The 72,089-nt window shown below is 37.0% G+C and overlaps 1 long non-coding RNA gene across 1 annotated transcript; it reads right to left on the bottom strand.

Moving 5' to 3' along the window:
- Positions 1-46,386: 46,386 nt before the first annotated feature.
- Positions 46,387-67,134, bottom strand: LOC146441701 (uncharacterized). Its single transcript, XR_014850476.1, has 3 exons — positions 66,988-67,134; positions 47,728-47,788; positions 46,387-46,520 (listed from the first exon to the last, which is right to left on the bottom strand). It is a non-coding gene; the product is annotated as an uncharacterized LOC146441701 (long non-coding RNA).
- Positions 67,135-72,089: the final 4,955 nt, after the last annotated feature.

Here is a 72,089-nt window from a genome sequence, read left to right as displayed (position 1 = left end):
CTAAAAGTTTCTGTAAATGAACAGTTTGCATTGTGCTGTTGTCTTCCTTTGTTAATGATAATTTGTACATTAAAGTGAAGATCTTTTGGTATACCAACTCTAACTAAAGTTGTAAATATACAAAAAGATTCAGCCCCAGCTGCTTTGTTAGGTTCTCCCATTATGCACAGCATCTCATGTGCATTCAATGAAAAGAACCCCAATGCAGGCTCTTTTCATTCTGCCTATTGCTCCTGAAATGGCCTCTCACAAGAATTAACCCTGGCAGGCTACAATAACATTAAGAGATTTCACTGAAGTAATGGGTTTTGGTGTTTTTGAAGTCATGAAACAGAATTGTTCTCAGCTAGGTTTTGCTGGTGTTTCTCTTTGGAAGGTCCATAAAGCAGATACAGTAGCATATCTGACTTTCATCAAATAACTTAAGCACTGAAGTACATGGTGAACGCCTTTCTCCCAGGACAGCAGAAATGGCAATTTTCCTTTGTACTGCAGAGACAAAACAGGTGAATTGCTCTGGATGGATAGTCCCTGTTCCCTGTACCAGAAACATAGACACCTGGAGGCTCACCTGAAGGGTACCCTCTTCGCCAGCTAGCTATCTTAGTAGTCTTCACACAGGATTACAGTGTAGAGAGGGAATGCATTTCAAGGAAAGATGACAAAAGGAATGGAAAGAAGAATGATGGAATAATTCAACCAAAGATAAAAGGTAGATGAACATGTTAAATAACATATTCCAAAAAAACAAGAGACTTGGTAAGATTCTCTGTAAGATGTGATGCCTGAAACAGGGTGCCTGAAAACAGAGGCCAAAACAATTAGGTGTATAAAAAGCAGACAAATTTATTCAAGGCCTTCAAGGCACATTTGGGCAAGAAAAGTGCACCTTGGGGACTACACCCAAAATGGACGCCAGGTCACGAGCTCTTTACCTTTATAAGTTTTTTCTTTTTACATATTGGTCCCTAATTCTCCAATCACACCTTCAGGTGATGATATTGACTGCCCCAGGCATGCTCCCCCCTTTGCACAGTAGTTTACATATTTTCTGGCCATAGGGTAACGATATGTCCTTGAATATCTGTCCAGAGAGTTTGTTTTGGTTAAATGTGTTGGTAGCAGAGGTTTTCAGCATTTTGTAAGAGCACTGAACTACACCAAGTTACAGACGCATGAACACAAAAAGACAAAACCCAAAATTATTAAGGCATCAGATGTAATAAACAACCTCACACATACCTCAGATTAAATGTTCAGAATCAACAATTAGTTGTTAACACACACACTGTATACCTTTTTATTTCTTACTCCCAGAATAATTTGAATAAGTTTTATAAAACACTGGCATATTATCTTTCCCTGTAGTGCTAGAAAAGCAACCCAAAGTTAAAAGTAGCAGAGCAGATGGAGAAATAAAGGAGGCAGACGGCTTATATTAATGAGGATCAGGTTTACCCTAGATGTGAAGATTATGAGAGAAGAACTACAAAATATATATAATGCTAACATATAATATTGTACTATTGTTATTGTATTGCATGGTTTTATTGTTACAGTATTGTAAATATGTATCATAAATATACAAACAATATGTAATGCTAATACACAAATATGTTTTCATTAGCAGGAAATATACAGTAGCATAATTCAGGAGCAAGTTTTGTACAGTGATACTGCTCTAGTAGCAGTCATTAGCTGTCAGTAATGGGCAGCTCAATAAAAGTGGATATGGTGAGTAGATACACAACCACAGCCATATCTCAGAGACAGTAGAATGCAAATAGATTACAGATACTTGAGGCGTTGTCCCCTAATACAGCCGGAGCCCCCAACGCCGCAAAGGCAAACGGCTGCGTCAGACATGCTGAGCGGGCTGGCTGGCGTCGGTCCGGGGCTCTGGGGAGCGCACAGCATGGCACGAAGCTCAGGTGACAAAAACCTTGCAGGAACCACGGTGAGACGAAAGAACGTACTGGAGACAGTTTCTGTTCTCCCAGGGAGTTTTTTTGGGACCTTGGGTGAGGTTCCAGGGGAGGCGAAGGAGGGAGGAGCACGGGGAAAGGGCGAGGGGTCTGAGAGCCCAGACACAGTAACACTTGGGCTCACGCAGGCATGGGTTTATAAAGGAAGGGAAGGGGGGAGGGAGTTAGCTCTGGAGAGCCAATCCCGGAAGGTCTGAGGGGAAGAAAGATGGGGGTACGCACCAATAGACTTCTGATAAGGCAGAGTGCATAATTCAAAACAGCCAGTAACACACAGAGAAGGAGAACAAAGGAAAAGCCTCGTGGAAATCTGCAGAAACACACTGCTGCAGATACTGTTTTATTTTGCCATGTTCTCTCCAAGGTGCTTATGTAAATTGTTATTTTTCTGCCGAAGATTATTTTTGACACCTAAATTAAGCCTTTATAACTTTCTGCCCTTTAATTTCTAGTGCTTTGTAGCAATGTGGGGTTTTAGAATTCCATGTGCTCCTTTGTCCCTCTGCTTTGTATACCATTGGTTCATTTTGAAATATGCTCTGCTGTACCCCGAAATCTATTGGTGGGTTCCCTATGCCTGTCTTCCCTTCAGACTCGCCGGGACTGGCTCTAGGGGAGACAGTCCCTCCCCTTCCTTTCCCTTTATAAGGCGATGTTCAGATCAGCTCGAGGTCTTCCATCTCTGAGATGCTAGCATTTGCTCCCTGCCCTGTCTCCCTTCCCGCTTCTCCTTCCCTGCACCCCTTTTCCCGTTACCCCAAATAAACCTCCCTAGCAGAACAGAGATGGAGTCCAGTTCTTTCCTAGTCTCACTAATTTCCTGCTTGAATTGATGTAGTTTGAAGACTCACGCCATGCCGCGGAACCTCGGGGGCCGCCCGCCCCAGATCTGGTGGGATTTACATGGACCAGAGACCCGGTCCGGGGGGGAGCCGGCCTGTGCCACCCTCCCGGACCAAGATGCATCAGTGCTTGATGCAGCATCAGGAGGAAAATAGTTATTAGATTTCACTGTTTAAAAAATATATAAAAATATTGCAGTTTTCTTTGAATTTAAAAACTAATATATAAACAAACAGAGAAGGTAAAGAGAAGTGTTTGAAGTTTCTTTCAATTTTTTTCAGCATTGATTCTAAGTCTAGACTAGAAAATTGTGTCTTCTGTCACCTTAGAAAACAATGAAATACCATTTTCATGTGCTATCAGTTTCTGAATTTGCATGTGACACACTTGAGGGAAAGGGTAATGTGCAATTGTCTAGTAAATAAATTTTATTAAAAAAAATACATTCATCTGTCATAGTAAGTGGCTGAAGGTGACATAATTGTGCATTCATACTCAAACCCCACCTTCACCACTAATTAATGAATACTTTGTAGACAAATGTAGCAAGAAAAAATTAGGAATGTTTATAATAATTGATATTTAATTCAGTTTTGAAGCCCTAACTAGTAGGGCGAATTCTTAAAGAATAAACCTGTTGAGACATTGTAGAATTCTGTGTGAAGGTGGAGTAGTCAGTAAGCCTTGTTTTGAACTCTCTCTGAGGCTACAGCATCCCAGCTGGCCGCAGCTTGCTTGGAGGTGCTCCCTGTCTGGGCTGCCTGGAGCTGAGACAATCGAGAATTGGCTCCCAGGGAATATAATTGTCCTGAAGTGTGGGTACGTGCTGTGCAGATTAATCTTTCATGGTGGTTGCTGAAGCACAGGACAAAGTGCTTGCTTCATTGATTTGACACAGGACATACTATTCTCATCACCGTATGACATGTTCTATAAAATAAAGGATGGATGATTGGTCCTGGCAGGAGAGATATTCATGAAGTGCTTTTCTTCCCGTCCCCTGCCTCTTCCCTGCTTTTGAACTGAGACTTCTCAATGGCAACTGCATTACAGCAGCTCCTACCAATGCAAGATTAAAGAAAGAAGGTTTCTTTTATGTAGCATACATGTGTCCTGTATTCTATTTGTACACCATCACTCAGTATATCCAGAATGGTGCCTCAAGTTCAAGTTGAAACTGGGAAAGTATATTCACCAAAGAGCTTAAAATTCTACTTTTGTCAATTCTATTTTTTAAAATTTGTTCTTTCCAAGAAGTCCATTGTAACAACATGCAGGTTTTATTTGCACCCTATACAGTAATTTTCACCAGCGTAAAACTTCTGATTTTGACAGAATTGCGAAATAATAGGGGACAAAAATATTCTTCTCAGGGAAAATTTAGTCATCTTTTTAAGTCAACTGGCAAAAGTCAGGAAGAGTTTGTGCCTTTTGAAAATCCACATCTGTGCTATTTTTGTGCTATTTTGGAAATTCTTTCTGAAATTCTTACTGAAAATTTTACATGGTTTTGTATACATGGAACTGCAAAATACAAGATTTAAGAAATACAAAAAACTGCAAAGTAGTCACAGAAGCTAATTTTAATTTAATGAACTTATCTTGTGTGTATTCAATAGGAAAGGAGTTAGAAAGGGAAGATCTGTGTTGACAGTGGCAGGAAAAGGTTTATTTTTATGTTTGGCTTTGTTTTTTGGGTTTTTTAGATGCATCTAGACTCAAACAAAGAGAAACAAAGCCAACCTTTCCCCGCCGGGAAAAAAAAACAACAACAAACCACAAAAAATAAAAACAAACAAACAAACCAAAATAAAACCCAACACCAAAAACACAATTAAATAGATCCCAACCAACCTTTTCTATGGACTGTGGGGGAGCCAAAATATCTCCAAGACTCTTTGTCATATTGCTTTATTGCAAGGCCAAATGAGTATGAAAGTATTTGTGATACTGCTACTTAATTTACTTTCATAGGCATGATTGACATTAGGAGCTTGATATCAATGATCCTTGTGTGTCCCTTCCAACCCAGGACTTTCCATGATTGTGTATATGTTAGTGTGAAGAGTGTTTCTAGGGAAGTTTGGCATCTGCAACATTGCCCACTTGTTAACCTTGAGCCCTTCATAAAAAAATTGATTTTTTGAATACTCCTCTATGGAGAGATGTTTAAAATGAGTTTTGTAATTGCCTTACTCAGATCTTTTACTCTATGTGATTGATTTGAGATTTAATATTTCCAATAGCATAGCAAACAAGGAAGTAAAAAATGGCTTTGTACATAAGCTGAAGAATTGTTTTTTACTTCAAAGTGCTAAGTGTCTCTGTAATTGTATCAAAATGAAATACTGTTGCAGCTACAGTAAAACTGTGTAATGAAGCACAGCTGATTATGCTATAGTTTTCCTAATATTAATGTTATTATTCAAATGCAAATACTTATGTATCTTGTGGGATATGTAGTAATGAAACTAGTTTATTTTTTCTTCTGAGTGCCGTGTCCTTTAATTCAACATTTGGTATTAGATCATACTTTCAGAGAAAGAAGTGCCTGCTTTAGAGTAAAAGATTTCTTTTCTTTTTTTCCAGTTTTCTTTCTCCAGCGTGTGTTTGTGTATCTGCATTCACCTAGACAGAATTGTAAACCTGAATGATTCTCAGCTGTGAGGCTGGTCTCTCATCTTTCTTCTTTTTCTATCTATCAGCTGCCCTAATGCTTGTATGTGGAAGGCAAGGAAGACTTCAATGGAATACATTTGTCAGTATTTGAAAACCAAAGACATGATAGAAACCTAGTCATCAAAACAGCCAAGTGTATAAAAATGCTTCACTTAATACTAAGACCTGAAAAATGTGTCCATCCTGAGCTATTTTTATGTGGTGGCTGAAAGGCTTGGATAACCAGTAAGTGTCACACAAGCAGTGAGATGGCTGCATTCCAGAGCAGAACTGTGAAAACTGTCAGGCCACTGGTGTCTCTTTTGTGGAGGCAGGGATGGTGATGGGGAAGAGTTCAGTGTTTTGGGGCAGATGGATGAATTGTATGCTGACAGTGAATCAGAATCTGTGTTTGGGTGTGAAGTGCCTCAAAGAAGCCATCTGGGAAACAGCATGGGTAAGCCTGAGGCAGCTTGGGGGCAGGGTTTAATGCAACATCTCAAAATGGAACCAAATCAAGTCTGCTTTTTGCTTGGCAACTTTTTAAAATGAAAAGTCTTGTGAGGTTTCAGATATTTTTCCCTTTTTTATGTATTTTTTTTATGCTAGAGTTGGTGGGAAAGAAGAAAAATAAATAATTATTGTTGTAATATAAATATTTACTTTTCTTCTTAGTCACTGTTGTACATCTTTTCTTGCACTTCTGCTTTTACATTCTGGCTCACTGGTCTGAAATCTCATCAACAGGATGACAATGATTTTATTGCTTAACCATTGGACTTTGGGACTGAAAAATTCCACATTGACCATCTTTTCCTTGCTGATGGGAAGAAAGGCTGGGGCAATATGAGCAAAACTTAAAGGAAGAATCAATAATGAACAACAACTTCTTAATTGAAAAGGTAGTTGTCTGAGGAACCTTCACAGAAGAAGACATATGGTGAGTTTCATAGAATCATAAAATAATTTGGGTTGGAGGAGACCTAAAAAGGTCCTTTAATTTAGCCCCTCTGCAATGAGTGTGACCTTGAATGTTTCCAGGCATTTGGCATCTATCACCTCACTGGGAAACCTGTTCTAGTATTTTACCACCCTCATTGGAATAAAAGTTCATCTTTGTAAGTCTGGAAATACAATTTCACAGCCAGTATTGTGGACCCTCTGTCAGGTTTCTGGATTTGCAGCTAAGACTTTAATTATCATGACCATGAGTAAATATGAAAGGAGAATCGTGGAGCAGAATAGCTCAATATGGGCACTCACTGAAATGCAACTGGGCCATGTTTCTCTCTGGTAGTGTTTGGTATTGCCACAGAATGAGAATGAGGAAATATGCTTGTAGTACAAGCAGTGGAAGGGCAGTCAAAATTTCTGAAGTAACTACTCCCTCCTGATTATATCCATTACAGGAAATAAAATCAGCTGGAGAGAGGAGAGGACAAAAGAAAAGAACAGGATGCTTCACTATTTTTTTGCTAGTTACGGTCCTTTGCAGATCTCAAAAAATAATGATGCAATGATTTGGAAAGGTGTCCAAAGTATTTACTAAATGCAACAGCATTTTAAAGTCTAGATGTCGCTGTTGAGCAGCTAGCAGAGTAAAGAACTCCGTTCTCAGTGGCAAGAAGGAAAGACCTTTATTGTTTTGATTTCATCATATATATAGAGTTTTCAAAAGTCACCCAGATTGGTCAGTCAGAAGGCTCCCCCTAGGCCTGACTGGCCAGGCCTGCACCGTCCAGATCTTGGGACACTGTTTTTAATAACATCCAAACTTTATCTTTATTTATAAAACACAAAAAGAATTCTCATGGGAAAAGCCTGTGCTAGCCACATCCAAGTATTTGCTAAAAGAACAAAAGAGAGATTTCAAATTGGTAATATAAAGTCAGTGCTAATGCAGAGTTTTAAGATGAATACTTCTCAGTATAGCAGACAGGAAACAGGTAAGAACAGATAGGAAGGAACACTTAACAATGGTGAAAGATTGAGAAACAGCCAAAGAACAAATAATTTACACTGGGGCTGAAAGCAAGTACTGGAGGTACTGGGGACATAGATCCTCAAGTATATATTGAATTTCAGCAAGTGAACTATTGACACTTAATATCGTCTACAGTAGTCAACTGGGAATCAGTGGATATAAAAAGAAGAGAGTATTCAAGAGAATTTCTGGGATAAAGTAACATCAATTATTTTGGTTAATCCAATGATTGGATTACCCCAACTGGATGAGTAAACTAAAAATAATTAATAAATTCCAGCAAAAATTGCAGCAAGATGCAAACACACTTTTCTGTTTTGTAGACTTTAAAAAGGTAAAGATGACAGACTAGGTGGGAAACCTTTGCTTGTATTATAATGTCTCTAAATTAATTAGAAATAGAATATGGTAAATTTGGTTATGTTACCAAAAATATTATATTTTATGATTTTTTTAAAGGTATATTTTAACAATAATATAATTTTAGCTATAATATAGCACTGCTCTGTCATAGCTGTGATGTAAACAAAGTTCTTACTGACAGGTTTCATATCCAGGAAGTTTGATTTATGAAGCACTAGTACATGAAATGTCTGTGATGGTAAAGTATTGCTTGTTGGAGAGATTATATACTCTGAATGATTGGTTGATTGGCTTAATTCTTAAAATAGCTAATGAGCTATTAAAAATCACTTGGAGTAAAAATCAGTTTGTGTTGAACAAAAGGAAGGAGTCCATAGGAAAGAGCAAGTAGCAGTTCCTTGATGCAGTGAGAAAAAGCACTAAAAGCTGCCCCACTCCAACTTCATCTCCTTCTGAGCTCTGCACATAATGCTCAGTCATCAAAAAAAGGACATTCTTCAAAGGTAAGGCACAATAAAAGAAAAATCTATGCTGTTTTCAGATGTTTATGGTCCCAAAATGTCCAAAGATACTTGGGTTTTCCTTTTATCATGGCTGATCTCAAAGGTTCCACAGAAGCAAATTTTAACACAAAATTGAGGCACTCAATTGGCAACTTACCCAGCTAACAAATACCTACCTTTAACTATTTCTAGCTGGACTTGCATTTTTCTGATGAGAAGTGGCCTATTTCAGTTGGCTACTTCAGTAGGAAACATGATGCAGTCTTGCGTATTTGGAGTTGTGTTTTTTTTTTTTTTTTTAACTTTCAATAAAGTCTGTGCCCATGGCATATACATGAAATGAAGAGACCAAGGACACATTTCTACTGTGGAAAATGCAACATTGTATTTCAATGAAAGAAACAATGTGAGTAAGCTGTATGCACATCTCACTTCCACTGGAATTACAGCAAAGGAGGGGGAAGGAAATCCATAGCAGGGAACAACTTGGTGGTTTTTTTTTTTTGTTTCATTTTTTTCTCCCAGAAGTGTTTATTGGCACCCTTTTAAAGTTTATTTTGGAGAATTTTCTCTAAAGGCTGTCAGCCTTTAAAATTGTTCACTTTTATCCTCTTTCAGTTTAAATGGAAGTAGGTCTGGTAAGGAATATCTATGACTATTATGATGGAGAGTGGATGAGCAGATTTAATTTATATAGGAAAGGCAAAATCTTTTGAAGGTTTGTAGACTGTGATAGTCCCATTAATGCAGGAATGCCTTCTGGGGATCTGACTCCACAGAAGCATGTGCAGGACAAGCTGGTTTAGTGAACAAAGCAATAAAAGTGTCGATAATTGAACAGAAGATGTAATAATCTCTTACAATGGCTGCAGAACAATATTGAACTTGAGTTTATTGGATACTAGAAACCTAAGAATAGTAAAGACTTATTTTGCTGACAGCTTGTGGGAATATACAATGCTCATGTAGCTTATTTGTATTTATCTTTAAGAAGTGCAACTGTAATTAATTTAATCATAAACACTAAGCAACATTTATTAGTGATTCTCCATTTGATTAGCCAGCAGCACCCTTGTCCAATATATTATATTATAATATATGTAGATCCTGTGTTCCAGGATCACCACCAGCAGTTGAGTCTCCACTACTAATAACTTCTCAAAGAGATAATACACATTAAAATGAGGCAATGTGTTTCTGGCTTTTCCCTGAATGTGCATGTGTTAACACTCTTTTGAACTTGTCTAGGGCATCTACTTAAAGTAAGATAAAATCTTATTTTGCGAATTATCACTTATATGTACACGGATATATAATTCTGTTATTTTGGCTTATGCAGTGGGGAAGATATTAGATGTAAATGTCTTGAGTAATTGGAAATTGTGTTCTAGAAACAGTGCCATCCGGAAATGAGTTCATTATTTTCTTTTTTTCACTTTCAGTTCACAGGATCACAGAATGATTTGGGTTGGAAAGTGTCTCAGGGATTACCTAGTCTCAAGCCCCCAGCCATGAGCAGAGGCACCTTCCACTAGAGCAGGTTGCTCAAACATCAATTTAACCTGTCGTTGAATGCTACCAGGCATGGCACATCCACAGCTTCTCTGAGCAACCTGTTACAGTGTCACACTCCCCCTCACAGTAAAGAATTTCTTCCTAATATCTAACCCAAACCTATCCCCTTTACTGTCTAAACCCATTTCCACGTGTCCTATCGCTAGATGTCCTTGTGAAAAGCCCTTTCCAAGCTTTCTTGTAGGCTCCCTTTAGGTACTGGAATGTGGCTATAAGGCTTCCCTTGAGCCTTCTCCAGCCTGAAAAACCCCAAAGCTAAGATGAAATTTCATTGGAAAAAATGGTTGTATTTTATAGAACCATATATTTGATTGTTTTAAAAATCAAACCTGACATAACTCATCTCTGAATCTGACTCTTAGTAAACTTGAGAAATCTTTTGAAGACCTCAGACATCTTCATTTATGGATCCAAATTATTAATCTTGTTTTTCTTATTTTTAGTTGTGGCTTTTTTTTTTTTTGACAAATGAAGATAAATTTTTTAGTGTAGATTTTTGTTTGTTTTGAATTTAGCTGAAAACATAGAATAGTCCTTTCTCTCTTGGAACAGTAAAATTTGCTCCTAGTCTGGGCCTGATATTTTGGATTATTTAAAACCAAATATACGGAACATAAAATGAAAGGCATATGGAAGAAGGGGGAAAATATGAAGTTCAAAACCCAGCATGCAAGACAGCTTAAGGCTGTAAAGTGTATAGTCCCCCATTCTTCTTCTTTAAAAATGTTGGTTGTTGTTCTGTTGTGGTTTTCTTTTAAATAACTCTTAAAAATTCTTCCCCAAAGAGACAAGTTTTGATATAATTTCAAACACCTTGGAAAGCATGCATATTTATTGAAGAATTTTTTCAAACAATTTGATTTCTGAAAATGAAAAGATGTACGTAGATACTTTTTTACAGTTGATTCAGTCTTATGCAGTGCACAATACTTTCATCCCTTTTGGAGAACTGACATGTATTGCATAAAAGTGTGGTTTTTTGAATGCTATAGACTTTTCTGCTATAACTAGTGAAATGGAGAGAAGTCTGTTCTCGAAACCAGTTCAGGAAGCTTTTTTAGCACATACACTTCTTTTTGAACAATGAAAGACAGTGTTTTCATTAACTACTACCGCATTGGCAATAAATCAGCTGCTCCAGGTACTTCATCCCATGTCCCTATTTGCATAATCCTGCGAGCTTTCTTCATTGATTGAAGTCAGTCAGTCAGTCATGCATTCAAATGCAATACCAACCTTGGACCTTGTTTGAGGTTCATTTCTGTAACTTCTGCACCAAGATGCATCCCTCTTAGCTTCTGTTGACATCCATTATGGTGGAGAATGTCTTAGGTTTTCCAGGACGGGCCTTTAGTAAGCAAGGGAGCACCAGCACTGTCAATACAGTCATACAATAGTCCTTGCTAGAATTGGAGAAGGACTCTTCAGCCAACCATTTTCAACAAGGATTGAGACATACTTATCAAGCAAAATGAGGGGAAGATATTTGACACAGGATCTCTGAGCTCTCACCTGAAATTGATATAAGCAGTAAGTCACAGCTTCTAACTGAAAAGTAATTTATCATCTTTCCTTAGAGTAGAAAGATGTTAACTACATTCACAGGTAAGCTTGCAAAAGACACTGCTTAATACTAAGCAATTGATTTTGCACAAATGCAAAATCTCTTTTGCAATGACTCTAAAAGACTTATTGACACAACAGGAAGAAGTCAGCTTGATATGCAGAGGACAAGCACAATGCCATGGTCAGTTACTTGTTAATAAAACACTTGTTTGGAACAAGAATCAAGTTCTTAAAGGCTTTGTTCTGGCTGAACAAGGTGGATTTCACTTCTAGTTTTTGATATTTATACCTCATTCACAGTCTGGTGCCTCAGTATATAAATATAGCATCAGATCTGGGCTAGTGACTGGGAGTCACTTCACCCAAAACAAAACAACTACACGTGTTGTCTTGGCTCTCCATATTGGAAGTGAAAATCAGCTAGGCAAGGGCACCCTAGCTGGATTATTTTTCCAATAATGAGAGAATTAATCTTGGAAGATTAATTTTGACTAAGTATTGACTTAGTATTTTGACTAAATTAGGCACCTCACATAAAATATTAGATGATGTGAATAATCTTATTAATAGTTGATCATTAGGATAATAAACATATGCCTTTCCTGGCACTGTTGGAATTTTTGCAGTATGATAAAATAGAGCTAGTTGCTGGGTTTGAGCCCAGTGGTAATTGATACCTGTGATTCATATCTAAATTTTATAGCTAATTTCTTTGGTCAGGACAGTGCTCATTCAGCATAACATCTAGACTGTAAGGAGATGAGAAAAAAAGTATTCTGAAAAATGAGTATGACAAAGAACTAGATACAACTTCATTAAACTGTCTCAAAAATTCAACATTTAATTTGCCCTAATATAGAAATAGCATTTAAATTCATTACTGCTAAATATTTCATATGCTTCTAATAGCCTAATCTACAAATACATACTGTGTTGTGCCACCTCTTTCACAAAAATACATTCACAGAAACGTGTGCCTTTTCTTTTTATTTTCTGCCTTCCTATTTTTTGTTCCTTATTTTTACAGCATATGCTGGTACTGTCTTTTCCTGAAGTAAAACTGCTTAGAGTTGTTCTAGGAAGATTGCTGTGAACTTTTATTTAATTTTTTTTTAAGTGCAATAGATTCGTCATTTGCACTTACATAATATCCTCCATCTCCAGTTAGCCTTGTGTTGTAGTGATGTCTATAGATTATGTTAAAAAAAGAAGGACTTAGCCTCATTTAGATCTGTTCCAAAGATCACCAAAATCATAGGGGAATGCTGCCAGTGACATGAATTGGCTTTGGATCAGTCCCTATGACAGAAGATTTTTTTTTAAATTATGTTAGAGTTTTTTTTCAGATCAATGAAATACTCTGATCTCTACTTCCTTTACTGTTTGGAATTTCAGAACCTGAAAATTATTTAAACATTTGAAGACTTTCTTCTTCTGTATTGGTAATTTTATTTGCATAATTCTTTTTGGTCTCATTAACTGAGACCTCTGGTAATGTTAATTTCAAAGTTCTTGGGCTTTTAAGTGGTCCTTAATGGTTAAATTTGAAAGCAAATATTTATTGATTCACATCAAATGTGTGCCTCTTGACATTCTGTTAAACTTCACCTGCCAAAACCCATGTGAAGCTTCTAGTTTTGGAATTTGGCAGACACCTTCATACTGCACAAATGAGGACATATATAGTCATTAGAATGGCTATTGTTTTTAATATTTAAACTTTATCTTGGAAAGATTATTTTTGCAATATTGTTCTTCATGACAGAACCCACTGCTTAGCTGGTTAATTGTTTTCTCACTTTCATTTTTATTGATACAAATTGCTTTAAAAATTCAAACTAGAGATTCATGGCAAATCTTCCATTAATACTGTTTAAGTCTGCATGTAATGCAGACACTGTATTATTTAAAAATTTATATTTGAGTTTCTATTTGCAGACTTGTGTCCTAAGTGGTTTGCCAAAACAAAGGAAACTAATGGGCATTTTTAGAAAATACAGGCAATTTGCAGAAAAAAACCCTCTACATTGGAAGAACTGACTATTTGTGATTTAGTTCCTTTCAGAATTCATGCACATATATTATCTAAAACTGGATGTAGCTGAAACTTTCTGATTTGCTGAATAGCTCCCCAGGTGAAGACTGTTTCTTATAGTTATTCATCAATATACATGCCATATGTCCAATGAAAAATATATTTGATTTATTTAAAATATACCGTAACTTAAAGTACCATAAATATAACGTAACATTGTCTTTGTAATACTATTTTGCTGGAGTATCACTAGTACTTCAAATCTAACTTTTCTTTTAAAGATACTCTTCTAATATAAGCATCTGATATTTGTTTTAATTCTCATTCAAAAGAAAGACAAAGATACAATCATCTTCTGGAAAGAGAATTTATGAGTAAAGTGTATGTAGGAAACATTGCATCCCCTGGGTTTTTTTCTTTTTGAGAAAAGAGGAACTGGACTGTCTTCACAGAAGTCTACAGCAGTGAAGGAAAGCCCTGCATAGCCCCTCAGCAGGCCTGACCAGATTCATTGTGATTAAGATTAAAGTCTCTCTTCTTGAGAAATTCCATGGACCTAGATTTGTTCTACAAATGTGTTTGTCTCCTCTGGAAATGAACTGGCACTACTCTGCTGATGCAATTACAGTCGAACAGTTGTTGTGTGGCCAATTCCATCTGGAAACATTTCTATCACCTTATCAAATTACCTCAATTTAAGAACTGCTGAAATAAGAGTAAGAATGTTGATATAGATATGGAAATTTGCACTGATACATTGAAGCTGGAGAGTTGGGCAGAGAAAAACCTAAGAGAGCTCAACAAAGGCAAGTGCAGGGTCCTGCACCTGGGGAGGAATAACCCCAAATACCAGCACAGGCTGGGGATTGAGAGCAGTTCTGCAGAGAAGGACCATTGATATGATATGATAATATCTTAGCTACAAGAACACTCCTTTAGACATGGGTCTGATTTCTTTATAAAGTCACAATTCGATCCCAAGGAGTCCTGTGATCTCCCTGGGAACAAAGAAAACAAGATGGTGTAAGGCTCCCTCCTCCCAAGATGGTGGAGAAGTTTCCTCCTCCCAAGGTGACAGCCACCATAGCAGACTGCATGGACTGGAAGACAAACACAATATGGCAGAGAAGCCCCTTCTCTGGACTATGAGGTAGAGAGAGAGAAAGGAAAAACAGCACAGCAACTGAGCCTCTGGGGTTACACGACTCCCTGCTGCAAACAACAACCAACAGGGGACAGGGAAAAAACAAAACCCAGAAAAAAACCCCTATTTTTGTCCAAAAGGCTCTAATGCTGCTGAAATTGTAGGAAGAAGCTTCCCAGCAAGTTGCAGATCCAACCTTTTTTTGGCAAGAATGGCAGGCAGCTGGAACTGGGGCAGACTGGAACTCATGGACAGAGGGTCTGACTTTTCTGGTGTGGCACTGCATATGGCAGCTGCAAGAACTTGTGGAATGGCTTCCCCCAGCAGGCGGTGAAGGTATTGTGAAATTTGCCCAAAAGTAATTCTGGATTGTGAAATGCAGCTTCCTGGGTTGTGACTCAGAAAGAGGACCCAACTTCATGTCCAAACCTGTTTTAAAGGGACACAGTGCACCTCTCCTCCAGGAAGCCCAGGTAAAGCTCAGAAGTTTGTTTCCTGGGTTGTTGGGTTTTGAAGAGACAGGACAGTGATAATCTTGGGCAAGTTGGCATAGAGAAGATATGGAATACATTATTATTATTTTTGGGTCACATAAGACATCATGTTTGTGGGCAAATAGCAAAACAAGTCCAGGGTTTTTATTTTCAACTGACAAATGTTGTGTGGTGACTTGTGGATTTTTTTCTTTCTGTGTTGTATATCCTGCAATAGATGTAAGGTTTTGTACGAGCCTTCACAGTTTCTCCCTCCTCTTTATTTGTAGTGAAAGTGTACATGGCTGTCTCTATGCAGTACTGATCTCCAGCAGTGTAAAATTTGTATTCAGCCTTTGTCTCTTCAAGCTAAACTGAATTCTAGTCACTAGAATGCAGTGGCTTTGGCTTCCAGACAGCAATTGTTTCCAGGCAGGCATTTATAGCATTGCAATGTAGTTGGTTTACCTTCAGGGTAGAATCAATGTAGGGCAGTTTTAACTCTGTTGTGCTTGTTACTCATTGAATATGGGAATGCATTTATTACAGCAGGACTCCTTTAATCCTGAACATTAGTGATCTGTAGTGTCTCCCACTTTCACTGATTTTATATTTTTCCATTTTACTGGCACACTTAATAATATTGCAGGGGACACAATTATTTATGACTATCAGACATCTAAAACAGGATCATGCCTTGAGGTCTATCCTTTGTTTTTAGTAATATATTCTTATTTTTTGGAAGGAGCAAAATTATTTTATTAAGATTATTAGAGTTTTAAATCTAGGCTTAGCAATAAAGTGTGTATGCCCCTGCTCTCAGTAGCCACAAGTATTTGGCATTTCTTAATTAATTTGTAGCAAGGGTTTTCAATTTATCCAAGAATTTTATTATGTAAAGCCTATTTTCATTCAGCCAGGGAATAGTCTCATTTAACTTTGCGTTGAGCAGAAGTAGTTTCAGATTTCAGTAGCACTGACAGACCTATCCTCACACTGAAGGATTCAAAAGGAGATAGGGAACAAAAGGAGTGAGGTCAGTGGGGCTTGCCTACTGAGGAAAAGATATACTTTCTTCAGTTATCCTCATAGCTGTGTGGCTTCAGAATTTGTGCTTACAGAATATAGAAGTATTCCAGAATGGTTTTAAGGATTTTATCAAGGAAGATTTAGACCTTGTATGTAAAGGAGCTCACAAAAAGGCTTATCTTGGTGTTCCTTATCTGCCCACGGGTATCTCTTGCAGAGCAAAATCAAAGTCAGATGTAGGTGGGAGTTGGTAATGATAATTCTGATTATGGTTTTAGGGTTTGTTTCCCCTCCTCTTTCAAATTCTTGTTCATTTTAAAAGGGTTGAGAAAAGATTTGCTATGTCAGGTTATCTCAGTGGATTATCTAAGGAGAAAAATCATTACTATTAGTTAACATGACAGTACATAAGAAAGATACAGATGTGCCTCAGTCCTGTAAAAGGACAGAGACAATACCAAAGAACATCATACTGGGACATCATCCAGGTTTTACACTTAACTTCATGGTTTGAATCCATCAATATAGTGAGATCATCAGAAGATATGTTTGATGAATACCAACACAAAACTAAAGGCAACTGTTATGCCAGAGCAGGACCAGTTACCTGTTTATTTAGGTAGTAAAATTCTCCATTCTCTGCAGCTCTCCTCATTTTCAATGAGGACCTCCCATTTAACAGATTACTGGGATGGCTACCTGAGTTATTAATACTTTACAAAAACTTAGATAAACTTGTATTTCAGGAAAGGGTCAAAACCAGTATGTGAATAAAAGGAAAGATAAGGAGTTCAAAAGTGAATTAAGAATAAGAAGCAAAACCAAAAAAAGAGATCTCTTCTAGGAGGAACCATCCATCTATTAGAAGGAAACAAAATAAAATAAGTGCCATAGGTGATAAACTGACATTCATGCACTATGGTGCCTAAGGAATTTAAGTAAATGCTTCTTAAATAAGCCATTGCATGAAGTACTTGTTTCTTACTGAAGTGTTGAGAGCAATTAGATTTCAGTCTGTCTGGATGTAAATTACCATGTAGTGATGACTGAGGCTTTTCTTTTAATGGAAAAAACACTACCTTTCAAGATTTAGCAAAAGAGCTAAAGTTTCACTGGTTCATGGGCTGCAAGTTCTATTTTATCTAAGACCTGTGGTGTAACATGAGCTACTCATGAGCTAATTCCAGGGAGTAAAAATAAAACTTTCTTTTTTTAAAATCTTTTCCATTGAACTTGCACTTATACTTGCAGCAGTGGCATTCTGAACAAGTAGGTTTATGGCATTGCCTTTAACTTATCAAAGTTTCAAGTTAGAAAATCACATGATTTTAGCAGTTCTCATAAATGTCTATTTCTGTTATAAACTGACTGTTTAGTAAGTGTTTATTTCTCCTACTTTTCACCAAGTGAGTCAATTGAAAGTCAAAAAGGTGAAAATAGCATCCATAAGTTGCAGTGGCACTGATGATATACATGACATTTCTGCTCTGTTTTTCAGTGGTCTCACATCTTGGGAGGAAAGATAGCAAGGCTGTGAGGTTGCAGAATAGAAAATGATGTGGCTGCTGTCTGGATTTTTAGTGTTAAACTTGGCCTTTGCTTCTGTGGAAGAGCAACTCTCTCAATTTGTAGAGATTTATCACTCGGTTGCTTTGTCTCTTGAGATATCAGGTAACTCCTGATGCTATTTGCTGAAGCATACAGCTGGCTCCCAGAGACATCTGCAGGAAATAATGTCTGACTCTAGAGGAAATTTGACTTAACTCAGAAAGAGAGTTCACTGACTATATATATTAACGTTTCAAAAATTGGATTAATTTTTACTTTAGGAACGAACAACTAAAAGACTTTTAAAGCCTTGGTAAGACAAATGATGAAATGAGCATCTGAAATCTGTATTGCTGCCTATGTCTATTTTGAAATATTTTATGCAAAAAGGATGTTTTGTTGTGGTGGACAGGCTCATATACTTGGTATTCAACACAGACTATTGTTTTAAACTTGAATTTTCCTGAAGTGAGAGGGATGCAAGAGTGCTGCTTTGAGTCCATAGTCTTTTCTTCCTACACAGAGCATTGCACTGAAATTCTTACATTACCATACACAGTGCTCTCTCAGTATCTTACCAGTCACTTCTTCCATAAAATATTACAACTAATGCATTATGCTTCTGACTGTTGATTTTGTGTTATTATGTCCCTTTGGGTTATGCATAGCACGTTAATTTTTACATGAGTTGACTTTGTACAGAACATCTACATTTCTAGGAAATCTGTCAGTCTGTGAGGATAAGTGCCATGTTGTGAAGACAGTGAGTTCATGTTTCAGTTTTTATTCTGAAATACTCTTAGCTATCTTGGAGAATATTCAACAGAGTAAGAGAGAAGGGCAATTGTAGATCCTCTGTGTGAAGAGAATCTGGACTATGATTTGAACTGGCATGAGCAACTCCAGAAAAAATCTGATATTGGCTTTTCTGCTTATTCCACTCTACAACCAGTGTCTCTTAGTTCTTTTTGTTCTTTTTTTTCCTTTTTTTATTGCTTTTTGCTCATACTCCTCAGTAAAAAAACAATGTTTCTTGAAGCCATTTTATTTTGCCTGCTTGGTACCTGGGGAGTAGATGATGAACACCAAAAGCTGTGACTTGGGGGTGTCAGCTGGAGTGATGTCTAGCTGGGCAAAGGGCGTCTTCCAGCTATTCAGTGGAAGCCAAATTTGAGTTCATCTTGGCAGTGACACCAGCATGCTTGTCAGAGAAATGCTCTCTCCTCCTTGGAGGAGGCTAGGTGTACCAGCCAGGCAAGGCAGCACAAGTGACTGGGTTTGGAAGCTTGTCCAAGGTAACCCCAGTCTCTAAAGTCTCCTTCTACATGGAGGATGTGAAAATGAAGATCAGTGTCCTTGTTTGCAAGGGGAGTGTCACATGTCTGCCTTGATGCAAGAAGCTTGCAATGAGGAATAAAAATCTTGGATTGCTTTAGGATGGATGGATGGATGGATAGATGGATGGATGGAGGCAAGCAAGAACTGTGGAACATCTGGGAGGCTTGTAATGGCAAGTATGGATGTTTATATATGAAAGGCCCAGGGAAGGACCTGAAGGTTGACATAAAAATACTTCAATGGCAATTCAGAAATTGGGTGTATATATAGAAAATGAGAGGGCAAGTTAGGCAATAAGGAAGGATATGTCATCAGAAAAATGGTGTTGGGAAGGGACAGAGGACTGTGCTTCCAAATGGTTTAGTGTACCTGATATGTCACATGCCATACATGTAAATGTGTAATGACTAGTTTGGAGTCTGTGTAGAGGAAGGGATGTCAAGGCATCTCTTCATTCCTCCACATCTTAATATCTACGTTTGTATCCTTAACAACTACATTAGTCTTCCACACCCTTTTAGAGTTGTGTAAGTAATATGTTTTCATGTTTGACAACTCTATGAAAACAACGTATAAATCGTCTTTGCTACCTAAGGCATTCAGAGTAGCTGTGATTATTGGAAATATGAGTTGATGGGTGCTCCAGTTGCTTTTTGAAGACTATTTCTTTGTCAAACCAGAGGAAAATATGTCATCTTCTAATTTGTGGCAGGCAATTTTGACCTTTATTGTGGGATATTTTGACAGTTAGCTCTGTGCTACTTCAGATGGGGTTTTATAAGCTGAAATCTATGCAGATTGTTAGCTTAGTTTCTGTAGAAGTTGAAGAATTGAGAATAACAGTGTAGCACTTAAAATACTGTAAATAGTTCTTCTTTGTAATAGACTGCTGTGAAACAGTCTTTATTTAGACCATGTTGTTAAAGCTAATTTGAAATAAATATTACAATATTTTATTTTGCCTCAGCAGACCAAAAACAAATTGCAAAATAATAAAACTTTATTGCTTTATCTTGAGAAACACTTAAAGCTCTGAAATAAAAGATGGGAGGAATACAGACCTCATAATTTTTTGTGTACTTAATGATACTTTATCTGAAAGGCAAAAGAATGACCTGTTGATATCTTTTAAGATTTACATTTGGAGCAAGAGGGTTTTGTGTCTTTAAAGAGAGAGAGTATTTTAGAACAAAAGGAGGTCAAAATGCTCTGTGTATCTTTTCAGACTTTTATGTCTATGAGCTGATTTTTTGCTAGCATGAAAGTCATTGACAGTGAGAGACAGAGGTAACAGAAAACAGAGTTAAACAGAACATAAAACCATTTAAACATCCAAAGGACAGGGAGGGGAGAAGAAGGAGGAGGAGCAGGAATGAAAGCACTAACTGAAAAGCTAAAGTTGTTTCCTTTGTTCTTCCATTATCTTGCAGTTTTACTTTTAGATGAGAGGAGTACTAGGGATAAGGGGAAATAGAGAAAAAGCAGGTAATAGAGGAGTAAAATTGGTGTGGTGTTCTGCATCAGGAGTGAATGGTGGTTCCCTCTTCCTTGTCTTAGGAAATGAAAGGGTGTCAGAGGAGCTATCACCCCAAAAGTGAGTGAGACTAACCTCTGTGGATGATAAGAGCTTTTAAGAGCAGAGGCTCAAGTACTGGCGAGGGGGATGGAGCTAAGCACTCAAATTGTATGTAATATGGCACAGGTTTCTGTCTGGAGCAATCCTAGTGAAACAGATGTAGCAGGAGGTCTACAAATCTGTAGTTTCCACCGATCTTCTGTTTACTAACATGAATTTATGTTGAATGAGTGGCAAGCATTACAGTTCTCAGCACCTGCCAAATTTCTAAAGAAGAAATATTGATGATAGTTGGAAAAGTTTTTGTTTGGTGGATTGTGTTTCTGGAATATAAAAAGACATATTGGGTAAGGTGGCCAAGTGTCTGGGGGCTGTTTTGGCACGTTTACTTTTTTCCACTCCTATGATATGTCTGAAAGGTGCAACAACTTGTGGATGTGAAAAGACCCATTTGAATTAGTGACTTTTCTTTTGATTCTGTCAGAATATAGCCTCTTGCCTTTCCATGAATTCTCATGTACATTGTAATTGAAAAATTGAATGTGTTTCCAGCAGTTTAAAAGAGAATATAAACTTTCAAGTGAAGCTACCAGTGTACATAGCAAGGCTGCTAGTTCTTGTGGTATTAAAAGTGAATTTTTAATGTCATTGTCCAAACCATGAAGTGCTAGTGACCCTGGCATATTTAAACCAGCTCACATTAGGCAGCTTCACAGATAGGTGGGTACAAATAACAACTGCAACTCATTTACTGTTACCCTTCCTATCTGCATTTTTTAAAAAGCAGTTTTGCCCTGTTGAAGAATAGAAAGTGGAAAGTTTCAGCTGATACAACAGGTAACCAATTAAGTATTATATAATAGGAACTTATGAGATACTGGTTAATTTTTTAAATGCTAGCCACCCTCCACTAAGTCCCTGATGATAAAGCCTGGCAGTCATGAGTCAGAGGGGAAGGTTGGTCCCATTGATCCCATCCTATGATTGGTCCCATAGGCTGAAAAACACTGCTGCCAAGGAGCAATTTTCTAATTAATAACTGCTTTTTTCCTTAGCATTTTGTACATTGGTATTAGTTTTAACTCTGGAATACTTGAGCTGCTGACGACCACTGTCAGCATTCTTGCTTCTTGTGTTTAATTTTACTTTTCTTACCTGATGTGGATCTACTGTATTTGTTTTCTCACCACACTTGTGTGCAGCTTAGAAGCTTTTCACGCAAGTTGTAACCCAGGTTACGCAGCTGTGCAACAGTGAAAACCGGGAAATACATTCTGCAACCAATTTGTTATGTTAGAAAGCCGATGTCTTATTTTATCTAATTTTTATCTGCAGTTGGATAGTATGTTAGATGTTTGTCATTCCAGAGGTGACACTCTTTTGATCTGAAGGGTGTCTGTGCATAGTAGAATGAAATTATATGAACAGAAATTTTGCCTGGCAAAGATCCTCACTGGTACCTAGCCTTGCTCACCTCACCCCGAGTAATTGCAGAGTACTGTGTAGGCCTGTTGATGGCAATGACAAACCATGCAATTGTTCCCCTAATCTTATTTCTTCAGGAGTATTTGCATTTCATTTTCTAATCACAGTTACTAGCTTGAGCTTTGAACAGGAAAAAAAGACACACATACTTTGATGCTAGAAATAATTTTGCTCTCAAATCCAAACAAACCCTCTTGAGAAAGTGCATGATAACCCATCTGTGTGATAATCAGCATCAGGTTGACCGGACTGGCCTCGTCCTACTTTCTTGATGAGTTCCTTGATTAAAAGTTACTAATTTAATGATTAATAATGTATAAGTTTTTAAGACCTCACTTGACATGCACTCCAAGACCTGCAATATTTGAGACCTGAAAATAGTTGGTGGGCTAAGGCTTTAGTGGGATGTATTGCACAGTGAGTGGAGTGTAAAATACAGAATTACTTGTATTTTAGGGATTCATAGCTCTGTTTGTGATTCACTGTGGGGTAGAATTGAGGTGACACTATGAGTCCTCTTCAAAAGAAGAATTCTTTGTTTCATAATTTTCCTAGATAATGGATAACATCAGTAAAACATTTACATCAGTAAAACATTTAATATCAATGAATTTGGGAGACTACTTAAGACTGCTTTAGCAGTGTTCTGATAGAACATCTACAGAGCTTCGGCATTTTTGCTTTTCTCATTTGTTTCTCCCAGTCTTTCCTTAACATAAATATGACTGTTATACACTATAAATGAACAAGAAGTCTAAAACTTGTGCAGCTGTTTTATGGAGAACAATTCATCAAAGAGAAGATTTTATTAATTACACTACAAAAGGGAAAGAACCCTGTACAGGTTCACATAGGACTAGCATTGATTTCTCATTTACTGCTTCTTTTCACTTCAGAACAAGATAAAGATGGTTTCTAGAGTACATTATAGGATTTGAAAAATTTAACATTGTCCTTTTATTCTCTCTCTTTTGCCTTTCCCACTTTGAAATGCATCTCTTTTCAGCAGCAACGTGAAAAGGGGAAAGAAAGAAGAGTTAGGGAAGTAAAATGTTATAAAACAGAAGAGGCCTTTCAGAAAACTCCTAATGCAAAAATATTTCAATCTCTTCTCACTTGTTTTTTATCAACTCTGATGAATACCATAATCCATGGTTTGACTATGAACTTTCAATTTGTGGGCCTTGATGGTAGGTTTGTTTGGTTTATGCATCAAAGGACATACTTAGCAAAAATATATACTCAGCTAAAAGAAGTCTCTAAGTAGTGAAAAGTAAATTAAGACTGCAAGACCTAGTTCCAGATTTATTAAGAATAATCTGTTGATTTAATGTTATGAAAGTAATATTAAAGGTAAAGTAAAAATTATATTTAGTGGATTTTTCCCCTTATAGAACTGTAATATAAAGCTAATTACAGTGTCTCAGAGGGAATACGAAAAGTTCATCTTTCAGAAGCAGTAAAGGGTTGCTGTTGCTGTTCTTTTTCTTCAGATGTCACCTTCAGTGCATATTTTGCATTACTTGTGCACATACAACAAAATTGTTATTCTTTGTTAATGAAGGATTTCTACCATGAAAGTATACAGCCCAAATTCTTCATCATCTAGACTTGATGTAGAACTAACTGATGGAGATTTTTGACCTTGTTGAAAAAGAAATGCTGCCAGTGTAAGTTTTCTGTCATGCAAATGACTATTGCTGGGATTTCAGATGTCAGTTGCATAATTTATTAATGAATTCTAATAAAAGAATATCACTTCTGTGAAAGTCTTTGCTAGATCAGATAAATAGGAAAGGAACAGAACAACATCCAAGGGCATGTTCTTTTTAATGCTTGAGACAGATTATTCTTATTGTGCATTCATAGAGCAGGATTGGTTTGAGTTCAGATATGAAAATAAAGTGTACGCAGACATATTGTGTGCTCATAGAGAATATCAATTGCAGTGTCACACAAGTGGTTGCTGCTTTCAGAGACACAAACCCAAGAAATGTTTAGTACTGATGTTCTGTGATGTGAACATATTAGCTCACTATCTACCACCACCTTGTCAGGATCTTTATGCTCTACTTGCTGTTAGAAATTACGTTAGTGGATGTACCTGGGTAAGAGTCTAAAGGAATCAGATGGGAACCCCTTCAAAAATTCTGTGACAGGGAGAGAATTTCTGTCAGCAGGGAACAAAGGTTGATGATAGCTTAGTTTACATGAGCTTATGGCATCTCTCGTTTGTAAGTCCTAACTTGGAAGGATTTAAACTTTTTCAGTCCTGGGTTTCCAGGTCCCACCCACCACAAAATTCAGTGCTTCTGTAACTTTTCTTGACAGACACTAATAAGGATGGGAATTAAGGAGAGTAGCTCCTTCTCTGTGTGTTTTTCATGATTGATTTCTAGTTTAGGGGTTCGGTGCTTGTTGGTTTTGGGAGTTTTTTTGTTCAGTTGGTTTGCTTTTTTTTAAGAAGGGAGAGTTCTAAAGATTTGTTCTGCAACACTGTCTAAAATGCCTTCTGTTTGTTTGAATTATTTTTCATCTGAAATGCAAACAACAGAAAGAGACTTCAGTGAGTTGTGTGTTCAGTGCTGACAAGTGATTAGCAGAACACTTCGGAAGCACAGAGTTTGACAAAGATGGATATTTCTGCTCAGTTGCTGTCCTGAATTCAGTTATTAGTAAGAATGCTTTCAAATGGTTATTATTTGATACTGTGGGTTATTTTATGTCAAAGCATACAGCTACTTTTCATCATCAGCCAAGTGTAAATTTGAATTAAAGTTTTTTGACCTTGTCAAAAACAGACAGATGAAAATACTCCAAAAAACAAAAACTTGCCATCTTTCCAGTCACAGTTTGTATAAAGCACTCCTGGTCTATCTGAAAGTCATATTACCAGTGTCACTAAGAAAACACATTCTATGTAGAGGAAGATTTTAAAAAAAAGTGCTTTAAAAATTCTATTGCACACTTGCCATTCTGAATATTGCTGTGGAAGTATGTTTTGTGAGCATTTTATTTTTGTCTCTAATCTTATGGCTTTGATGACAAATTATCTGTGCCATCAGTTATCCCATAAATACTTTGAGGAAAGAATAGTTTTTAATAATGATGGAGGGCTATTGAGATTTTGACTAAGGCATTTGAAAAACTAATTAAACACAAACAACAAGCTAGTAACACTGCCCTCAGTGGTTGTAAAAACTGTTTTCTTGTTTTTTTAAATCTTTGTCGTGAGCACGTTTTTCTTTCATGGGGCTCTGAAGTCTAAGAGGTCCATACGGGAGTATAATTGTCTACAGAATTCATCATCTCCAGTCAATTCCATCAATATGTCTCATAGGACTCATAGGTCTCATTCTTTTTGATGAAGGTAAGGAAATCTGTCTAGTAGAAGCTAAAAAGTGTAGCAATTATGGAGGTGGGGGAAGCGTGTTCTTCTTCTAATTTTTTAACCAATTAAGAAGTATTAAATCACAAAACATCTAATTTACAACTCACTTTAGTCTCTAGAAGACTCCTGGAATTATTGTGAAATGTTTTTTTATAGACACATGGTATCACATTTAAGATCGCAGACTACAGAAATAAAGATTGTCAGATTTTTTTAAAATTGTATTAAAAATTCCAAGTACTTATTAACCTTCAGACTTTGTTATTTTATGAGGTACACTCTCAGTTTTCTCTCCTTGGCTGAATTCATGTTCAACTTTAAATGAGTGCATGGTTTTTAGCAGTCTAGTTTAAAATCATGGGTGCCTTTTTTCTTTTTGTGGGAAATGAAACATTTTCATGGCATATAGCTTACTTTTAAATTTCACTCTACAGGAGTTATTTTTTGACTATTCTTGTATTTTGGAAAAGAGGAATCAAATTTATTGTTCAGTTGGTTTTAGGCCATCTCACTGTACAGTTTTCTAACCTATGTTTCAGCAGACAGTCCATGAGTATGTTATGGGACACAATGTCAAAAGCCTTGCTAAAGTCTTCCTTTTCCTTCAAAAATATCAAAAGGGATGTTGTGGAGGATTCACAATTCAAACTGTGTTATGACAACATCAGCTTATTAGTTAGGACCTTTTCTGGAGCTAATCACCTTGATTTTGTCTATCCTGATCCACGTAATGGGTGTTTCACTTATTTTGAGTGCTCTGCTGTTCAAATAGTTTCTTTGAGATTAAAATACAGTTTTTTTTTCCCACTTGGGAACAGGATATGGCAATTTCTTCTGAGAACAAAAAACCTTTCTTACTGTTTGTTTTTGTTATATGTTTTTATGCTGATGGAGCCAACCATACCAAATTCATCAATTGTTTCAGAAATCCAGTGGTTTATTTAACCTGTTTGTCCACTCATCTCTGCAGCACCTCTATAGAACTGAAGGTGTCTTTTGATGTTTGCCCACCTGTGGGTTTCAAATTATCCTTGACTGCAGCAGCCTCATGCTCTTTTGATACCCCATGATTATAGCACGCATAGTTCTCTGCAAAAGAAAATGTAATCTGATTTGGTTTTGCACAGAATGAAATCCTTTTTGTAGCAAGATTTTTCATTGTACATTTCAGAATGTTCTCATCTCTTAGGGTTGAAGGAAAAAGAGAAGTTAAATTAATCAAGTTGCCAACACTTTAAGTTCCTAAAGAAACACACATACTGCGTGGATTTTCACATTACACTCCCAGTAGGGACTTTACATCTTGTAAATGCTTCAGTTTAACAGATATGAAAGAGATAACACTATTCTTCTTTGCAGAACAAAACTGTTGCTCAGGTGTTTTAAAAGTTGGTTTGATCTCTTTATTCTGCACATAAAATGAAAGATTAAGGAGTACTTGCCATTCCCAGATGCAGCTGCTTCTCTGACCTGGCTCTGGGTGAGAGAACATCTTTGCATAGCAGTCTTTTAAAACTATGGATTCTGGATGTTTTGGTTTTTTTTTTCCCTGCAAAATTATAATTTGTCTCTTCTTTTTTGAAATTAATCTGAATCTCTTAGCTAAAAGAAAAAAAACCTTAATAAGGCTCGCAGATATTATCTTGTGGTTTAAATTGGGGTTTGGGAGATTGGAGAGTTCTATTTATCTTGAATGTTGATACCTTAATATATGGGTGCTATCTCTGCCTATCCTTCAACAAAGGCTTGCAGGTCTTCTGACAGCATCTCTTGCCTCTTGACCTCTCTCTGAGACAAATCCATACCAAAATCATCAATCACAAAATGAAGAATCTAACCAGTGAGTGGAATGACTGCAGAGCTTCTGGCCCAGTGCAGAAGTGATGAAGGCCAGACAGTTCCCCAGAGTGAAGTGGTATGGGGGCGCGTGAGAGGTCCGGCGCGCCTTGCCCCGCACGGGGTGGCTGGGCTTCGGCTAGCTCAGGGGCTGCGCCGGGGCTCAGGCTTTCTGCCCTCCCCGCTATCCTTCTCTGCTCCGGCTGCTGCTGCAGTCGGCTTCAGGGACCCAGGGTCGCCCGATGGGCGGCAGGAACCCCGCGGCAGAGGCAGGTGCCTGCCGGACAGGGATGCGGTGGAGTTGCGGATCGCGCCCCGAGATAAAGAGAGTCCAAGCGGTGGGAGGTTCCAGGGCGCAGTTTATTTAGGAGAAGCAGCGGGGAGGCGCGCTGGAATGCTCCCGGGTGGGGCGGACCCCCGAGATGCCGGGTGCCGAGCACTGCGGGTCTCGTAGCGCGGCCACGCCACCGAGAACAAAGGGGTGAGAGGTTTTAAGGGGCACAACGGGGTTTCTCAGGGCGGGACGGCGGGGGCGGAGCCAACGGGGCTCTGGTACAACATGATGGGCAAGCGGGGCAGCAAATAAACAGCAACTGGGGAGTGGAGTACAATGAACCAATGGGGGAAGCCCAGCAACAGAAAATTCTAGTGAGGGCAAGCAACAGGGGTGGTGACAGGGGCGGGGAAGCAAAACTTTAACCCAATGAACTTAGGATAAACTTTCCAGGGGAGGGAGAGAGCGGTCTACGGCCCGGCCTCCTCCGAGTCCCAGGTGATGGCATCCTCGGCGGCATCCTCGTGGACTACGTTGACCGCCGGCCCTGGGGACTCGGGATCCGCAGCATCGGGCCGCCGCACCTCCACACCAGAGTGGCACAACACTCATAAGAATCTGTATAGAACATCATGGAACAGAGCTGAGTCTTGCCCTAAAAGTCTTTATTACTTCTTCAACTTAAAATGGCTGTTAGGGATATATGCTGCGCGCTTCTAACTTGAGTAAAGCTGGAGTATGAGAGATGACACACATAAAATAAAAATAGAAAGGGGGAGTGGAGCAGGGGGAGGGTATATGCTTTAGAAATAGTCTAGAATCTCTTAGGCATTTTTATTCATTGTAAACGAATGAAGAAGCAAGAAGCAAATCATTTAAAATCATTTGCAGGTCACCTTTAACAGTAGCAGTAATATCATTACAATATATGAGCTGAAACATAAGAGAGAAAGAGCTGTTCATTTTAAAAGCTGAAATAGAGCAATTAGCTGGAAAGGATGTGTCATGCCTTACAATAAAAGTTAAATTACAGTAAAATATTTCCCTGCAAAAATGCTCCCCGTGTGCCAAAGACCACAGATCAAACCAACTTTCTCCATTCTGCAACACAGTAGTTCCCCCACCTGCCCAGCTGTAAGCACGTGAGGGACATTTCTCCGCTGTGCTGTGGCAGCATGGTGCTTATTGTAAGTCTTTGCCTTCACTAAAGTTGCTCTGTAAAACTGGACTAATGTACTGTGAGGACTCATGACCTCAAATAAACCTCTGGTCACCTAATGATTCAGACAAGCTCTGGATGCTGCTGCTCATGACAGTCATGCCAGTCGCTCTGCATCACTAATGAAAACAGTAGGGGGACTGTCCACTCCTAGCTTGATTACATGAGGCATCACAGCCTCATGTTTCACGGGCAGATACCCCACACCGCACAGAGGGGAGCCATCCGGGGCTGAGACACGCCAGGACACACGGGCGGTGGCAGGACACTGCAGCAGGCAGTGGTGCTCAGGGGATGCGAGTCGTCGTGGAGGCGTGGCGAACAAAGAAGTGCAGGATGGCAATCTGGGGTTCCAAGGGAGTTTATTAGGATCCATGGGCACAGGGTGAAGGAAGGCGAAGAGGGGCAGAAAGTGAGGGGTGGGTAAGGTTCAAGGAACCCAGAGACTGCTAACACTGAACAAAGGGCTGCGGAGGATTAAAAGGGAAGGGAAAAGGGGAGCGGTTAGCTCCAAAGAGCCAACCAGGGAAAGCCAGAGGAGAAGAGATAAGGAGGAGAAAAGGGGTTACAACCAGTAGGTTTACAGCAGAGGAGGGTACAGACTCAGGAAACCAATAATACACTGAGCTAGGGAGAGATTTCTAGAACCTAAGCCATATACAGAATAGGGGCAGGGGAGAGTGCAGGACCACTGATCGTGTGCTAATGTGCATACCCTAAATCCTACTAGCACACTGCAACAGTTACAATTTAAAAAAAAAAATTCTAATATTTTAATATGTTCCATGCTTGCCTTCAACAATCCATCTTGTTCTTTTTGTGGTGAGGTCTCTTAGAAACCACCTCAGAAACTCTCCTATCTAACCAAATTTGGAGACCTACCTATGGTCTACTTTGCTTTATGTTCTTTATATGTTCTTGCACTTTTGTCCTGTTCTTTAACTCCTATTCAGCACCCAAAAAAGAGCACTGTGTTCTGTGTATTAGAGATGTCACTGTATCAGGGCAGGAGCCGTCAGCCAGCTCTTGAGTCAATTCCTAGTTCTTGATCTGCTGCCAACTGTACTGACCTCCACTTTGAAATCCTATCTATAGTAGCATTAATGGACATGCAAGTCCTGGCTGGAGAAGGCCAGGAGATGCCATACAACTCTATTTATTTTTTTATTTAATTTACTGAAGTCATACACACAACAGCTAAACAGGAAAAGAGTCCACTGAAATACTCAACACAATTAACTCAAACTTCCCAGGCTCATACTTTTGTTAAATTATTAGTAGAATTTGCACTTAGTCAACAAATACATTGAGCTTATTTTTAATAGAAGTATATACTGCAACATACAAGTATATATTTGAAAATTGAAAGGATGTTGTAGGAAGTTTCTTTTTGTTGTAGCTATCACTCATAATCTCTCACTTCCCAAAAGATGACTTTCCAGAACTAATGTCATGAGAAAGCAACTTCCGAGGTGCTTTTTATCTGTGTGCTGAATATTAAAAAACAATGGATTGATACAGCAATCAGAATTTTATTTTGGAATGAGAGTTTCAGGTATTTAGGAAGCCATATAAATTTTAATGGTGAACATCACTCACTTAACTTTGCAATATGCTCTAATGCGCATGGTGGTATTTGGTTGAAAGATGGACTTCATGATCTTGGAGGTCTTTTCCAATCCTACCGATTCCAATATTCTATGCCCATGAACCAGTCTGATCATGAAGCAGAGATTAGCTGAGAGACTGGGAACTCAACATGCACCTGTGCTTCTAGGGGCCACAGAGTCTTGAAGGGAAAAGACAAGACAGGTTATTCTGCAAGATCTTAAAAGGAAAAAAGTCTCTAACATCTGGATGTTAGTAATAGCCTTATATGGCAATATGCACACCTTTTGTCCTATGGACGCTGAAAAATGGACACTTAATGCTTATTTTGCTGTTCATATGATATGTCCTTTTAAATTAAAAAAATAAAATTTAAAATATCAGTGACTGTGGAAGAAAGGTGGGACTTCTCCTGTGAAAACAATTACTGAGGAAGAGAGAGGTTTTCACAGGCTGTGGAGAACAGCCTCCTCAGAGAGGTCTGGAAGCCTGTGGACTGAGAAATTTCTCAGACTGAGGAAAAGGGACCACTGAGAATTAGGAAGCCTGTTATCACAATCAAGGAAAATAACCTTTCTAGGGATAAGAGAGGACTGTGTAGCATGTGCTGAAACTTAAGTCAATTCCTCTGAAATCAAGACAGAAATAAGGACCCACTGGCAAGGATATAGTGGGTAAGAGCAGGGACAGTTATCCCCCATATTGTTCTGTTCTGTCTGAAAAAAGCCACTTGAGATTTCTCACTTTAGAAAACTCATTTTTATTTCATATCAGACTTTAAATAGAGCTTTGTTCTTTCAGAATGTAAAGCTTTTTGGTTGTCTCTACAGATACATTGTAGTGCTCTTTTAAGTGATGATGGGGAATTAGATGTACTTCAAACCTTTGGCCGATTTGGTTCCTATCATGAAAAAACTGTTAATTTTCCATATTCTGTGTGGGCACATCAAGTCTGCAAAAACTGTGAGTGGTTACAGTGTGTAGTGGACACATTTATGTGTCTCTTTTCTCAATAAAAATAATAATAGAAAAACAACTCCTCTGAACTTCTTTTAGAGGTTAGGCTGATGAGATTTAGTGCAACAGAAACAGATAAACATGTAACTCCTAAACATGTGACATCTAAAGCAGTCCAGATGTAAAGTAAGAGAGAATTCATGAGGTTTCTCTGTTTCTGAAATACTGAAAAATATCAAACTATGTAACTCTATTATGAAAACTCAATGCTAATAATATTTTTTAAATAATTAGATTTACAATTTAGACTGTATTGAAAAATGAGGGAGAGTGGTTGATATGAGTGAGAGTGGTTGACATGACAGAGCTCTTATATTAGAGATGTAGACAAGGGCTTTCCCTGCTGTTTTTGGTACAGGGCTGCTGGCAGTTCCTGTAAGCACAAGGGCAGCAGGGCAAGTACTTGCATATTGAGTTTGGCTGGAAATGACCTTGAAAGTGCATCAATTTTTCCTATTTCATAAGCAGGTTAGATCACAAATCTCTTTTAAAGATGGCGTTGTCAACAATACTATCTGCACTTCTCTAGGGATGAGCCCTTCTCAGAGCATGGCAGTGCAGGAAGAAGAGGAAATGAAATCTCTGAATCTTCTTTTAGTGTCTTGCTAACATTCCAATTACTAGGGTTGGAAACTTTATTTCCTATCTGAATATCATAGGAGAGCTGTAATGAAAGAAGTGCAATTCATCATCCCTCCATATTCCATGGGCAGCATTTAACACTGATTTCACTCATTTTATTTTTCAGTATACCTTTCTCCCTTGCCAATTTCTTAATATCACACAGCTTATTCTATAGCTTACCTGTCTCCTGTGATGCTCATGTAACACATTAATCCAGTGCTTTATGATGGAATGGGAAAAATGCACTTTTTATCTTGTTACCATTTGTGTGGAATTCTTTTTTCATGTCTAAAGTTGGAAGATGACACATTGTTAAGTTCATGCAAGTAATTTTGAGGGTGGCCATGGAAGACTACATTTGAGTTTTTATTTCTGTTCTTACAACAAACAAGCTCATGACTTTCTGCAGACATGAGCAGGCAGATTCTGTTTGGTCTCTTGGGCAAATTACCAAGCTGTTTTCTGTAACCCAGGACTCAGGAGTACCAAACCATTTCCTCCCCAGGACTCCTGCTGTGTGCCTTGGATATGCTTATATGGAAAGCATAGGTGTCTGCACCCACAGCACTCTTTCCAATTGTAGTTGTTTCATAGTACAGATGGGATTCCAGCTCTGGGAATGAGCAAATTGAAAAGCTTTCTGGAACAGTTAAAACAAACAAACAAACCAAAAAAAAAACCAAACAACTCCAAAACCCACCTGATATTGGAGGGAGGAGGGTATTCAGCTTTTGTAGGCAGCACTGCCCAAATTCAGCAGCACTGGGGTTTACAAAGAGGCAGAGCCCTCTCTGGGAAAGTTCCCCTCCTGCAAGGTCTGTTTTTGCTTCTTCTTCTTCAGCTGCTGAAATTCTGTGTGATTAGCACTCCTCATTTGCAAAGAGAAATGAAAGCCAATGCAAATGCTCAAAGCTGAAAATTACAAAAAATACAGACAGTACCTGGCATGTTTGAAATCAAGTTGCACTTTTTCCCAGGGTACTTATACAAGCAGCTAACAGTTTAATTTTAGATATTTATTCACATTGGAGAGCTGTGAAGTCACTTTTTGAAATACAGTGTGCTTTCATTTTCTTTCTTCAGAGTATTTTGTTGGCTGTTTTTCCCTATGGTTTTGAGGGTTTTTCCTGTAATTACTGGATCTAGACACAGGTTATTTGAAAATAAGCAAATAAATCTTGACCTCTACAAGCACCAGAGAATTTTTGAAACCTGTTCAACTTTGCCAGTTCTTTAGCTCATTTACCAATTTAGTCAATTCAGTAGAATGAGGAAGATTATTATCTTCTGACTGTTTTACAAATAATTGAGCCTATTCAATTACTCCTACAGACTTGTTAATTCATTTTTGTTTAATAATTTGAAGTTAAATCTACTTCAAAACCATTTTTAAGAGATGCATATGAAGGTAGATGAGGCAGTTACATTTTCTGGATTTACTTTTTGATTCTTAATTATTTTTACCACAGGTGTTTTTATGTATTTCCTTGTGCAAGCATTTGAAAGAAAACATATTTATGAACTCCTAAAGAATTAATAGTCATTATGTATGTTAAACTCAGAATCACTAGTAAGCGCAAGACTGAATTCCTTAGCAGTAAAGCAGCTACATCAGCAGCTGGTTTTTAACTTTGATATTAGCTCAGAACCTGACCCCATGGGTATCTAGATGGTGACAGTGAAAATCATGAAAGATGATCTGCACGCCCTTGTGAAGCGAGGCGTACTGACTGTTGTGGTAATTCCTCATGCAGACAGCTTACTGAATTAAACCTGTGTTCTTTAGTTCCACAAGTGCTGAGACGTGATTTATAGAGCAAAGTCCTGTTACACTTGTTAGAATAGAAATAAGAAAGAAAAAATTCAAGGCTTTTATTCTTATTTGGTTCAACACTGATGTGTTGATCCCTGGGCCAAGCTATCTGCTGGTTCCAAGTGTTACTGTATATGGGAAACTCAGAGTTATTCATGTAAATGCTTTGTCAGCTCCTCAATAAATTCATGGAGAATTATGCATGGTAGTACCAGCAGTTCATCAAAACAACAAACAACAAAAAGCCCACCATCACCAAAAAGAGCCTACACCCTAATTTTAATTGGTGAAAATACAGAACTTTTAACATCCACAATTTTTCCATGTGGTAAAATTTGGCCAATGAATGAACCTCAACAGATACCTTAGCCAAACTGTTAGCCAAAGGTGACCAAATCCATGTTTTGTTATGGGTACTTACTCTCTTAGCTGCTGCTCCTTCCAGCAGAAGGAGGGCCTGAGCTGGGTCAATTCAAGAAGATCAAGTGCCAGCTGGGATATTTTAGGCTAAGAGTTTGGGGGATGGGGGAAAGCAGAATTTATGCATCTTTAGTAGCTTGTAGCAGAGCTAGACTAGAAAGGCCAGGTCTCCAGATGAGAAAATACAATCAACTCCTTCATTGTATCTGTCTGCAGCAAAGACACTGTAGAAAAAAGTGATTTAATCATGCTGAATTGCTATTCCTTGTCATTTGTTGGACTTTTCTTGGTATATGGCTTAGGGCAATGAAGGTAACTTTTTCTTCTATGGAGTCACTGTGAAACAAAGCTGTCATTACAAATAATGGTGAGTATATATCATCAAAGTCTTGCGATACACTTCAAATTGCCAACTGTAACAATAACGATATTAATTATTAAAAGGTCATCTTTCCTTTTTGTTTTATTTTGTAACTACCTTGAAAAAAAAAGCAGACTGCATAATGTCAGGTATTTAGAGTCACAAAATGGTTTGGAAGGGACCTTGAAGATCATCTATTTCCAATCCCCTTCCCATGGGCAGGGATACCTTCCACTAGACCAGGTTGCCCAGGGACCTATTCAAACTGGCCTTGAACACTTCTACAGATGGGGCATCCACAACTTCTCTGTGCAAACTGTTCTGGTGCCTCACCACCCTAACAGTGAATAATTTCTTTCTAATATCTAGTAAAAATCTACCCTCTTTCAATTTTGAGTCATTCCCCATTGTTCTATCATACATTCCCTTGTGAAAACTCTGTCTCCAACTTTCTTGTAGATCCCCCGTAGTTACTGGAAGGTGCCCTAAAGTCTCCCTGGGGCTTTCTCTTCCCCAGGCTGAACACCCCAGCTCTCTCAGCTTGCCTTCATAGGAGAGGTGCTCCATGCCTCTGATCATCTTAGAGTCCCTCTGGACTCACTCCAATGGATCCATATCCTTTTTACGCTGGGGACTCTAGAGATGGATTCAACACTCTCTGTGAGTTCCATTATTACATTGGGCTCATTGTGAGGTAATGAGGTACCTGAAAAGAATTGTTTTACCAGCTTTTTGTTTTTTCTCACTGTGCTGCAAAAATTCCATATACTTTAAGTAGCCTTGGCTGGAGATAAATGCCTGTTCTTCATTGATCAGCCAAATAAATGAGTTCATCTGAACATTATTGCATGTGTTCTTTCAACAAAGGGGGTGTTATCTATCACTTGTTTCCTTCTTTACCTTAAAAAAAAAAAAAAAACCCAGAAAAAGAAAAAAAGAAGCAATTACGTAGCCTAATTTTGGATAAATAATGTTCTCTCACTTTAATGCATAAATTATGCTTGCAACTAGAGGCTCTAAATACGAATTGAGAATTTTGGTACATATTAGCCACTACCCCAAATAGTCCCCTGAAAGCCACTCAGGAAGCCTGTTATTTTCCTCTCTTTCCCAAAGAGGAGAAAATCATCAGCTTAACAATTCTCTTCTCGATGCAGCACTGTGTGTTCCTAGCTGACAAACACAACATTTCCTATTCTGTTGCCAATGTCAGTCTGAATATTCCTGTTTTGAGTCTCAGAACAGAGAGTCTAGTGGCTCCCTCCTTTCCTCCTGCTTGTTTGTCTCAGCTGAGCAGTCTAATGGCACTTTCCAGTTTCCTGTTGGTGACTGTCATCCGTCAATGCTTGTTGTTTTGTTGCAATACTGCAGCTCCTGTCCCTAGGTAGTGAAAAATTGTAAGGTTTTGTGAAATACTGGTTGGAGTGCTAAAAGGAATTCAGCACCATGATAGAGTTAATTCATCATTATCTATCTTCATTTGTTCACCCACTTGACTGAACAGTGCAGTATGAGACATGTTCTTTCTTGATTCCAGCAATTATGCTGTTCCCATTACCTTCCTCCATTACAAGCTATTGAAGGTGTAAGTACAGCTATGAAAAAAGATTTCTTGAAAGCTTTTTTTGATGGTAAAAAATTATGAAGTGTGGGAAAAGAAAGTTTTATGGATCACTTTGATCACTCTACTATCATTTGCGTTGGAAAACTGCTATTTTGGACACCTGAGTACCTTGAGAAGTCAGTACATGCTGAATCTAATTGCTAGCTTTTTGGGGTGTTCTTTAAAAGAATGATGAAAAATATGAGACTGACCCTGCAGGAATAATGGCACTTTATAACATAAAGTCTAAGAAACTCAAAATTTTAAAACTAAACTATTTGGGGGGAAGGGGGGAGGGGGGAGAGACAGTCTTAAAGCCTTTATTTCTAAAAATAACAGATTTAATTATTCTTTTTCCACAGAAAAAAATTAATAGTGACAGGGAAACCTTATAAAGATCAGAGATTTAATGCGAAAATACATACAGTGCTCTCAAGCAATTTACCCACATCTGAGAAACCTTATAAATGTAGAGATTAGGGGCTAGAATTTTCTGATAGCTCATAAGATATTATTTTATTTTGAACAGAGATTAAAAGGAAAACAAAGGGTATGTGGTGATGCACTTCAATGTTATCTCTCCTGTCATTTTAACAAAAACTGCAGGTTCATACATAAATATTCTTATCACAACAGCATTCATGGTAATCAGGAGTACTTCCCTTGTAGATGAAAAACCACACAAATAAAATGCAATAAAAGTGTTTTCAGAATTAGCGCCAAGAAGTGGCAACCATCTCTTAAACTGACATGACTATTTAGCAAATGAAGTGCACATAGGCTTAAATGAAGCTAGGTACTGGAGGGTCTTGAGCAAGTCTGTGGGATGCTCTCCACTGACTGAATCACAGAAGTTAAGCCAAAGTAGTATGCAATATCCTTTCGCACCGCTTGTGGCTCAGTGTTGATTGTCCATTGTTGATATTTTGGGGTGCTATGTAGACATTCTCTGCATCTCTCAGAGAGTTTTAACATTCAAGATTCAAGATCTGATATATTTAAGCTAGGAGGGAAGGCTGCTAAATGTATGGAAATTAGAAATGATCTTGAAATATAAGTAAATGAATATTAGTGAGGCTATGTTTCTTCACTGAAATATGAAAGGCCAGAAGTAACTTTGTGGACTCTTATTCCAGAATATTTTTTTACATACTTTGAAGAATGTTAGGTAAATCCTGGACAAGTTTTCCATGAAATTTCTTTTCCTGCTATTAGAGTTAAGCTAAGGACAAAACTCATCTTTATTTGCTTTAAAAGAAGCAAAATCTTTCTGCTTTCTTAGGAATCCAGTTTCTTAGCAACAAGGAATACTTGCATACACAAAGCATTTTGACTCTGTTTTAACAAATGGATTTATTTCAATTAGGAATTGTTCAAAACCATGCCAATTTGCAGTTGCATGGGGTAAGCTAAAACTTACAACTCATAATCCAAATCTTCTTTTTCATATTTTAAATGCTTTGTCTTATTAATCAATAATTTCTTCATATGGTTCTTTAAATTCAAATTGCTCATCTCTGTGTTAGTGTCCAATACTAATATAAAAATTTTCCCTTAAATGAAAATTTACTGCATCTTTTAAATAAACTTTAAGGAGAGAATATTCTTTAAAATACCCATGGAAATAATATGGGTTGCTGGGCAACTTTTGGTCCAGTTTCAGAAGAAGAATGTTTAGGAAACATAATGTGTTCTAACCTTAACATCCCTCTGAGTTTTGAAGAAATTATTAGATGATATATCTTATTGTTCCTTTGGGAAAACAAGAGGGTTTTTTACATTTTTTTAACAATAAGAAAACAAAGTATTCTTAATGTGCTGTATTTATTAGAAACAGTGTATTAGATTCTGTCAAAATAATAAGGGAAGGTCATAAGAAAAAGGGTTACATGCTGGCCACTAGATGGTGTGTTTATTTAATTTCATTAAAAATAGATAATTTGAGGTATAACTTTTAATAATAAGGATGTATGCAGAAACAGTCAGTGAAAAGCAAAGGCCATTAAACTTTTATGTTGTTGTTTTCAAACAGCTTTCAAAATATATATAGTTTAAAACACAGTGTTTTTTTCATAGCTAGAACATGCTGTACTCTTGGGGAGGCACAGAGAAGGTTCCCAGTGGATTACCACCTACACTTTATAGTCAGTGCAGTGTTTTGAGCAGCTAAAACATTGCCAGCAAGAGAGTCTCAGGAACAAATATCTTCCCTTTTAAAACAATGAAGTTTTTATCAGAACTTTTATCACAACTGTTACAATAAGAGTTTTACTGATTTTAAGAATTTCCTGTGCAATAAATAATTAGGGAAAAAACAGAGCATTTATAGCAGCATAGATCCTGCAGATTCGCTTAGCAATGGAGAGAAATTCATTTACAGGAAAACAAAAAATATTTATAAATATACATTACAAGACAGGAATGATTTCCTTCCCCCTTTATCCCCAGTTCCAGTAGTCAAAAACAAACAAAAAATCAAAATTTGAAATGTTGGGTGCTTGTGGGGTGAGACGAAGGCTACATTCAATAATGTTAATGCCAGAATTCAGCATGAATTTTTGAGCTTCGGTGATTTGCCTGGGCTTGAAGACAGAGATTGATGTGTCTGTTAGAAACCAAAAGCAAAAGAAACATAAGCAGAAACTCCTTTGAATCAAAGGCTAAGTTCATTGTAGCAAGTCATCAATGTTTGCTCTGGACAGTCAAGTCAGACCAGCAATCATGAAAACTAGGGCCCAAGGAAGCATTTTGGAAGCACTTTTGTTTGTAATGTGAAATGATTTTTCTCAAAATGCTTGTTCTGAAGTATTATTGAAGTCTAGTCTTGTAATTATTGTTTCTCATATTTACAATATGATGATTTCTGTTATCTCAGTGGAGATATAAATACTATTCTGGGTCTTTAGCATTGCATGTAGTGCCTGCTCCACTCTTCCAAGATTATTTTTTTTTTAAATAATATTTCTGAACACTTAAAAATCAAACACTGAGACTAAAAATACTAAAACATTAGTCTTAAAGCACACATCAAAACTCAAAATGGCACTCAATATTTCAGAAAGCTTTTGAAAATTTAACCTTGTTACTGAACAAGTGTAAAGATTGGGTTTTCTGAAGATGAGGACAGGTTTTAATCAGACAAATATTAATAATTTTATTTCTGCTTTATAGGCATCACATTTTGGGTTCTTCTGAAGTTAAACCCTAATTTGATAACATGTGCATGTATTTTTCTTTTTTGTCAATATGTGTATCCAAAGCATTGTCAAGAATATAAGCACAGATTCCTAGAAAGTTAATATCTAACGATTGTTGAACTTTTAATTTCCCAATATAATTATTTTTTTTCTCAATGGTAGTGCATTACAGGGAGTCTGAGGGCAACATTGACCACAAAGACCTAGCTCAGGCCTGTCTTCACATCTGTGTTACATTGCAGAATAACAAACCCAAGAAACAGACCATGAATGTAGTGCTGATGTCAAGACAATAAATTGGACCCATTATATGTATTTTACTTTTCATTGTTATTCTGCCAAATAATCTATTCCTATGTGTGAACATAGGAATATCCTATGAACAACATATCTTTGAACAATTACTTTGATTCCCTTTTGCCCTTTCTTAGAAATGCAGTGTTTGACTTTCACCACTAACCAGCAAATATGTGTCTTGTGTTCCAGAGTGAAGCAGACTAATTTGAAGGCAAGCTTTAATGTCCATGACATCATGACCCTAAATAGTTATAAATTTGGGGAGTACAGAGAATGCAAAGAGAAGTAGCCTGATTTTAATGGTCCACGCCATATGTCTTCATGTCTTGGGATTCTGGAGAATTAAATATTTCCCAGCAGTGCTTTGTGCAGAAAACTCCTTGTGGATTATTGTTAGTAGTATTATTAGTATTTTAATTATTTCTAGTTTGTCTTTCATGATATTTAAATGCACTTCGCTCTACCTATGCAGAAAAGGGGAGGAAAGGTAAATCCATTATACAAAAAAAGTCATGCTTAAAAGTAGAGTAATGCCTCAAATTCTGAATTCCAAAAGAAATGCTGTTGTATATGAAGATTTTATTGGCATTCACTTAGAATGACCTGAATAATTTATTGGTGCCTTTCTGCTTGTCAGCAATGCATTCTGATACACCCAGAATAAAACCTTAATGTCCTTGTTGGAAATAGTAGTAGGAGTAAAAGTGTCTCTCTCATATTAAATATATAGCATGTTATAAAAAAACTGAGAGTTTCACAGAGGTGGTTATAAATTATGAGTTATGAAATGCAGACAGTGGGTGACAAATGAAAATCAATGGTAAACTCTACAGCAAATAAGGATAAGGACAAGAATAAACATCTTAGTATTTCTAGGCAAAAAAGGGGCTTGGCTTTGATTTAGATAGGTAGCTAAGAAGAGAGACCAATAATTAAAAAAGCAGATTTGTTTGAATAAACACTAGTTTAGTGCTTACAGAAACATTCTCAAAGGTGTTTTCACTTCTCAAAGTTAAGTGTACCTTCTAGTTCAAGAATATTGAGAGTAGGTATCAAAGTACAGAGACTTGAGATATGTATTCAAGGTATTTAACAAAGATGACTTAAATGCAAAAGGAAGACTTATTTTGGTTCCAAAGTCCTGAGATGCAGAATACCATGGTGGAGGGGATTTGGGGGAGTATGAATTCATGTGCAGCTACCACTGTGTCCATTGGCAGCCACATTCCCTGTTGATGGGCTGGGTTTTGGCCATGATACTGCTCCCTTCAATCATCATTTTGTGCATTCTGTGCCTTGATATGGCCACACGGGCAATTTAACAGCAACAAGCTGGTAATGACCATACACTGCAGCCAAGAGTCTGCAACACACACGTGGCACCCATCAGTTGCCTTTCAGCTCTGCAGTGCTCACCAGCACCCTGCTCAGTGTGCTTCCCACATTTCTGATCTCCATCCATTCTTCAAGGAGCTCAGGACCACATTCTGGATTTGCCAGTGGAAGCTAAAGTTGGGAAAAATGCTAGGTGGTTTATTTCCCATCAGATCTCAGGCCTACAGTTTATTAAGCTCCAAAAATTAAACAATTCTCAAGGAATCTAGACTGAAGGGTTTGAAAAGAATTAGTGAGAAAATTTTCTGAGTTAGTGCTGCCAGTGTATAGGTTTTACAATATCGATGATATTTCAGATAATGACAAAAAAAGCCCCTGCAAGCTGAAGAGATGATGTCCCGAGATGTTTCTGTCATACTTTCTGCTAGTTTCTTAAGTCTATTGGCACAACAGGATCAGTATGGGAACAGGAAAAGTTGCAATATAATATTATAGTTTGTCTGTGGCTTTTTTTTTCTTTTCTGAGAGCCCAGTTTCATCAAAATATATATTATTGATTTTTGGGGTTTTTTTAAATGGAGATGGTCTTTGAGAAAACTAGATAACTATCAATAGATTAGAAAAACCAGCAAGATGTATTTCCAACCTTCATCTCTCTCTAGCAAGCAAAACTGCAAGGTCAAGCAGTTTCAAGATATGGTGGAAATACTAAATAAAATTAAAATTATAGCCATTATACAGTGTCTTTTGGTTAAGCATGCCTTAAAATCTTAAAATCAAACAAAATCGCTTACAACAAAATCCACTAAACTTTTACAACATGTTAGAACATGGCTTCAGTTGTGATCACTTCAAGCATTCAGTTTAATTCTGTTCTAATACAGTCTGTACAGTTGACATGACAAGCACTTTTGGTAAAAATCAATTTTCAAGAGTATTTGACTACAAAAAAAAAACTTACAGCATTTTTGTCAAATGTTACAGGTACCAGATAAAATACTTTTGCTGTCGTAACAACTTATAGCATGAAGTCAATGCTCAACTTTGAATTACCATTCTTTCTTCAACTGTGGAAAAAAACTTGATAAATTTATTTGAAGCATCTTCTAAATAAAAGATATATGATAAAGGAGTTATAGTAGAATTCAATCCTGCAAAATAATGTTAATTAAAGAGCAATTAACCATTTATGATATTTCAATTTAATTAAAAATAAATCCCCAAAAAGCCTCACAGCTGAATACATAGAATTTATTAGAGACTTCCAAAGGTGCAATTTGCACAGATTCTGTGGGTTTTTTTTTTAATTGCTTCAGCATATTGAAATAAAAACAAGTAGATCTCCACCTCAGAGAAGAGAGTGAGTTTTAAATCCCAGGAATTTTGTAGAGCTATAATATTTTTGTTCTGAATTCCTGTGCACACCAAATGAAAAGGGCAATCATGTTACAGAGCTATAGCAGAACCCACAGATAAAATACTTAAAAGCAAATTTTGACTTTTTGAGGTCATTCTAAGCAAGATTAATAGAAATTTCATAGCAGTGGTTTTCTGTAATATTTAGGAAAAAAAGAGTTGTGTTCTTTATATCTGTCACAACCAAGAGGAAGGGTAACAGTGTAATTTCATGGAAAAATGAGAAAACACATTTTCAGGAACAAGGTTTAGCTGAGAATGTTGCACTCTGTGATTGAAACCATTGCTGCTATACAAGGAATGATTCAGGGTCTGGCAGACAGTAAAGAGAAAAGTTGTGGGTTTTTTTTTCATTACTAAAAGCATTTTATATTTAATCTTCTTTCCCCAAAAGCAGCTGCAAAACACGGAGGAATGCTGTAAGAAGCCATTTTACCTCTCTGGAGAGCAAGATGTGCATTGACAGTGAGTGTAAGTTCTATGTCAAGCAACAAATCAGGAAAGCATTACACGTTTTTGAGTTGGAACAAGTTTAGCTAGGAGTGCTGTGGTTAGCACTGACATACACTGTCCATACTTGGCATCCTGTCTGTTCTCCTTTTTGACACACCTGCCTGTCCATGGGAAGCAGCAAATTAATTGCTTGATTTTCTTTGCTTGTGTGTGCAGCTTTTTCTTTCCCTGTTAAACTGCCTTTATCTCAATCCATGAGTTTTCCACTCTTTGCCTTTCCAGGTCTCTCCCTGATCCTACTGGTGGGGGAGTGAGCAAGTCACTGCAGGTGCTTGATTGCTGGCTGGGGTTAAACCATGGCGATCTGACATGATAGGAGAAGAATTGAACAAAAATTGTTAATCAAAGGTATTTCACATTAAAAATCTTTAGTCAATCAAATAACAGTTACTTTTCCACTCTGAATTTCAAATAGCTACTTTTGGGCCACCATTCCATTACTTCAATATAAGTGTGAACGTAGTGTTGGAATAGTAAGGGGGGATATGTGCTGGTGCTCTTCTCCAGCAAGGGGTTCAGTGGATTTTTTTAATGTAATTGCAATCCATCCAGCCTGTGTAGTGCCTACTCTTTACTCAAGGTAACTGTTTCTTTCCATCATTTGGAAACTAATCTGAAATCTCTCCATTCCCAGCTGGTTGTTTTGATACCTGTTTTGGTTTAAGAACTAGACTACTTTCAGTTGCCTTCTTCTGATCCGTGCTGTGTTATGCCCTTAGAGCAGAAACATCTGAACTGACTTTGTCCCTGTAATTTTAGCTTAGCATAATAAGGTAAACTGGACTTTTTATACAGTTGAAATAAATACCCTGGTCTATGAACTGCAGGAGCTAAGATGGATTGGAATTCTACTCTGAAACCATAAATTATTCAGAATGTGGTGAGTGATTTTTAAAATATCTGGATGAACAAGTGAGAATGCCAGTGGTTGATTATACACTAGACACAATGTTATGGGTATTGGAAACCCCCTAAGTGTGCAGATATAAAATAGGAATATCAGACATTCTGTGAATCTTATTATTTTACTTTCAATTACCTGCAGCCTATAATAGCCTGCTTGGAGAGCTGTCAAATAGATCTGTTTGGAATGGAAATGTTTTCTAGTAATGTTTCCTCAATGCCCTTTACATGCAACCATTAATCATCTCTCTGAATTGCTCCTTTGGTAGATAAAAGAAATTTTGCTGTGCACACCCTGAATTCATCTCTATGCTTTAAATAGCTTTTGTTTTTCTTTTCTGAATATTACTTTAAAAATATTGAAAAACTATGTGATTGCTGTATTTTTCATATGTATGCAAGCTGAATTCTCAGGTGAATTTACTGTCTAGATTTATACAAGAAGCTATTGGTAAAAAATCATAAGTTTAATACACCCAAGACACTAGTCTTCCTGCCTGTGAAAATCTCTCATTCTGTGTTTCATGGATTCTCTTTGAGTTTAATGGATAAATCATCAGTGAGACGTTTTCTTCCATGGGAAGAGACTAAGTCTGCCTTGTCAAGACACTTTCCAACTAGTGACTTACTTTAAATACTGCCTTACTGCTGTTCTTTAACAGGGCTCTGGCCTCATTTTATGAGAGGAGAGAAATGAAAAAGAGTCTCTGTTCAGTGCATAGGAGTCAATCAAAACATTTTTTTTAAATTAATGTATAAATACTAACAAACTGGAAATGTACCTTAGTTTGTTTAATGTGACAACACATTAATGTAAGAGAGTTGCTATTTTATAAACTACCAGGCTTTGAAGATTGTACTTTGAATTTGAGAAGTGGGAGCCTAAAGGTAGCAAATTTAAGAAAAGAAAAAATCCTCTCTGCAACAAAAAATATGATCCTTTATATAGAATAAATTCACTGTCCTGTTTTAAGATGCATTGCAGTCTTTGGAGGCGTGGGTTTTTAGTCAAGTACTGGTTGTGCAGTCTTTACTTCTATAAATAATTCTATTCAGCACTTTCATTCTTAAATTTTAACACTTTACATTAAAATTCATTGTACTTTGGAGATGTGGGGGAAGACTAATATACTGACTGCTTCTTGTTTCCATGCTTTATGATTGCATATATGTTTCTATTTTTTCTGGTTATGCCTATTACTTCTAAATGGTTTTAGGGTTTAGATAATTTTTCTACTATAGACATATTTTTTAAAGCATAAAAAATAATATATGTTCAGTATTTATGTTTATATCAACAGTGGACTTGTTGAACTACAGAACTAGCAGACAAGTAAGTGTTTTCCTCTTCCAGCACAGACAATTCTTGCAGTCACCCATGTTAAGTGCACTCTAAATAGAAGGGGAAATAGCAGATAAATGACTTGCCATTTCTTTTTCTCCCACTTTTTCTTTTTTTTTTCTTGTTTCTAGTTGGTTTGAATTGCAGACATAAGTATGGAAATGTATATATTTAAGTTTTAATTGCCACTTACTTTCAACTGTTGGAGATGCAATTAGGAGTAAAAAAAAATAATAATATTAAGTAGATTTCATAAAAGTTGCAAGAAGGTGAAGGATTGGTAATACTTATTTTAGGTTGAAGGAGAAACTGAACTATATTTTAACAGAGATAAAAGGAACTGTATTTATGCTACTGAGAACAGAGAAAGCCTTAGTTCTCACAGGCTCCTGAAATCCCAGATTACCTGTACTCTTCTGTCACTAGATACCTTCTCATACAGATGTGGATTGGACCACCATGTACCAGACTTCATTCATTCACTGCAGATGAACTGCATCCTTAGGGTGCAGGAGTTGTAATTATTCAGTGTTAAGAAGGAATAAAACCGTGCCTGACTTGCCTCCCCCTCTTTCTTCCCAAGGGTGTACAGATGCATTAAGAGGATTTTCTGATTCACTGCAGTGCTCCACCACTTTTCTCTCTCTCTCTCTCTTGGTCTGATGGAGTCAGAACTACCTGTACTACCCCTGAATGGGTTTGCACACTCTTTTATAACATACTTCCAACTGGTTAGTTGGTTTGTTTGGGGTTTTTTTTTCAGCAGAAACCAAACTATCAAAAGCCTATACCTGAAATATTTTTATGTGCATAATTTCCTTTATGCCAATGTTTTCCTTCTTTGCATGAGACTAATCTCTCTAGACTCTGTTTGCAGTAAACACTCTGCCTAATTCCATGTCAGGCAGTTGTGAGATGGATTGCACTTTTTTGTGTGTGTATTAAAGTGGGGATCATTCTTTTGGAAACAATAGAATACAGCATGTGAACATGTGAGAAGTATAGCCTCTTAGAGATTGAAAATTCAGCTTTTTCTATAGATTGTCATGTACTTATACTGGGGAAGACACAAATATTTCATGCTCTTATTTGGTTAGTAAGTTCAGATTCCTCTGTTAGACCATGTTCCAGCTGTTTTCAAAAAAGTGTGCTTTTTCTCTTGCATCTTTTGTAACAATAATGATGAAGTATTTATTTCTAGATTTAATATGTCCTATTTACTGAAAGTTGGTTTTATTTGATGTTCCTAGAAAAATGGAGAAGATTACATGAATTTTTACTTTAAACTGTAGTGGTCTCCATCCCAGCCCAAGTATGGACTCAGTCCAACTTTTTTCAAATGAAATCATCTTTGCCAATTCGTGGCCACAAACAGTGGCTGATCCCTGTGCTGCAAACTACTTTTGGAGATGTAAGGAGAAAAGAGTTCCTGAGGTTGGTCACACACAATGCAGTCACTTGCATGTACCGTGCAGTGAAGCATTCCTGCAAGGAATTCCACTCTAGGTGCTGAAGCAGACTTTCAGAATGACCACAGTGGGTCTCCAGTTTAAGATATTTGTAGAGATAATTTATGTGACCAGCCCAGGAAACACAAGTTTGGTTATTAGAGCAAGGGGGAAAAAACCCAGGCCCTCATTGTAAAGCCTATTATGAAGAGGTTTTTTTGGCCTCTAGATGACACTGTGCACCTAACACTGTACTTGTCCTCTAAGCCTGAAATACTGACCCATCTACCCTTTCCCTTCTCATTATGAGCAGTTACTGTCTGTTTTGAGCAAGCATTCACGACCCTGAAAGAAGTAAATGGAAGTCTTCTGCTTTTATTCAAAACAATTACCCCCCCAAAAAAAATCTGAAAGGTAAAACCAGTGGTGCTATCATCATGGCTTTTTGAATGCTTGTTTTGTTTTATCACGAAATTTGGGATTCATGCAATAATTCCTACTTCATTTGACATTTCCTCACAATGTCTGGGATGCTGTGAGGCTGGAAAGAAGGTTCTCCAGCATTTCTCTCCTTGAATGTGTATTTATAGTCTGGCTTTAAAAAATTATCTTAGAGCCAAAAGCTGGCATTTAGGAGCAAAGCATATGTGTAAATATTCAAAACTTGTATTGAAAACAGATGGGTTGGGGAGGATTTTGCTTTTGGGTTTAGTTTATTTGTTTTTCCTAAGCTACTGGCTGAGTAAAAACAAAAATAAAATAATTAAAAAAACCCTCAAAAAACTGACCAACCAAAAGAACTCAGTGTTGTTTTCCTAAATGGAATTTGTTTGTTAAGTTCACAATAATTGCTATTTTTTTCCACTGCACTGAAGAGGCATCCCGTGCATCACGAGTACTGCTGCTTTGTACTTATCTTGTCAGTTATGTCTGACAGAGATGGATTGCAGAGGGCAGCATTTAGGACTCTCATTAAAGAGGGGTACAAATGGGATAAATACTTACATCATCACATTTCAGGGATATCACAAGCAGAGATGCAAGTGGTAATCCTCACTGACACCTTCTACGAAGAGCAAAAAAGCAATAAATGAAGAGTGATAACTCAAAACCTGAGAAAAACCAAAAACTAGTGGAATAGTATGTAATATAGATTTGTCTCATGTAGAGTACTGTTACAGTATCAATTTTGGGAAAGTTACTGCCGTTTTTTAAAGAAAATTGAAGCTTAAGCACTGATTTGCCCCAAGTTACATCAGCTGTAGTTTTATCAGGGGAATTAACATCTCTTATACCTCTCCTCCTCTTTAAGCTAGCTGGTATACTAGACATGGTCCTGGATGTATGATGATATTGCAACACCATGCAATTGCAGTCCCTTAACCCAAACAGAGTTTGCATGTGCCCAGAAGGCATGTGATAAAAAACTTCACAGCGGACTTAACTTGTGTGAGGGAGAACGTACACTGGCAGGTAGTCTGTGGGTGTTGGGAAATGGGAATCTAAACATCTTGCCAGAACCCCTTTAGGCTTCTGCAGGTTTGCATGGGAAGGACTTCATAGTACCTGGCTTGGATCTAGGTTCAAATGTAATACCTTGCTTTTTTTGCATTAATGGAAAGTAGCAGTTTCTCCCTGAGTGAGAAGAGATAAGGCAAGAATTGAGGTTTTTATTCTATTATAATGAATAAAGTGTGACTATTGGTGAGATGTGATTTTAGTTATTTTGTATTAAATCCCTCCTCTCGACTTTTGGTGTAGGTTTACTGCTTGTTTAGCTTCTTGGATAAGAGCAGCAGCTTTTTAATTAAAGAGGAAATACCGTGAGTTTTTTTCTTAAATGATTTATAAAACTCTACTGTTTTATTTTCTTTTTTAAATTTTTTTTTCTTTCCATACATATTACTATTTAGATAGTATTTCTATTTCAAATTACCCTGGTTTAACTATGAAGAGTTTTCTAATTTTTGCATACTAGTAACAATAGGCAGAGGCAAGAGAAAGGCTATTGGAAATGATATCTAACTTCTACAAAATCTCATATTAATAAGTATTATTTAATATCTTTTTGAATGATTGGGAAAAGACAGCAGATTTTGAATGGAATGTCTGAATGCTGATACTAACTCAAGAGCCATTGAAAATAACACTAAGGACAGAACATAATAAAAAGGTCTTGGGGAGATTAGAAAGGTGGACAGGAAGACGACAAAATGAGATTCATCTCTTGAAAATGCAGACTGTAGGAAAGTGGAGCAATCTCAGTAGAAGGCAGGAACCCTAAGAACTATGGTGACAAATGAGATTTGTAGCTGATAAGAGGCAGTAAATTAAATACAGCCTCACAATGAGATAGGTGAGCCTCCCTAGGAAGTGCTGGCGTATTTTGCAATGTCATGGTGTAGGACAGTAATAAGTCTATAGATCTCTGCTGCATTTCAAATGAGACTAGAAATTTTAATGCATTTAATTCAGCCCAGAATGGGAAGGGGCACACCAATACCAGTTTTCTTATAGAGAATGATATATCTTTGTAAAAATATATTACAACTCTTATGAAGTGCTTTTTTCCCTCTTCCCTTCCTGATCCTTTTGAGCAGTGAAAGTGAGTAGTAGAGCAAATTCATTGCATATAATCTTTTCCCCCACTCATGTCATCTTAAATTTGTTACTCTTCCTTCAGTTATGCTTTTAGTTTTACTACAGAGTCACTGGCTATCAGCGCTTCCAGTGCTAGCCCTGTCAGACCTGTAGAGTTCTTATTTATGGCTCCTTCTTAGGACATAATGTTTCACCTGGTTGCTCTGTTCCTATTCCCTGTGGCTCTGCAGCTCTTGGAGTCTGAATGGCAATACCTGTTCATTGTTGCTCTCTAAATTTCCAGTAAGAAAAGCCCTGACCCCGCAAAAGACAGATTTGACACCTTCATTGCTACAGTGCTGCACAGGACAGAAAGGCTGCAGCTCTAAGGACGAGTTGGTACTGAACATGTGATGGAGAAGAGCTCTTGGATGTGGGAAAGAGGTATCCTGGCTTTTCCTTTCAGTCACAAGTCAATGTGCTTTAGAGGATATTTCTATTTGTTGTTCTCTTCTTGTTGTTATTTTTCTTGCTTTAGCAGTTTACTATCTTTTCAGGAGTTGTCAAAAGTTTATAAGAGATGTATTTTTATGTTGAGCTTGCCCAGCTTTTTTTATTGGCTGTTAACAGTAAAACCATACAATTTTGAGGAAAATCTGTTGCTTTTCAAGTTTCCATTTTCAAAAATTGTAAGTTGTGTCTTACATAAAGTCACTTAGAAGTGCTAAGTATCATTTCATAGAGGAATAAGGGGAAATGGATAGGGTTTTGCTTATACTGTATAATGTGAAGCCAAATGTCTTTTAAAACTGTTCAGCCATTAAAAACTGAATAATGCTTAGGCTGTGCATAAAAATTGTACACTCTGTTTCTCAATACTTCTGATCAATGAAAATGTTATACTGTTTATTTTGTCCATTGGAAAACCCTTGACCTCTTCATGAATACAGAAAAAAAAAAATAAAAGGAAAAAAGGTAACCATCAAGGTAGTCCTTGACCTGTAGCTTTTGTATGTGATTTCTGCTAAACTGGTGTAAGTCACAAAACAAAGTATCTTTCTTACTGAATTTTCTATTTAAAAAATGACCTATGATATTTCTGGAGTCCTGAGCAGGGCTTTATCTGGAGAGACTTTCTTTATATTTTATGAACCCTGACACTTTCTTACAGAATATTAGTTTGACTTTTTTTTCCTTTTTTTTTTTTTTTTTTTTTTTTTGCCACAATAAGCTTCTGGGCTCAAATCTGAATTATTTATACAAATTATTTTAAAGTCATCTGCATTATTAATATTGCATATGTGTTAGCTATCACTGGTTCGAATTTTGATTTTGAGCTTCCTTTTAATTGATTTTGGGATTTTATCACTAAGCCCAAATCTCAACTTAACTTCATTTAAACTGGATTGTTTCATAATACTTTCTTCTTTTACTTTGTTGATTTTAATACACACAAAAAAGGCTAATGCTTTCCTGAAAAATTACCAATTTGTTTTTGCCTATTAAAAAAAGATTTGCCTTTGAAGACAATTTTGACACATTACTATAATGTCTTTACCCACTTACATTTTTTAAACTATGCTTTTCACACACTCTGAATTCATTAACATGTTTGTCTCCTTTTGAACATTTGTAAAATGTTAATGAAACTGAGCTAAAGCTGTATGCAGGCCGCATTTTGTCTGACCTTTCTTTTACAATTATTTTGTCAGGCTGCTATAGCATATATTTAGTGTATAATTTTACATTGGTCTTGTTCTGTAATTTCCAATCTCTTCAATAAAAACAAACAAAATATAATTTTCAACCAAGTGAAATTCTGAAAGTGCTCCACGGTGTACTCAGTGTAGGTTTTCCAGTTCGTTGTATGTTTTGATATTTGCCAGTCAAGATAAAAGAGTAAATATGCAGATAGCTGTAATAAGTCATCATCCTCTGTAAAGCTGGGCTATTTACCTAGTTAGATGAAGCACACATTTTGCAAGGTAAGTTGAAGTGGGAAAATGGTGAGTTGAGAATCTCAGGTTGTACTTCCTGTTCTTTGGGAAATGCTTTTGAACAGTAAAATATTTCTCCATTCCTACCTCTTATTTACTGCTCAGTGGTGGGAAGGGTGTCCCCAGCCCCCAAAAGAAGTACCCCTCTGCTCTGTGTACAGCTTCCTTGTACAGTACTTTCATCATCTTGTCTCTTATGATAATCTCAACTTTTTTCCGATGTCTTTCTCAAAATCTCCTTTCCTGTTTTTTTCTCTCAGTATCCTAACCCGGTTATTGTGCCATAGTCAGGTTAGATAGTACCTCTTTTTCCTGGTCTGAGTCTATGCTATATTCACCTCTCCTTGGCAAAGATTGATTTGGAGGGGAAATGTCTATATCCCAACTGTTACAAACCACCATGGCTAGTGCATCCTGTTACCACTTTTCCCGGGAGCCTGTGATGGGTAGTATTTGTTTTCCTTTGTGTTTTCACTATTGTGTACTATAACTTCAAGAGAAGAGTGACCACATTGCTCCAAAATGCCTGGTAGCAAGAAGATTACACAGCACCCTGTGGCTTCTAAGGAGCTCCCTGTCCATCATCTTCTGTTGCCTGGTCTTCTGCTCCTGCTTCTGTGTGGGGATTCGCCTCTGTATCTTTTCCACCTGCTACTCTTGTGGCACCTTGGGAGCTTTTCTGCCTACAACATTCTTGGCTGCTCCCCAGAAACTGAATGTTGTTTGCTGTTCAGGAAATCACAGATTTTACTGGAGCAAATCTTAGCAGCAAGTACTCTACTGTGAGGACATGCTGGCCCCAGGGAGAACTAATTCTAAACCTGCCTCACTTCCCCATATTCTCTCTCATTATGTTGCTTTGAAGTGTCTGTATTTAAAATGTATGCATGCCAGAATCATACTTTACATCTTAATAAAATCTGGATTTTTTTGGTTATCTGTGAGGAAAGAGCTGTAAGAAGATCTAGATAGGCTTTCTTTACAGCTCTGAATGACTTAGTGTCCCATTACAGAGTCACAATGTTGAACTGTGCATCTGGAAACAAAAATTTTCAGATCTTGGTAGCTAGAAGATATTTTGTAGAATCATGTGCCTCTGTGAGAGGAGATTAAGTGCCCATACTGAAGTTAAGTCTCCCTTGCAAAGTGTGAAGTAACTGCTTTTAGCGAACGAAGTCATCCTAGAGCTGCATAGAACAAGATAAATGGTGCTTTGCAGGTAAGCTGGAGTGTGAGGGTCTCTTTGAAATGTCTGGTTTTTTTCTTGTTATTTTTGATTATCCCTTTTTGTTTGCATGGGAATCAAGGCACTGAGATAGGGGGAGAAATCAACACTTTGCTGTGTTTCATCTGAGGTTACAGTCATTATGTGAGTATGCTCATCTGGGTAAGGGAAATTTTGTCTCAGATGGCTTAATTTACCAAAGTCTTCTAAGGTATGATCTTAACAGTAGGAGAGCAGTACTGCTCCAATGGTTGATATTTTTACCTGCATTCTCAATATCTATTTACAACCCCTAGGTGGGTATAAACTCTGTAGCTGTTTCAGGTAGAAGCTTAAACTCATGCTTTTTAGGTCTGTGAGTAATCCAACATTGATTTTGGTGAGACTCAGAAGAGTTGAATGCTTTTCTGGACTGCAGCCTGAGGTTAAAATCATGGTCTCACTGAAGTGACTGGGAGTGTATGCACAAATATTTATCCATATCAAATGGACACAGAAAAACATAAACAGACACTTGGAGAAGAGATGTGGAGGGTTAATTTTCTCATTTCAGCTGTTTTCTTCTACTTTGTTACTGTTTCCTTGATATTACTGTGTAGATGGTAATTCCTTATTTATGAAAGATGTTACCAATAATATCTTAACAGTAATTTTTGGCATTTGAATCAAAAAGACTGGAATTGAATAGATCAAGAACTTTTGCCTTACCTTCAAATGTAAGTAATTCTTAGATTCTGAAAAAATATGTGTTGAGAAAATAATACTTTTTTGGGATAAAAAAAAGTATTCTTATTTTTTCATTAATTAATGATCTTATTTGCTGGTATTTTTGTGTTCCATTGACTGCATGCTGAGGAAAAAAAAAGTGATTTTGTGGAGAAAAACCAAAAAGAATACCACACGACACCATGAAAAGAACGTCCATCCAAACAATCGACCAAGCAAAATCATGTATTGTCAAATAACATTATAAGATTCCAAAGCAAATTAGAACTTCACTGGCAGAAGAAACCTGTGAAGTAGGGTTATCATAATTTTCTTATGCTTATACACTGCAAAGTAAAAAATTCCCTTTTAAAAGATTTTTCATAAATTAGCAAGATATGGTATAAATTGTAATCAGGCATCTTGTCAATCAGGAAATAATTATGGTGAATTGACTTGATTGAAAGCAGCATTTTTCCACCCTATTTTTTCTGCAATGGATATGATTAAAATGCCAATAATTCTAAAATACATAAGACAACAATTTAACTTTCTAGTACAGGTTAATATGTCTAAAACTAATTAACTTGCTTTGAAGCATAGTAAATGTTGTAGATCAGTAATCATTTAATTCCTAATGTAACACATACATGCATATTTCTATTAGAGAGATAAGAACCAATTGGGTCAGAAGACACTACTATCAATTTGCATTATTTTCTTTATATTGCAGCTGTGAATCCAGATGTACGAAGTGCTGACACATCATCATCCTTAGCTGAAGGTCAGGTTATGGGCTATCAAAGACAGTTGAAGAAACTTCCACACACTCTAGCAAGGCGAAGATTTCTCTCAGTATGTTTAATTTAATCATGGCTATATGTATATAGGAATAATTTAGACATTCATCCCTAAGCAGAATGATGTCTTGCTAGTGCAAGTTCCTCTAACATAGAGCTACTCTGAATGCTGCACAGACATGGTCTTAAGCTTTTACCACTTTAAATTGAGTACTTAATCTATTTAAATAAAAGCATTGTGTATTATGAACAAATTCACATATTAGAAATTACTTTAATTTACATTAGGTAATTTAGATACAGATGTGTATGTGTTTATGTCAACTGAGGACATAGGACTAAGTTTATTTTCTCTCTCCCTATATCCACACCATTTTAATAAAAATATTTATAGAAATAAAAGCTATGAATGGTTTTTACAGTGCATAAATAACATGGTAAAAAAATGTGTAAACTCTGTAATAAACAAATAGAAAATGCAAACCCATCTGTCCATGTGCTATTTAGCTATTAAAAGAGAAACAAAAACTTCATGTACATAAAACCCTTGGTATTGCTGTGATCTGTGACTTCCAGTGCAATCTACAGTATGTGGTTGTGCTATTTTTATGCCCTTTTTATAGACTACAGTTGAGTTAATAAAGTTAGAAAAAACTTTAATTAGAAAAGCCTCCAAAATAATTACATAGCTACAGAGTATAGTTTTGTTGTGATCTCTTTGAGTGTCTCGGCTTTTACTTATGGCATGAAAGGGAAAGAAATTACAATGATAGGACTGTTACTGATACCCTCTTTCTTGGGGGTTCTGGTGACTTAGAGTTATCAAAACTACTTATTGATAAGGTGCAGGCACCATATCAGCTACTAAGCTTATCAGACTTCAGCTGACTCCACTGCATTAGCAGTTCCTGTGCGCAGCCAGGAGGGGATTAAAGCAGCCTCCTGTTCCGTGTGCACCTCTGGGCTTGCTCTGGCAATCTGAGCACTATTCTCACCCAAATGTCCAAGGTAACATCTTTGTGAACAGTGCACCTGAGTATCTCCCAAGAGCGTGTGGGTTGATTTTGAAACTTTATAGTTTTTCTCTGATCTCAGTGAGGGAAATGGCAACCTCTCTAGGTCAGGAAAAATACTTTTTGGTATGTCTGTATAGCCCTTAGCACATAGAGTACCCACACTCCAGTGATATTTAAGGATACACATACTTGCTGTTCTAACAAATAAAGGAAGTAGTTTTAGCCTCAAAGCTAATGCAGGCTGGTTGCTGCTTATCTCTCAGCCTCATATGGCTGGGTTTTCTGATACCCCATGCAGAGAGAGTACTGACAGAGATGTTACTGCTCTTGAGACATCCTTGTAATGTCTTTCCGTGGTGCCTCAGAAGGATGGCTTTCAGTTTTTCCTCCAGTTAGAGTTTTCTTGCTTTCTTTTTCCAAACCTGAATGATCTTCATATCTCTAGGACCTCATTTGCTTATCTGTTTTGATTGAAATTTGCTAAGAGGCTTTGGAGTAGTGAGAGAGCAAGAAACAGGCAATTGTGTGCACACATGCATGTGTGCCAAGAGAGTCAGAGAGCTCACAGTCCTCAGAGCTCATGTAGCAAATCAGGCTTTTAAGCACCTAACATCACTCTAGACCTTGTATTCAAGCCAGCATATTTCTTTTATTTCGTTTATCTCAAACATTGATTTCACACTCACTGGCACACTTGTAAATTACTGCCAGAGAACTCCTGGCTAAAATATCTGTAGTAGTTCAGAATAACTGGGTTTCATGGTTTCCATGTACTGAAACTATGTTATCTCCTACCATTTCTGCAATGGATTTTTAGGTTAGAATCTCTGCAGTTATTTCAAATTTTAGGATATCAACCCAGTTGTTGTTCATTTTCTTTTAAGAGAGAAACTGTCACTTTGAAGTGTTATGAGTTTTCCACATTGAAAAGGCTTCAGAGCAAAATGTTTAGACTAGCTCGTGATTCCTGTCTTACAGCCCTTGTTAGATGTAAAAGCAAGGCACAGTCTTCACTTTAACTTTGCCTCATGGGGCACAGAGAAAACTGCTGTTCATCTGACCAGTTTGAGGCTATATATAAAATACTAGTTCTTATCTTCTAAAAAAACTTTCTTCATTATTGGTATCTTCACAGGGTCAGACTGTGATTGAAGACACAGGGCATAAAGAAAGGAGGGATGGACAAACAGATAAAATAGGTAGGAAAGAAAAGTAAGAAAGCAATCCTTTCTTGCTATCTTTTCTCCAGACTCTTTTCATCTGAAGATGAGGAGAAAAATAGTACACAGATATCACTCCTAAGGGCACAAACAGTACATTTATTTGGTTTGTGGCATTTAGGTAAAAAGGTGAGAGACTTTAGAAAGCTTTTCAGAGAAAAAGCTCTATAAGGTTCTGAGGGCATGGGTGGAAGCATTTAAAAGGTAGACTTCATAGTGAATTTTAACGTCAGTTATTTGAAAATCCTTTGTAGGATGCTATTGCCTTCATATTAGAAGGAGGATGGGCATATGAAGAAAAACTGAGGCAAGAGCCCTGTTGGTGGAATCCAGGCAGCTAGAGAGCTGGAGACCACATTTAGTAGGCCCAACATTATGTTTTCAGTAAAGATGTCATTGTATTAGCAGGACCTTGCTCTGACTCAAAGCTCCTAGAAATATATCTGTTACCATGAAAGGCTCTGGAAATAACAACAGCAGCAGCAGCAACAAAAACAACAACAATCTAATAATAATAATAATAATAATAATAACAACCCAGAAGTCAGATTCTGGTACACCATCCCAAGCAACAACAACAATAATAAAAGTCCAGAAGTCAGACTGTGGTACCACCATCCAAAGAAGCTCAAAGAGATGGGGGAGGAGAGAAAAATTAATCCCAAAACCCAATGTGATTACAAAAACTATTTTTTTTCCTCAGGAGCAACAAATAAGGCTGAGATAAGTGTGCCAGGTCAAGATTCATGAGTTTTATTGAATTTCAGTGTGCTCTGTAATGTGCTGAAAGAATGACAATCTGCTGAAATTTGAAAGGCATACACTCTCCTTTTGACTGTAAATAGCTTATGTTCACGCACCAATGCATACTGAAGAGGATGAAAAGATGACCTATGGAATGGGCAGAAAAAACCCAGAAAAATCTCCATTCACATTTTCTTCTACGTGTAATTTGCCACCAAAAAAAAAATCTGCTTTTTATTACATGGAAGTCGTTCATCAAGCATCACTCAGGAAAACTATATATATATATATAGTATGTATATATATACTTTTATCAAAAGCTATATATACTTTTATTTAAAAAAATCATTTTACCATTCACATCTAATATTTTTCCCACTTTGTTTTGCAGATAGAAGATTAGTTATTTTAATTTATCTTGTCTGTGTTAGGGAAAAAAAATACACAAGATTTGAGGTTAGATTAGGAAAGATAGTGCAATGAGGCAGCCTGAAGTTTAGTGATTACTTACATGGTTTGCAAAACTGTCTTGAAGCTCACATATATATTAACATGGACATTTAAAACAGGATGAAGATTTTTTAAAAATGCAAGTCTGTACTGTGTGAAACAAGGGTGAAGGTAGGTAAAAATAAATTATATCAAAAATATGCTGGTTATACAGTGTATACATTTGCAGGCATGTCTCTTTGTCTAATATGTGAAATGTTGAGGAAATTTGAAGATATTTTTCTGTTTATCCAAGTCTGGAAGAAACAGGGATGAGAATGACTAAGATATCTCATTTTAGGGAGGAGGTTATAAAGAAATTATATTAATTAATTATGAATTCTTTTTTTTTCCATTTCATTGGCAACACAAAAGCATCAATGGTCAAATTACTTCAGATGAGCAGACAAATTATTTTATATGAACCAGAAATGTTTTTTTGCCATTTTCATGTTTAATGATAACTGTAAATTTAGTTTTAAAACATTCTGAAAAAGTAGATTAAATGTTCTTTTTAAGAAATGTTAAAATGAAGCTTCTCTCTTTGACAAGGTTTTTCCCCTCCAAAAAAATACCCAACACAGAAGCAAGCAACAAAAACAACTAAACCAAATAATCCAAACAAAAATACCCCATGAAAAATTAGAAGGCTGGGACATCAGAAATGAGCATTTCATCAGACTGAACCGGGTAATTTCTGTCAAACCACATTTAACTTTAGCGTAAAAGTAAAGAGGTTGTAAGGACCATGACAGGAATATAAAGGAAAAGCTGAACTTCATTGTGATGGTATGTGGACACAGATGTCTTAGACCAGGAAACACAAATGAGACAAATTTGGTGCCATTGATCTCCTCTATAGGGGAAATTAAAAAGATATCAGAGAATCTTCATGATGGATGGCTTGTGAAAAACCACGACTTGGAGCCATTCTTTCACTAAGCAAGAAATATCAAGTGCTTACTCTATGGAATGTAAGGGAGGTTTGAAATCAAAATGTGTGGGACAAGCTCTGTGTCTGGGCATAACATGATGAAGCACAGCTCTTCAGCTACACTTCTTTGTCCTGAACTGACACCTGCTTAGGGGGATGACATAATGCCAGACAAGGCATGAGACCCAAGATTGGTCTTGTGAAATGTCTGACTGAATGAGAAGTGGTCAGAGGTGGTCAGATTGCCAAGGAACGACTGGTGTAGAGAATCAATGTGCTGAAATGTGAATCAATGTGAATCAATGTGAAATGTGCTGAAGATAACCAGGTTTGATTACAGCTTACAGTGCGACAGTTCTGCTGCCCCATTGCCTACTAAACTGGAAGGAAAGCAGTGCTGTTAGTGGTATCAGGGTCACAGGTATGACACTGACACATTTTTCACACTAAAGACTGTGGGAAATTTAAAAGAAAATATTGTCTGGTGCTTGGCAATAATTAACAATCTAAACAGTCTTTAATGTAATTAATGTGTTGACAGTATCTTCTACAGTCAAAATATTTGTTTGGATAAATGAAGCAGCTAAACACTAATTCATCTCATTGTGGTAGTGTGCTCCAGGCAGTGAGAGAATGTTGCCTTCTGAAATCCTAACTGAGTGGAACAAATTCTTGGGCTTGGGTCTTCTACAATTAAAGCTTCAAGGGAATTTAAGATGCTAGGAGTAGGCTTGGGTTTGGGTACAGTATGTTATGTTAACAGGGTTATGGTGTTCATTGGGGGACCTTATGCAGCAATATGCTTGACAGTCTGGCATGTCAGAGCACCACCAAGAAAATAATATAATTAAATAGTTCAGATGAAAATGACCTGCTGATCAAGGTGAAGTGTAAGCAGAGAAGTGGCCGTAATGGAATTTCATAGTGAGAAGGAGCAAGGCAGCTATCTTTTTGAACCAGAAGTCAGATGTTGGGAAATGTGTATTGCTGTAGGTACCTGATGATGCTGATAGCATGAACTTTCATAATCTTGTGCTTACATAGACCTGCTTTGATATTATCTGGAGATGTGTTGAGCTTTGAACTGGTTTTCTGTAGTTTATTTCATTTTTTGGTCTTACAGTTCTGCTTCTAACTGACAGAAACAAGATTGTTTTAGTATTTGCCCCATTTGGTATTGTAGAAGGTTAAAATAAAAAAAGGCATATTCAGTGAGAAGAGGTGGAAGGGGTGAGAAGAGTTGGACTTCACTTCAAGATGATGTGTCAGTGCTCATCATGCTAATTTAGGATTTGCAAGACTTGGTTTATTTCCCTGACTGGTCACATGCTCCCCATATAAACAAATCGCTATGCCTGATGTTCCATACAGAAATAAGTAGTGGAGTTGGGATGCTTAGAAGATCTAATTAACCCTGTCTGAGTGCAGAACTAATGAAGCATTTCTGACTTGTAGTCATAAAGCTAGCTGCCATGTCTTACCTCTAATTACCCTTCCTCTCCAGCCCCAGTCTTGTTCTGACTAACAAGTCTTTGGAGAGCAGAGTGCCAGGGATGTTTTCTCTTTCTGTCTGTTTTCAGATTTTGGCTCCTTGTTTCTCAAACACTCTGCCTTTGTGCACACTCCTCCCAGTCGTCCCAACCTTTTTCATGCAGGCCTCTGGGTTTGTCATTAATCCTTTGCTTTGCAAATGTGTTCTATCTTCTTGTTCCATCTTCTCCAGATAACATACCTCATCAGCTGAGCAAGCAGACAGGTTGGGGGTAAAAAAAACCTCAACCCCCAAGCTTCAAAGCAAATTTTGTCTGCTTTGTCTGATCGTATCTTGTGCCTAGTCCAGAACTGTCTGCTGAAGAGACTACTTACTTCAGTGAAGGTACTTTATCCACCTCCCTTGCTGTGGAGTTTAGTGGGGGAGGCACAAAGTAGGAGTACTACAGAGCTGAGCCCTTCAGATGTGTCCAGATAGATCTTGATGCAGCTTGCGAGTGATATGCTCAGAAAGAAGCAGTAACTCAGACAAAATATGCCAGGGGACTCCACATACTGGTAGAAAGCTTTTCACAGTTTCACTATTAGATACTTTGCTGAAATTCTTCCAAAGTCCTGTTTTGAAGTTTGCCAGCTTTGTTCTTCCCATGTCTGTCTGTGAAAGAAAGTGTTGTCTGTTCTATTCTTTTACCACAAGGAAGTTACAAAGCTACGATAAAAAATTGGTTTTGTTGTGATTCACAGTTAGTCCTTTGCTTGATCTTGGGAAGATACAGCTTTTTTAAAATGCATGGTTTGTTTGTTATGAATTTGGAACTGCTCATTGCTTAAAGCTAGACTGTTTTGTGATGTGAAACCTCTGTTCCACATGGCAAAAGAAAAATAAAAAAGAGTACTATTGTTTGCTGATTGGTGCCAACTGTAATTACATGCTTGTCTACATGGGGAAGTTGGCTTCTTTGAAATGTTAGAGAAATACTATTTGACCTCAAAATGTTCTTGACTTTTTCTTCAAAGTTGTCTCCTCATGAGACCTTATTTCTAGTATATTTTCATTATTTGCCATAGGAAAACAAAAATGTTCTTCCAGTTATGTTCCCTCCCCCCCACTGTCCTGGAGTAAATTAAAGGTAAGTTTTGAATTTTTGCAGTGAGATATCTTTTCCTCTTTACCTTGAGCACCCTTTCTTTCTATTGTTTACTTCCACAGATCTTGCCTTCAACTCTTTTCTCATTTACACAGATACGGCAGTCTCCTTTTGAGAAATGTCCCGGAGTGGCATTCTTTTTCTCTCTTTTCATCTGTATTTCTCTGTGTAATTTCCTTAGAAAAGTATAATTATGAAGGATATCAGGTAGAAATGGAATCTAGCCAATATTCTAAAGGTCCAGAGGGGTTGTCAGGAGGTAATTATAGAATCAAACTCCCCAAATTTCAGCATTATTCAGCTATGACATTTTTGTTCAGGACCATCTATCTGCTGAAAAGCTTGATTATTCCTTTATAGAGTGGTAAAATCAATAGAACTGCACTGCTGTGAAACCACCTAAAATGAAAACAAAGCCTAGAAAAATAACCTGTTTTCCATTTATGCTGTATACTTAATTTTACCTTGAAGGTTTCTGTTACTGTTGACTCATTTTTTTAAAACAAATGGAACTGTTAATTTTCATTTTAACTTCTGTAAATGTTTCTTTATTCTATGACAACTATCCTAGCATATCTGCACAACACAATCATCCCATGCTATAGGTGCTTGAACTAATGCTGAGCCACCAAGTCAATCTCTCTGCAGAACATCACTACACTGGGAAGAGATGCTTGCTCAGTCACAGGTTTCTGTACAGTCTGTGCAGTCACATTCACTTGAGGGCCACACTTATGAGATGCAGAACAAATTACATCAGGTGTAGACGTGCTGTGATTCAGGCATGCAATTCTTCACACTTAGGTCCATAAGGGATTAGCTGCAAGTTCTTCAATTAGCACTCCATTTAGCACTACATAGCAACTGAACCAGGTAGGTTCTTATATTTAGAAATCTAATAAATTTAGTCTGTGTTGATCTAGTGTTGCTGCTATATTACTCCAAAAACCTACTTAACTTATTCCCCACTTGCAAACCTGGATCTCTTTCGTTAGGAATTTCATTACAGAATGGACACAGTAGAACTGACAACCTCTGAGATTTGGCATAAGATAGATGATTCCTGCTGTGATTATGAAGTTAGAAAACCCTTGTGAAAGATCCCATTCTTTGGGTTGTCATTTTTTGTTGTATTCCTCCAGGAAATTTTTTTCCCATTAGCTTATGAGTGATGGAAAATACTAACAAAATCTTCAGAAGCTGTTATTTGACCTCAAAGGTGAATTTAGGTAGTATTTCACTGTATTTAAAATTGAATCACACAACTTTGTTGTTTTGTGTGGCTTTCTACATGCTTTTTATTTCAACTGAAATAGTTAATAATCAATATATGCCATGAACTGCAGGCACTATGTAACACTGCTGAAACTTTCCAAAGCAATTGTCTTACTTCATATTTCTTGCCTGGAATATTTGAAAATATATTTACACTTATATGCAGTCGTGGGCCAAGGTCTTATCTTGGGGATCTTTCTCTGGGTCTTAAGTTAGTGTATGCATATTAGAACCAGAAACTGACTGTATTTGTCAAGGCCAAAGAGTCTTCAAGCAGTGATGCCTGATGGGTTTTTTGTCCTTTTTCGTTATATTTTTATACGTTTTTATATACTCTTTACCCTTTCCCATTCCTGTACATTTTACTCCCTATATTTTAGCCCCACATGTTAATAACCCTTGTACTCTAGCTTTGTTCAGAATTCTTTGGAGAAGACGAAACAATCTCCACAATCTCAAGAACATGAGGCACCAACCTTGGAAGAGCCCCATCACTGGGACATGTTTTTGTAAACTAAGTTGCAACCTTTTTGAAGGGAGGTAATTTGAATAAGGGGGCAATTACTTCATTTGTTAGGCTTCTTATTGGGGAATTTCAGATAAGTATGCTAATTGATGAGGTCCATAAAATTGTACACTCATTGTACCCGGGGGCTCTTTTCGTCATGGTGCACCCGGGATCCTATTAAACCAAGGTAATACCCTTTTTCCTATACTGTGGTGTCTGCATCTCAATTTTTACCAGCATTTTAGGCATCAGTAGCACATGTCAGTGTTGTAGTAGGGTTGGTATAATGGTATATTTTGGGATATAGAAGCCTACTGAAGTTACAAAAGACCTGAATTATTTTTCCTTACCTAATTAGCAGTGGCCACCTATCCTGCATTTATAAGCACGTTTAAACTCTTTTACTGTGAAGTCTATGAGATTAACTTTAATCAAGAGTTTCAAACTGCTTCCAGCAGTGATTTTATGAAGTCTTTTCAATCTAAACTAGATGTAAATGACAGGCAGTATTCGTTCAGTCAGTTGTGGCATCTCAGCTGCATGGTGGTAATTAACAACTAAGACAAGAACAGCTTCTCAAATAATTGCTTAGGCGGAATTGACCTGTGAACCAAGTCTATTTTGATGCAGCTGACAGTGTGCATAGGTTCTTTTTTCACACATAATATTTTTTCACAGTAATAAACCATTATTTGTATTTTATACTGATTTTTTTTGTTGTTGTATGACATGCTACATATATATGATTAAAATATAACTGAAGAGAAATACCAACATTTGTATAAATGATTTGAGGTACACCATTTTACCAGTTCAAGGGTAGTACTTCTACCCTTGAAAAAAATTTTCCAAAGCTGTTTCTAAAAAAAAATTTCTTAAGCTGTTGGCCAGATTCTGATTTCCTATTTTTCATGGACTGAAATCAGTAAAAATAAATATTGGAAACAGTAATCATGTAACAGTTTCTCAGAGAGTGACTATCAGAAAAATGGTGTAATATACAGTACACAGGTTTGTACTGCATGTTAGAAGGTTCAGGAGAAGGTGGGGAGGGAGAGGATAACCTGTGAGTGGAAATGGTAGGGAAGATTTACTGTATTGATATAATATTTCAATGTTTCTTCAAAGGAGACAAGTTCTGTATTTTTTAGGATTTTGCCTATTATATGTATTGCTACTTATTTTACTGACATCATCATCAGTCTTACTCCAATGCCAAGTATGAGCTTGCACTTATGGGAAAAAAAAAGTAATTTATCTGGGTTTCAGGTTTTCCAAAGATGATGAGTTGGAGAGAAATTCCTCAGAGCCCATAGCAACACCATGAAATTACATTAGTTAAAGGAAATTGTACTAGCATAAGCAGATTTTCTTGTATTGCTACATTATTAGTCTTGAATTTGTTATTTCTCCCCCTTTTTTTCCCCCACTTTGAGAGAACTGGGAGGTGGGGTGCTTGTACATTAATTCTCTAAGAGAAGAAAATATAAGCTTTACTCGTTTGCAGATAACCTGATAGAATAGCATACCCATGAAAATTACTGAAAGAGACTGGTGGGACTTTAACTTTCATGTTCCAGGGCCTGAGAGAGGTTGTTTTGCTGAATAAGGTAACTTTGGGATGAGAGGCTAAAAATTTACTTGGAAGTTATAAACTGGCTTACATGCAGCTGTCAGCTGCTCTACTCACCCTACAGACACTGAGCCATACGGGAAAAAATCTTTTTATATATATTTTGGGGTTGTCAGTACTGGAAACGACTGCTGAACCCGCTAATGCCAGGTTATTACCACAGTGTAGAAAAACAGTTATTTAAAATAATTGGCATTTTATAAGATAGATTGAGTTTCTGCTATTTTTCTCATTGTTTACCTGCTGTGAAGATAAGACTTATGGGTTTTTTTGTTAACCAAGAAGCTTCCAGTCACTCTCCACATGTGTCTATCTCTCTGCCTCTCTGTCTCACACATCCACATGCACACAGAGAATATTTGAGAATTACTAGTACTGCCATCAAGCCAAGGAGGCTGCAACACTTTAATTTGTAGCCTGCTCTCCTTTTCATACTAAAGACAACGTTTAAGATAAAAGTGCTGTCTATCAATTTTGCTGTTTCAACTTGCTTCTGAAATGAACTTCTAGTCTCTGGGACAGGTACCCTATTTGCAGGGATGCCTTGTGAAGGAAATAGAAATGTGCCAAAACTCAGTAAACAGCATAACAGTCCTGCTTTCAGTGATGGTGGAATCCTTTCTAATACACAGGGTTTGAGACCTGACTTGAGAAAATTTGGATTAAATTAGGTTAGTTTTCAGCAGGTTGTCCATATAACCTCCCCTAAAAAACAAAAAAAAATAGCTACCTCTTTCCACCTTCCACACCCTCCATGAAAAGCACAGTCCTCAGAAGATTTAGTTATTTAATAAAGTCCCTTGAAATCAGCTTCCTCCTGCTCAGTGCTTTTAAAGAAATTTATCTCTTTTGTAGTTTGCAGTTTGCTAAAATGTAGGAAATAATTTACTTTTTTATTTATAAAAAAAGACCTCACAAAAACCACCTTTAATCCTAAATTTAAGGAAATCATAATGTTTAGGTGGGGTGAAATAAAATCAAGTCAGAGACAGATGTCTGTGGTTTATTCTGTTATAAAGGAAGCAGTTGAAATTCTGAAATTATGCTGCTAACACAATTTAAGTAAATAACAGAATTACTCCAGATTTCTGAGTGCAGCTAAATATTAACTTTAGAAATAATAGAAATAAGAGTACTGTGAGATTACACAGACCAATGGACGTTGGGAGACAGTCCCCAGTCAGTGAAACCACTTAATTTTACGTAGGTGAAATCCAGCACAGTTTTGGTAGTCCCACTATTCCCACCCTCCTCTTTAAGCTGCAAAACCTAAATCAAATGCCCTGGTCACAAGTAAATGTAAAATAAAATGTTTCCTTTTTACATCTACTTGAACTGCAGTCACCAAATAAAGTGAACTTTGAGACTTCTGTCTGCTCTTTCATCTTACAAAAAGTCAGCAAATATTAAGTTTGTTTATGTCTTGTATAGACTGTATATTGTTCTGATGGGAATTCTTTTATGCACTCACTCTTGAATTGTACGTAGATTATTTAGAAAAACTGATCTCTACATTGTCTAGTTAAAGTATAAATGACCTGGTGTTACTAGCTTCATATTAAACTTGCTCAACCTTGAAAATAAGAGGAGTGTCAACTTTCTGAGGATCAGAAGTCATATACCATTCCAACTACGTCTTCTCTTCCTCAGACTGAACTGTCTCACCGTGTGCTGTTAACTCAGCCCAGTTCTACCAACTGTAATTGACTGGATTTCTGTCCATCTCCCTGCTCCCATCTTTCCCTAGACTGAGTATACACAGCTTTTGAGAGATAAGTTCCTGGCCCAGTTGCAAAGAGCATGTCATCATTCCTCTCGTTGACCCTCTGGGGAAAGCTTTACAAGAACTTGAGTCAGAGAAGGAGATCTCTTGGAGTCAGGCATTGGGAATTGTCATGGCTTATGTCTGTAGACTAAAACTTTAATCTTTGCAACATTATAAGTAAGATATCTGAGAATGTAAAATTTAGCCAAGTACTAATGTACAGCCATTATATTTGGACTTGAGTAGTGCTATGCTAATGTGAAATACAGTACATATTAATAAAATACCAAGGGAAGGATAAGGAATTATGCAGAGTGGGTGGATATGAACTAAATAATATATTAGAAGTAGCAGAGGGGTATCTGAGGGGCATGGAAATTAAAATGTATGATTTTAAGAAAATGTTTGAATAACTGATGGGAATAGATGGTTGTTGCTTGTTAGAATGAGTTACCAGAGAGGGGAGGGAGAGGATGAAACTGCGCTGATGTTTTCAGGATGTGTATGTAGGTGTTTTAGGGACACCTCGAGATAGTTGAGGTAGGTCCAGTCATAAACATTTGAGGGTGACAATTTTGTCCAAAAGGAGTAATACGTAGTGCAATGAATGACAACGGCTGAAGAAATGCCTTAGTATCAGGAAAAAAGGATAAAATATTCATGGCAGGCTTCAGCCAAAAAGGACATGCAGCTGGGAAAGAGTCAGAGCTGGGTGGGGAACTGGGGAAAATGTACCTTTTTGTCAGGAGAGGACACACACAGGTAAGAGTGACCAGTGGAAGGAGCTGACCAGTTTACTGTACAGAGAAGTCTGGGCTGTATTAAGCATTTCTCAGCTTCTATCCCATCCATGTCTGCATACACATTCTCCTTCCAGATGCTTTTGGTCTGTCAAAATCAAAAGGGAAATAGGAAGATCTGAGCTCTCTGGCATTTTGGGGATGTCAGAAGTGAAAATGAAGGCCAGCAGCATGCCTGTCATTCCATGCTAACGGTCATAAAGGCAGATCAGCCTGCATGTGTGAATATTCTGTGATGTGTTTGAGATCTGGAAAATTAGTTGTTTTCTTACTTTGTAGCTTTGTAACTGTTACACTGTCAGTCTGAAGCAATTTTGAAAATGTCACTAGTGTAGTTAGGAAGTAAAAAGGGATTTATGCAGCTTTAGTATCCACTCACTGTTTGTGAAAACATATATCAAACATCTCTAATTTGTTAATTTCACGTACTTTTGATGTTGTACATACACATGCATGCAAGGAAATGGTGGAGACTCACATATTTTGCACTTATTTATGATTAGGGAAAAAATCTATTTAAGTACTAAATATCAGAATAATGGCATCATTTGGGGACTGATGAGCTACATCATCAAACAATGGCAACTTGTAAAAGATGGAAATTATGGTAACTTATAAAAAAATGGAAAGGCTCCATGAGAAACTTGGTATTATACTATTCCTAACGATAAAACTGAATATGTAAAGAAACCTTCAGAGAGACAAAAAAACCCTCAAAACAAACCCCAGTGTTTGTGAAGTAAAGTCCATAGATATTTAGCCAGAATCCACGTGCTGGTCCTTCATTCCTTTAGGGGATGAAGAAGTACTAAGCTCCCAACTCACCAGGGCCAACTACAGCTACTGAATCATGATCATGTATTAGAGTTGTCCACTGCTGTTACAAATTTGTGATTTATCTCTCTCCTTAGCTTAATCAAATAATTAATAAACTATGCTGAACAGAAGGCATTATAGAAGCTGGGAACAATATGTTATCAAAGCCTTTATACGGGCTTCCAGTCTGCCTTTATATTGTCTTATGTATTGCCTAGGTCTTGAAAGCACAAAGTTGTCAGGCTCAAATGATGAAATGTTTTTATCTAGCTGCACTGTCCTTCTCTGCTGTTAAATTGTTAATTAACAACTTAGGAGCATGTAGTTTTGAAGTTGATAGAAAGCCATATTTTTTAAAATCTTAATTTACTATCATGTCTGAACATGATAAAACATTGATTTTTATAACAGGGCAAGGATGTATCACCAGGAATCTCTATATTTTTGCTCTGAAAAGATAATTTGTCATATTTTTCAACAGGTATAAATCAGTAAAGACTTAAACCATTTTTCTCTAGTCTGGCAGTGAACACTGGCTGAAAATCTCATCTACATTTAACTGGATTAAAATAAAGTGTGTGGAAAAGACTGAGTTCTATGGGATATATTCCCTGTTTAAAATGTCTGAGAAATTAAAATAATGCAATGTAAATTTCTGGACATTGAGAAGCCACAGCTACTGCATACAGGGTAGTATACTTTCCTTTTTTATAACACCAGGTTGAATTTTTCATCAGATATATACTGATGTTATTAACCTGAAATGAAGTTGTGTTTGATTTCTCAAGCTTTTCAGTTTTTATAACTTTTTGTATATAAACCAAATAAGTACTTTCTTGCATATCTTCTGTTTTTCTTTTTCTTCCATATTTTTCAATCACCCTAGCTTTACGTTATTTGGTGGTAGAATCATTGGCAGAATTTAGGCCTTGAGTAATTTTGCATAAATTAGTAAAAGTCTGTGAAAAGGCCAGAAAATAGATTGAGTTTCTTCTCTTTATTTGCACATCGAGTTGAATCTGTGCTGAAGACTTTGCTGTCATTGCTCATTTTTAGCATAACACCATCAGAACTACTAGATGGAAAAAAATTGCAGCTGACTCACCCAACACCAAATAATAAGCATATTGATTTTACACATTTTAGAGCAGTCTAAGGCTGTGGTGGTTATTACAGCTGAGCTGATTTATAAACATGCACAAATCAGAAAAAGCCAGATCTTTCCTACATTGAGGTATTTAAGTAAGAGTTAGGATTCTTGTGACTAGATCTCTCTGTCTCTATTGCACCTATTCACCCTGAACTCTTTCCATAGTCAATGACCACTGATCTAGTCAACAAAAAACAAGCTATGAGCTGCCTTATGCCAAAGCAGACTTCTGAAACAGACCCAATGAGACATTTGTTAAATAAGGCTGTTTCTCTTGTTTGTCTTTAAAGAAAACACATATTATAGTTTTAGAATAAATTAGCTGTAAATCTTTACCTCAAGTGTTTAAATTAGTCTAAGGTATGCAGTGTATGGTTCTGTCAGTGAGGTGACAAGTGTCTTTGTGTGGATACATATTTCTTCTCTTCCTAAACAGAGGCACTTTTGATAATCAGTTTTGTAAACCAAGCTAGGTACTGAAATTCCACATGATTGAAGCTATACAGATCCTTTTTCCATGCACTCACTTTCTGGAAAAAAATGCATGATATGACAAATACAATCACTTTGTACCAAGGTATATTTCATGCCATTGTTAATGAGTTTTGCCCTGAGTTCATGAAAAGTATAACCGCAGAGCTATTTTTATCCCATTTTGGCAATCATGAGACCACAGCAAGTGGAAGAACTTCTTGAAAAGTTGTTTCTATATATCTTTTATTCCCACCTATATTTCATGTTGTACTAATAGCAGTTGCTGTATGGAAAAAATTGTAGGGTTGCAGTTGAAGTAGACAGGATGATTCCCTTTGATTTCAATGAGCTTTGGGTCAGATATAGATCTAATTGGTATGAAAATAAATGTAAATTTACAGATTTTGTTTCATGTATGTTAAAGAAGGTGTTTCAACATCACTTCAGAGGTATTATTAAAATTAAGTTGTACTTTTTTTTTAATGTCCTTGAAAGGATGTTGATTACACATCACTCACCCTATGCAAATCAAAAAAGTTCAATGAAGGTCCATCTGAAAAGTCACAGTCTACTCTAGAATGATAATCTAAGTGAATGTCTTGTAAACACAATTAAGTTGTATTGTGTTTTAGAATAGAAACACAGAAATATTAATACCGTGGCACTCCTTCAGGTTCTGACTTCACTGATATTGTAAATCTTGAGTGACAGTATAGCTGTCAGCAGAGACTTTCATTAGTGTAAGAGGGATTTAGGATACTCTGCAAAAATGACACTGCATGGAAATTGCTTATCAAGCTTAATTTAAATGTTAGCTGGCAAGTTTGCATCACTTGGACTGCCGAATTTGGTTTGAGTCCTCAGGACAACAGTGGCAGAAACTCACTGAGAAAACCATGGTCTTGGCCAGAGCATGTGGAATTCATAAGCCAAAAAAAGGAGTGGCTAAAGGGCTGAATTTCTGATCAGCATCCATGTGGACTGTGCTTTTGCTTTCCAGATAGCACAGCAAGCAGGAATACTACTCTTCATCAACAATATCCTAAGGAAAGAAGAGCTAATGAAAAAAAACACTGCTGGGAAATAAGCAAGGAAGAAAGCAAAAAAAAAAAAAAAAAAGGGCACCTTTCCTGAGCTTCCTAGACGTCTTCTAAAGATTGGGGAGGGGGGCAGGGAGCTAGCTAGTGACTCTATTTCGGCTAGAAAATAGCTACATTTGATGGATTACATGGATCTTCTCTGCCTCTTTTAAACTTAACTACCTTTCTTCTTTTTTATTTTTATTATCAAGTCACTCAGGATTCTGAATTGAACTTATTTACAACACAGCTGAAATTTTTTTGAAGTTTATTTGTTTATTTTAACAAAAAAGATTTCCTTTTTGTTGATGTTGTTGTTACCAAGAAAAAACATCTTTTGTTCAATTTTTAATGAAATGAGCACCCCCAAACCAATTTTAGCATTGTCTTTTTCTTTTCCAGGAACCTCTGAGGTTTTCCCTCTCTACCCTGGCTTACTGTAACTCTTGCAAGCATCTTGCTTATGTCAGAGGTATCATTTGCCTTACAGTTATGCACAAGCATACAGAGAGACTGTAACAACAACCTGGAGAATTTCTATGAGCATGCTTAATTCTGGCACTTTAGTGATGTTGCATGTACCTTTCTTTTTTCTGTCTGTAAGTTAAGGTTCCTCCAGTTTCTCTCTGCATAAGAAATCCCATCCCATATGAATATTTAGCTCCATCAGTTTCCCTCAATTCACATGTCATCTGTGGTTTTGAAAATTTAGACACAACTTCATTTTGCTCTAAGTTAACAATGTTTCAACTAAGCATCATGTTTATTTTCTCATGCAAGAAACTGTGCATAAAGAAAGATTGTTTTGGCATCACGATGACCTAGAAGTGTATGTATTAGCCTTGTTAGCTGACTCTTTTTTATATACATGCCCTGAGATGCTATCCCTTTTCATGGCTGTTGAAAAAAGAAAAAAATATTAGACAGCTGGAAATGAGAAATCCTTAAAACTCCCCAACTGCATGACCTACGGCAGCTATTTTCAGTATCACCAGTAACATTGCTAAGGATTGCAAAGTGTAGTTCCCAAAATGGAATGCTGAGAACTCTGTGTCCCCTGAGATGAACCCACAAAACTATGACAGATGTTCACCAGCTGAAGGACATGATTTTGACATGTATCTATGGAAAGAAATAAGAAAGTGAAGGTTTTTCCTAGTGTGATATTAATAAACATGGAGAGCTGAAGCTGTTGCAGAAAAGTATTAAAAATCTGCATCTTATAATTTTTTGTTACTTTTTTTGTTTGTTTCAAGGTGTTTAAAAGTGATTATTCAGGTAATTTTATATTTTTCAGTACAATATATATACAATTAAACCACAATATTTTATTAGTTCAGAGAACTTAACAGGAATAAGAATTGTTTTTGTTCTAATTTATGTAGTGTTTAAGGAAGTTAAACAATATTTGATCCAAATTCTTAAATACATGCATAAAAATTTCCCATTGGTTACTAGAGGAAAGAGGATTTTCAGCATTTTTGCTTTTGTAAACTGTCTCTTGACTCTTCTTTACAT

Source organism: Lichenostomus cassidix, chromosome 2 (assembly GCF_008360975.1).
Source record: "Lichenostomus cassidix isolate B80296 chromosome 2, HeHo_3.0, whole genome shotgun sequence".
Taxonomy (NCBI): Eukaryota; Metazoa; Chordata; class Aves; order Passeriformes; family Meliphagidae; genus Lichenostomus; species Lichenostomus cassidix.
The sequence above is the reverse complement of the archived record's forward strand: the minus strand, read 5'-3'. Positions and strand labels throughout refer to the sequence as shown.